This window comes from Cherax quadricarinatus, chromosome 13 (genome assembly GCF_038502225.1).
Source record: "Cherax quadricarinatus isolate ZL_2023a chromosome 13, ASM3850222v1, whole genome shotgun sequence".
Lineage (NCBI taxonomy): Eukaryota > Metazoa > Arthropoda > Malacostraca > Decapoda > Parastacidae > Cherax > Cherax quadricarinatus.
Window position 1 is genome coordinate 31,322,944 of NC_091304.1, and position 72,089 is coordinate 31,395,032.

At 42.9% G+C, this 72,089-nt stretch overlaps 1 long non-coding RNA gene across 1 annotated transcript; it reads right to left on the minus strand.

Annotated features, from left to right (window-relative positions):
* Window positions 1-19,514: 19,514 nt before the first annotated feature.
* On the minus strand, window positions 19,515-50,654 carry LOC128706657 (uncharacterized). Its single transcript, XR_008409889.2, has 2 exons — window positions 50,507-50,654; window positions 19,515-35,551 (listed from the first exon to the last, which is right to left on the minus strand). It is a non-coding gene; the product is annotated as an uncharacterized lncRNA (long non-coding RNA).
* Window positions 50,655-72,089: the final 21,435 nt, after the last annotated feature.

Consider the following 72,089-nt stretch of genomic DNA (forward strand, 5'->3'; position numbering starts at 1 on the left):
TGGGAATGAGAAACTGTTCCTTTTTAAGAAATGGGTTTGTTCTAAAGGAGTTAATAAAGACTATAACAAATTAGTAGATCTGATGGTTCATGAGGAATTGTACAATACAATCCCTGTTGACCTCAGAGAATATTTGGAGGACAAAAACCCAGATAATCTTTCAGAAGCACTGGATCTAGGTGACCGATTCTTGGCTCGCAGGGAATTGGTAAGTAAAAACAGTCATGCTCCTTCTGAAAATTTCCCCACTCGTCACATGAGGTCACAGACCCTGAGCTGCTTGGGGATTAGCGTGGACGGTTACAAAGCATGGCTTGCTTCTACAGTGTTTTAAAAGCTGAGGTTGGAGAGTTGAAGGAGGAGGTCTTGCTTCTCTAGGAGGAGATTAGGAGGCTGAAGGTCCACCTCAATGGGCCTGGGAGAGAGTGTGAGGTGGTTGGAGATGTGGGGAATGAGGCTTCTAGCAGTGAGGTGCAGTCTGTCTCTCACTGTGAGGAGGCTGTAGGTGGGGTGGTAGCAACGGCTACCAGCAGTGAGGTGCAGCCCAGCACCTGCTACAAGTGGCGAGTTGTTCACAGTAATGGGAGGCGCATCAGAGTAAGGAAAGTTAAGAGTGCAGATCTGAAGGTAGGAAATCGCTTCTCTGTTCTCCAGGATGAATGTACTTCAGTGGCCAGTGAAGGTAAGGGTACTACTGCCCCTGCTAATGAAGGTAAGCGCATTCTTGTGGTTGGTGACTCTCAGGTAAGATATGTTGATCGTGCTTTTTGTAATAGGAATAAGAAGATGAGAGATAGAGTGTGCTTCCCTGGAGCTGGTGTTGGGGACATTGTCAACAGACTGGATAATATCATGTCAGGTAATGGGAACAAGCCCATTATCTGTCTCAGTGCTGGTGGAAATGATATTGGGAAGGGTAGGAGAGAAGAGCTGCTAGATAAGTACAGGTCAGCTATAGATTTCATTAAGTCTAAGGGAGGGATCCCAATCATATGTAGCATCTTGCCTAGAAGGGGAGTAGGAAATGAATGGTTGTCTAGGGCAATTGGTGTAAATTGCTGGCTAGACAGATACTGCAAGGAACTTGCAATCCCATTCATTGACAACTGGAACAACTTTTATGGCAAACATGATATGTATGCAAGGGATGGGGTTCATCTCTCTGGGGCAGGGGTGGTAGCACTTGCAGACTCGATTGAGAAGGCCATTGGTGAAATGCCTATGATTTTAAACTGATGGAAGATAGAGGTATGGGTGTGTGTGGGAAACAAGCAGGTTGCAACACTAGGGTTGGAAACAGTAAATGTATAAAAGGCATTCAGCATGAAGTTATAAATAAAGACAATAGAACAGGTCAGCAAACAAAGGGGGACAGCAGAGGGCAGCAAGGGACTAGCTCCCTTAAGGTTTACTATACTAATAGCAGGAGTGTTAGAAATAAGATAGATGAGCTAAGATTAATTGCAAGTGCAGGAAACATAGATATTATTGCTATAACAGAGACCTGGCTCAATCTGAAAGATAGAGAGATGCCCTCTGAATGTCACATACAAGGCTATAAATTATTCCACACTGACAGGGTCAACAGGAAAGGTGGTGGAGTAGCGATGTATGTCAGAGACAATTTAAATTGTGTTAGACAAGATATTAAATTAGAAGCGTCAGCCACTGAATCTGTTTGGTTACAGCTTCTCGAGGGCCGAGAAAAACTAATTTTGGGTGTGATTTACAGGGCCCCAAATCTTGATAGGGAGTGCAGTAAACTTCTATGGGACGAAATTCGTAAGGCATCTACATACGAAAATGTTGTGCTAATGGGAGATTTCAACTATAGACAGATTGACTGGAGCAATTTGACAGGAAATTTAGAGTCGGGTGACTTTCTTGATACGATCCAGGATTGTTTTTTAAAACAGTTTGTGACAGAGCCAACTAGGGGAAATAACCTCCTTGACTTGGTTCTTGCCAGTAGGGAAACACTAATTAATAATCTTGAGGTTAATGATGAGCTTGGGGAGAGTGATCACAAATCACTCAGTTTTAACATATCATGGAATTCCCCTAATAATGGCAATCAAGTCTCCGTCCCTGACTTTCGCTTGGCTGATTTCATAGGACTGAAAAATTACTTAGGTGGGCTGAACTGGAATGACCTGACTAGGGGTCAGGTAGGTGGTGATGGTTGCCGATATGATGCTTTCCAGGGCATAGTTCTAGCTGCTCAGTCAAATTATGTTCCAAATAGGGAAATCAGATCAAACAAAAATGATCCTAAATGGATGAACAATAGATTAAAATATCTGATTGGTCAAAAGAGAGGCATATATAGGCAAATCAAAAGAGGAGAGGGGCAATTAAGAAATCGATATATTCAGTTAAAGAGAGAAATAAAAAAGGGAATTAGAAAAGCAAATAGAGATTATGAGGTTAAAGTTGCAAGAGAATCGAAGACTAACCCAAAAGGATTCTTTCAGGTATACAGAAGTAAGATCAGGGACAAGATAGGCCCACTCAAAAGTTCCTCGGGTCAGCTCACTGACAGTGATAAGGAAATGTGTAGAATTTTTAACACATACTTCCTCTCAGTTTTTACACAGGAGGATACCAGCGATATTCCAGTAATGATAAATTATGTAGAACAGGACGATAATAAACTGTGCACTATTAGGGTCACAAGTGACATGGTCCTTAGGCAAATAGATAAATTAAAACCTAACAAATCCCCAGGCCCTGATGAACTGTATGCAAGGGTTCTAAAGGAATGTAAAGAGGAGCTTAGCACACCTTTGGCTAATCTTTTCAACATATCACTACAAACTGGCATGGTGCCAGATAAGTGGAAAATGGCAAATGTGATACCTATTTTCAAAACAGGTGACAGGTCCTTAGCTTCGAACTATAGACCAATAAGCCTAACCTCCATAGTGGGAAAATTTATGGAATCAATAATTGCCGAGGCAGTTCGTAGCCACCTTGAAAAGCATAAATTAATCAACGAATCTCAGCATGGTTTTACAAAGGGGCGTTCCTGCCTTACGAATTTATTAACTTTTTTCACTAAGGTATTTGAGGAGGTAGATCATGGTAATGAATATGATATTGTGTATATGGACTTCAGTAAGGCTTTTGACAGGGTCCCACATCAGAGACTATTGAGGAAAATTAAAGCACATGGAATAGGAGGAGAAATTTTTTCCTGGATAGAGGCATGGTTGACAAATAGGCAGCAGAGAGTTTGCATAAATGGGGAGAAATCAGAGTGGGGAAGCGTCACGAGCGGTGTTCCACAGGGGTCAGTGTTGGGCCCCCTGCTGTTCACAATCTACATAAACGACATAGATGAGGGCATAAAGAGCGACATCGGCAAGTTTGCCGATGACACCAAAATAGGCCGTCGAATTCATTCTGACGAGGACATTCGAGCACTCCAGGAAGATTTGAATAGACTGATGCAGTGGTCGGAGAAGTGGCAGATGCAGTTTAATATAGACAAATGCAAAGTTCTAAATGTTGGACAGGACAATAACCATGCCACATATAAACTAAATAATGTAGATCTTAATATTACGGATTGCGAAAAAGATTTAGGAGTTCTGGTTAGCAGTAATCTGAAACCAAGACAACAGTGCATAAGTGTTCGCAATAAAGCTAATAGAATCCTTGGCTTCATATCAAGAAGCATAAATAATAGGAGTCCTCAGGTTGTTCTTCAACTCTATACATCCTTGGTTAGGCCTCATTTAGATTATGCTGCACAGTTTTGGTCACCGTATTACAGAATGGATATAAATTCTCTGGAAAATGTACAAAGGAGGATGACAAAGATGATCCCATGTATCAGAAACCTTCCCTATGAGGATAGACTAAGGGCCCTGAAACTGCACTCTCTAGAAAGACGTAGAATTAGGGGGGATATGATTGAGGTTTATAAGTGGAAGACAGGAATAAATAAAGGGGATGTAAATAGTGTGCTGAAAATATCTAGCCTAGACAGGACTCGCAGCAATGGTTTTAAGTTGGAAAAATTCAGATTCAGGAGGGATATAGGAAAGTACTGGTTTGGTAATAGAGTTGTGGATGAGTGGAACAAACTCCCAAGTACCGTTATAGAGGCCAGAACGTTGTGTAGCTTTAAAAATAGGTTGGATAAATACATGAGTAGATGTGGGTGGGTGTGAGTTGGACCTGATAGCTTGTGCTAACAGGTCGGTTGCCGTGTTCCTCCCTTAAGTCAATGTGACCTGACCTGACTAGGTTGGGTGCATTGGCTTAAGCCGGTAGGGACTTGGACCTGCCTCGCATGGGCCAGTAGGCCTTCTGCAGTGTTCCTTCGTTCCTATGTTCTTATGTTCTTAAACCTTATTCCAAGTCCTATGGTCATAAAGGTAAGTGGGACAAGAATTTTCAGGGACAAATGAAGGCTGAGGCACCCTCTAAAATAGAAAGAAAAGGTAAGTCAGCTGGAGCTCAAAGTTTACCTAGACAATCAGATAATTTTTCAGGTCCTCGAGTAAACAGTACCAGTCCTACACCAAATAGTAAAAATACCTTTAAGATTATTATTATTATTATAATAAAAAAAGAAGCGCTAAGCCACAAGGACTATACAGCGCTGCAGGGCAGGAAGGAAGCGAGGGCATCAGGTGGCAAAAGGGAGATGGATGAGTAATAGGTTACGGATAACAGCAGGGCAGTGGATGGTGAAAGGGTAAAGGGCAGCAAGAGACTGAACTATAAAGGACTGAGGGGAGTGCGAAAAGTATCATCAAAGTTTGTGGAGTAAATCAGTCGTTGTCAAGAAGTCAATGAGAGAGTCAGGATTAAAGGAGGGTCCATCAGCAAGAAGGGAAGGTAAAGAGAGAGTAGTAGAACGAAGACGACGTTGGAGGTAAATTCTGCGTGCTCGTTGATAGAGAGGGCAGTCTAACAGAATGTGGCTAATCGATACTGGAACTTGACACTGCTCACAGAGAGGAACAGGGTGCCTCTCCATGAGATACCCATGAGTAAGACGAGTGTGGCCAATGCGAAGGCGGGAGAGAGTGGTCTCCCAACCTCGGCACTGATGACAAGAAGACGGCCAGTAACCTATGCTCGGTTTAATAGAATGAAGTTTGTTACCGAGCAGAGTTGACCAACGTTGTTGCCAACGGGTGCGAAGGTGGGTAGCTATTGTAGCAAAATAGTCCAGAAATGGAACACCTTGATAGGAAATTGGTAGGTCATGTACTGCTGACCGCGCAGCAGTGTCTGCCTGTTCATTGCCCTGTACGTCGACATGACCAGGGACCCAACAAAAAACAATATCTATGTTTGGTAGAGATACGGCGTAGCCAAAGTTGGATACGGAGAACTAGGGGATGAGATGTATCAAATTTTTGTATAGCCTGTAGAGCACTAAGGGAGTCTGAGACTACTACAAATGATGACACAGGCATAGATGCGATACGAGTAAGTGCTGCAAGAATGGCATACAGTTCAGCAGTAAAAATGCTAGCTGAAGATAGTAAATGCCCCCGCACGACGCTGTCCGGAAACACTGCTGCGAATCCGACGCCGTCTGAAGACTTAGAGCCATCTGTGTACACAGCGGTGGCATGAGAATGGTAGTGGAAGTGATCAAGAAAAAGAGAGCGGGAAGCCACCGTAGGCAGTTGAGCTTTCGAGCAAGGGAGTGAGAAAGAACAGACCCGAACAGCTGGAACTTCCCAGGGGGGTAGGGAAAAGTGAGATGCTACATGAACATATAAAGGTGGTAACTGAAGGGAAGACAAGAGTGAATGTAGGCGAAGAGAAAAGGGACGGAGCAAACAGGGGCGGCGAACGAATAAAGAATGTCTACTAATATCGGTGACCATTCTATAAATGGAAGGATTGTGTTGATCGTGAGAGCGTACATAGTAGCGAAGGCAATGGGCATCACGGCGATCAGACAAGGATGGAACATTTGCTTCTGTATAGAGGCTCTCAACAGGGGAAGAGCGAAAAGCACCAAGGCACAAACGTAAGCCTTGGTGATGGATAGAGTTAAGGCTAGAGAGAGTAGCAGGAGAGGCTGCGGAATAAATCTGGTCACCATAATCGAGTTTCGATAAAACGAGGGCTGAATGTAGGCGAAGCAGAGTTCGACGATCAGCTCCCCAGGAAAGATGAGCAAGGGTTTTAAGAAGGTTTAGCCGGCTGTGACAAGTTGCCTTCAGAGAGGTAATGTGAGGTTTCCAGGATAACCGACGGTCAAAGAGAAGGCCTAGAAACCTGACTGTATCACGTTCGGGGATACGGGAGCCATAGAGATACAAAGGATGATCGGAGATAACAGAGCGTCTAGTGAAAGTAATTTGGTGAGTTTTGGTACTTGAAAATTTAAACCCATGTGTGGTGGCCCAAGTGGAAACACGGTCGACCGCATGCTGGAGAGAAACTGCAATAAGGTGACAGTCAGCGCCTGCACAAGCAATAGCGAAGTCATCAACATAGAGTGATGACCAAATATTGGGTGGAAGAACAGAGGCCAAATCATTTATAGCAAGGAGAAAAAGTGTTGTGCTTAGAACACATCCCTGAGGGACACCTTCAGCTTGGACGAAGTCCGGGGAAAGAACATTATTGACTCGAACACGGAAATGTCTGTCAGTTAAAAAGTTCTTAAGGAAGGATGGTAGATTGCCTCGGAGACCTAAGGAATGGGCCTGGGCCAAAATATTATACCTCCAAGTTGTGTCATATGCCTTCTCAAGGTCAAAAAATATGGCAATAACCGAGTGATTATTCGCAAAGGCATTACGAACATACGTATCCAAGCGTAGTAAGGGGTCTATGGTAGAACGACCCTTACGAAAGCCATATTGACTAGCGGAGAGACTGTTGTGAGTCTCTAAATACCACATTAAACGTCGATTTACGAGGCGTTCCATCACTTTGCAAACTGCACTAGTAAGAGCGATGGGGCGATAGTGGGAGGCATCATGTCCTGTAGTACCCGGTTTGCGGAAAGGGAGAACAATGGCAGATTTCCACAGCTGGGGAAGAACTCCTTGTGCCCAAATAAGATTGAAGAGGTGTAAGAGGACTACAAGGGCTGACCGATGTAAATGTTGTAACATACGAATATGAATGTCGTCAGGCCCAGCTGCCGATGATCGGCAAGCTGAGAGCGTTGCCTCCAGTTCTTGAAGTGTAAAAGGCACATTATACTGTTCTTCTCTGAGAGAAGAAAAGTCCAAGGGTACTAACTCTCTGGCAGACTTTGAGGAAAGAAACGAGGGGCATAGATGGAGCCCTCGGGAAATACGGACCAGATGTGTGCCAAGTTCAATGGCAACGTCGAGAGGGTTTGCTACATCAACACCAGTGACCCGTAGAACAGGAGCCGGGTCAGGAGAGTATTTACCACTCAATTTCCTCACTTTTTGCCAGACTGCACTCATAGAAGAAGCAGAGGTGATGGTGGAAACATAGTCTCGCCAACAAGTGCGTTTAGCTTCACGGATGACATGGCGAGCGATCGCACGCTTCTGCTTAAAATCAACAAGTCTCTCAGCGGTTCTATTGTACCGGTACCTGCCCCATGCAGCGCGTTTCAAACGTACTGCACGAGCACAAGCAGACCACCAAGGCACGCACTTCTGAGAATGCCTGCCTGAGGTTTGGGGTATAGAATGCGAAGCTGCGGTATAAACTGATGTCGAGAAGATGTGTAGGAGCTCATCAATGGAGGATGAAGAAGGAACCTCACTAAAAGCAGTGAGGTGTGAGTAAAGATCCCAATTTGCCCGATCAAATTGCCAGCGAGGGCTACGGAAAGGTGGTGAATAGGAAGGAGAAGTAAGAATGATCGGAATATGATCGCTGTCATGTAAGTCTGGTAAAACAGACCAGGTGAAGTCTAGTGCAGTGGAGGAAGAGCAGACTGATAGATCGATGCAAGAGAGAGTATGAGTACGAGGATCAAAATGGGTGGGAGTACCCGTATTTAAAACATGGAGGGGGTGAGAGGCGAGAAAAGCCTCCAACTGAATGCCACGTGAGTCACAATGAGACCCCCCCCCCAGAGGAAATGGTGGGCATTAAAATCACCAAGTAACAGAAGTGGTGGTGGTAAGGATGAAACAAGAAAGGCAAAGTCTGGGATAGAAAATGCTCGAGGAGAGAGATATAAAGAACATATTGTAAACCACTTATTCAAGTGGATACGGGCTGCAGTGTAATGCAGCGAGGTATGGACAAATAGTCGACAGTACGGAATATCATTGTGTAGAAGAAGGGCACTTTCATTAAAGGTCCCATCTGAGAAAGGATCCAAAGAATACAATAAATTATAGCCTGAGATAGGTTGGAAAACAGGCGAGTGTAATTTTGGTTCTTGTAAGCAAGCACCAACAGGGGAAAACCTGGAAAGCAACATCTGAAGCTCACCCCGATTACCCCTGAGGCCGCGGATATTCCACTGTAAATAGGCCATGATTGGCGATGAAGAAAATATCAGGAATCTGTAGGTAAAGGCACATACGGACTAGAGGGGTTAGAAAAGTCAACGTGTGGTGGCATTGGAAGATGTTCAAGTAGCGAAGGAACGGAACGTTGCGAAGAATGGGGTTGTGAAGATGGAGGAGAGGGAAGAGAAGGAACAGAAAGTGAATCAGTGTCCATTGAAGGTTTAGTCTCTGCAATATATTCTGAAATGGCTTCAAGTGTTTCAGAATTCAAAGATGTATGGGAGACCATATTGGAGATAGGAGGAGGAGGGTGAGTAAAGATTGGGACAGTAATGGACTGTACCAAAGTAGAGGGGGAGGGAAAAGTGTAAGGGACTGGAGATGAAGTGTGGGGGGGGACAGAAGAGGCAGAAACCTGGGAGGTGGCAGAAGAGGGAGAAACTTGGGAGGGGACGGGGGTGGAAGGCATAGTACGAGGAGGAGGGTGAATCTCCACACTTGTAATAGAGCCAGAGAGAGGGGAAGAACTAGGTACAGAGACTGGAAAGGTGAAGTGTGGAGGTGGAAGAAGGGATGGAAGGGGCAAAGATTTGAGCAATGTGGATTTTTTGGACTTCTGAGTAGAGGTGCGATTGGTATTAGGTGTCGTACGAGGTCTTGTCGATACTGGGGCTTGTGAGGAAGGATGCGAAGATGTGAGAACAGACTGAGTTGTAGTCGGGACGTCAGAGCCAAGGACAGCAAAAGGATTAGATGCCGTAGTGGCTATGGGAGGGGTAACAACAGAGGAGGCTGCAGAAGATGGGACCCCAGAAGTGGGGGGATGTTTGGAAACACGAGAATAAGAAACACGGGGTAGTCTCTCTTGGAGGCGGAGATGAGTAACTGCCATAGCATAAGGGAGACCTTCTGCTTCTTTGAGGCAACGGATTTCACGTTCATTTAAGTAGACCTGGCAACGGCGGGAGTACGAAGGGTGAGCTTCATTACAATTAAGGCAAGATGGAGGTTGACTGCAAGATGTATTAGAATGGTCGTCGGCACCACAGACTGGGCATTCGGCCATAGATCTGCAATATTTCGCTGGGTGACCAAAACGCCAGCAATTTCTACATTGTTGCGGTGTAGGTATCACCTTTCGAACTTGTAACTGATGTCCCGCGACATATACAGAGGACGGGAGTTCTCAGCTGTCAAAAGTTAAACGAGCCACATTGCAAGGGTAACGTCTCCGCCCCCGGGCAGGAAGGACGTAAGTGTCTACTTTGAGGATTGGGAGATCCTGGAGTTCCAGCTGTTCAAAAATGTCATTGCCACATGACTGGAAATTCTGTTGGACTATGGTATGGGGCAGAATGACAGTACCACTACAAGAATTGAGAGAAAGATGTTTTTCAATAGTGATAGTAGTATCGATATTCAAAAGGAGAGAAAGATCACGAGCTTGGGTAGCATTCTGGACAGTGACGATGCGTGTACTGCTCTTGAGAGCGTGAAATGAAATATCTCTGCCAACATGACGCAGGAGCGCTTTGCCAATACTATGGTCAGAAAGGTAGGCAGAAGAAGAAGTTGGTCTTAAAGAAAAGAATTTAGTCCATTGTGTGGTCCGAAACTGAGCGTGGAGAGGGAGTGCTTGACGTGTCGGTCTTTTCCGAGTAGAATGGGAAGGTAACGAAGGAGCATCATCAGGAGATTGACGTTGGCATTTAGGAGTAGGACCGGAGTTGGTCCGGCATGAAATGGGCGGGCGATTCGAAAATTGCCGTAACGTAGAGGGAGAAGCCGGAAGCATAGTCAAAGGAGAGCGGAGTTCAGACAAATCGAAGGAGTCAGCCGAAGCCCCGGTACCTGAAGCGGGTGAGGAAACAGCACCAGCAAGAGGTACAGGGGCATCAGGAGTGTCCGAAGAGTGGTCTAAACACAAGGCATGGTCAGAATGGGGTGTGGTATCAAGAAGGGGCCCGGGGGTAGTGGTTTCATGGACTAGGGCTGCCATGGTTAGGTTACTCCTTTGCTTTTTGTTTTTAAGAAAAAAGAAAGAAGAAAAGAAAATAAAAATAAAAAAAAGAATAAAAAAAGGGGGGAGCAGGGAGGAATAGTTCCCAGGAGGAATGAAAGGGCCGGAAATCTCCCTCCGCGCCCAAGAGGACCTCAACACCGCTAGTAGCGCAGATGCAGCATGGAACCCGTGCCATACCCTACCCTTCATGCCAGTAAACCAGCAATCCGGGATAGCAACCTCACATCTGCCGAGCTACCTCGGTGGACAAAAGAGAGGGCGGCCGGATATCCGCCTATCCGCCACAAAGCATACCTCCTTCGGCCACCACCCCCGGAATCCGAAAGGTGGCTTCCAGAGATACACCCATCGCCCAAAAGACACCCAAAGCTACTCCGGGATACCGGAGAGGGATCGGGACATCCCCGGGCAATCCAGATTCCACGGCAAACTACGCCACCGCCAAGAACCTCAACAGAATGGGTTGGACCCCGGTGTCCTTTCCCCTACCTAGGAACTAGCGCGCCTGTGGGAGAAATCCCGAAGGCCAAAAAGAGGAAGGGCAAAAGGGAGGGGTGAGGAGGAGGAGGAATGGAAAAAGGGGAGGATGGGATAGGGGAGGGGAGAATGGGGGGTAATTAGGTTCGCTCTGAGGAAGAAGACCGACAGGGCTAATTCCTCAGACCAAGAGCCTCTTCACCACGCCAAGGAGCCCCCCTTGAAGAGGAATACCTTTAAGAGCTATGCCTGTTACTACTGTAACAAAACTGGACACACACAAAAGTTTTGCTGGTCAAGGCAGCGAGATCAGGAAAGGGAGGAACCACCCCAGAGGACTCTAACTGCAGACACACATCCAGTTGCCTGTATTTGGTCTTCAAAGCAAGGTGAGGAGGTACCTTTGGGTCTAGACCCCAGGATGCAGGTATTTTCTAGTAAGTCCACAGTTGCTTTGCATAAGGATGTGGGTAGGGTTGAGAATATAGTGTCCTTGAGAGATGGATGTAGCACCTACTCCTTGCTACGTGCTGGAGTGTTGCCAATGTCTAAGGATACCTATACTGGAGTAGATGTATTATTGAAGGGTATTACGGGTTCAACCATAAGGACACCAGTACACAAATTATGGGTAGAATCTGCATACCAAGTTGGCTATCTCCCTGTAGGTATTTCAGATGAAATTCCCTTCGAAGGGGTCGACCTCTTATTAGGGAATAATGTTATGGGCCTGTTAGACAGTGAAGAACCACTAGTATGGGGGCAACCAGGCCCCAAAGTTTGGGAGAAGAAGGCTAGGGAGACCCTGCCAGACCTTTTTCCTGTTGGTGCCATCACACGAAGTATGTCTCGTGACCAGGATACCAAGGGTAATCCTTATATTTCTCATGAGGATGGTGAGGACTTAGGTTTGGAAACTCTATTTTCTGATGTTGAACTGCAGCCAACTAAAGAAAAGGATACCACAACCCGAGTTGAGTCTAATCGGTGCAGATTATTATTATTATAATCAAAAAGAAGCGCTAAGCCACAAGGGCTATACAGCGCTGCAGGGTAGGGAAGGAAGCAAGGGAATTGGATGGCAGGAGGGAGGGGGGATGATCAGCAGGTTACAGAAAACAGCGGGGCAGGGGATAGTACGGGGGTAGAGGGTAGCAAGAGATACAAGTAGAAAGGGCTGAAAGTATCAGAATTTGTGAAGTAAGTCAGTCGTTGTCAAAAAGTCAATAAGAGAGTCCGGATGAAAGGTGGGTCCATCAGCGAGAAGGGAAGGTAAAGAGAGAGCAGCGGGGCGAAGACGACGACAGAGGTAAATTCTGCGTGCTCGTTGATAAAGTGGGCAGTCCAACAGAATGTGGCTGACTGATAATGGAGCTTGGCAATTCTCACAGAGAGGAGCAAGACGCCTCTCCATGAGATATCCATGAGTAAGACGAGTATGGCCAATGCGAAGACGGGAGAGAGTAGTCTCCCAACCTCGACACTGGTGATAAGAAGACGGCCAGTAACCTATACTCGGTTTAATAGACTGAAGTTTGTTGCCGAGCATAGTAGACCAACGTTGTTGCCAACGGGTGTGAAGGTGGGAAGATATTACAGCAAAATAGTCCGTACATGGAATACCTCTGTAAGAAACTGGTAGGTCATGTACTGCTGACCGCGCAGCAGTGTCTGCCTGTTCATTGCCCTGTACGTCAACATGACCAGGGACCCAACAAAAAACAATATCTTTATGCTTAGTAAAGATGCGGCGTAGCCAAAGTTGGATACGGAGGACTAAGGGGTGAGGTGTATCAAATTTTTGTATAGCCTGTAAAGCACTAAGGGAGTCTGAGACAACCACAAATGATGACACAGGCATAGATGCAATACGGATAAGTGCTGTAAGGATGGCATATAATTCAGCAGTAAAAATACTAGCTGAAGATAGTAAATGCCCTTGTACGACGCTGTCCGGAAACACTGCTGCGAATCCTACGCCGTCAGAAGACTTAGAGCCATCTGTGTACACAGCAATGGCATGAGAATGAGAGTGAAAGTGGTCAAGAAAAAGAGAGCGGGAAGCGACCGTAGACAGTTGGGCTTTCGAGCAAGGGAGGGAGAAAGAACAGACTCGAACAGCTGGGACCTCCCAGGGGGGTAGGGAAAAGTGAGATGCTACATGTACATAGAAAGGTGGTAGTTGAAGAGAAGACAAGAGCGAATGAAGGCGAAGAGAGAAGGGACGGAGTAAGCAGGGGCGGCGAACAAATAAAGAATGTCTACTAATATCAGTGACCATTCTATAAATGGAAGGATTGCGGAGATCATGAGAGCGTACATAGTAGCGCAGGCAATGGGCATCACGGCGATCGGATAAGGATGGAACGTTCGCTTCTGCATAGAGGCTTTCGACAGGGGAAGAGCGAAAAGCACCAAGGCATAAACGTAATCCTTGGTGATGAATGGGGTTAAGGCTAGAGAGAGTAGCAGGAGATGCCGCTGAATAGATCTGGTCACCATAATCAAGTTTCGATAAAATAAGGGTGGAATGTAGGTGAAGGAGGGTTCGACGATCAGCTCCCCACGAAAGATGAGCAAGGGTTTTAAGAAGGTTCAGCCGGCTGTGACAAGTTGCCTTCAGAGAGGTAATGTGAGGTTTCCAGGATAACCTACGATCAAAGAGGAGGCCCAGAAACTTGACTGTATCACGTTCAGGGATACATGAGCCATAGAGGTACAAAGGATGATCAGAGATGACAGAGTGTCTAGTGAAAGTGATTTGGTGGGTTTTAGTGCTGGAAAATTTAAACCCATGTGTGGTGGCCCAATTGGAAACACGGTCGACTGCATGCTGGAGAGAAACTGTAAGGAGGTGACAGTCAGCGCCTGCACAGGCAATAGCAAAGTCATCAACATAGAGTGATGACCAAATATTTGATGGAAGACTAGAGGCCAAATCATTAATAGCAAGGAGAAAAAGTGTTGTGCTCAGAACACATCCCTGGGGGACACCTTCAGCTTGGACAAAGTCCGGGGAGAGCACATTATTAACCCGAACACGGAAATGCCTGTCAGTTAAAAAGTTCTTAAGGAAGGATGGTAGATTGCCTCGAAGGCCTAAGGAGTGGGCTTGGGCTAAAATATTATACCTCCAAGTTGTGTCATATGCCTTCTCAAGGTCAAAAAATATGGCAATAACTGAGTGGTTATTCGCAAAGGCATTACGAACATACGTATCCAAGCGCAGTAAGGGGTCTATGGTAGAACGTCCCTTACGAAAGCCATATTGACGAGTGGAGAGACTGTTGTGTGTCTCTAAATACCACACTAAACGTCTATTTACTAGACGTTCCATTACTTTGCAAACTGCACTGGTAAGAGCAATGGGACGATAGTGGGAGGTTTCATGTCCCGTAGTGCCTGGTTTGCGGAAAGGGAGAACAATGGCGGATTTCCACAGCTGTGGAAGAACTCCTTGTGACCAAATAAGATTGTAAAGGTGTAATAGGACTGCAAGGGCTGACTAATGTAAATGTTGTAGCATACGAATATGAATGTCGTCGGGCCCAGCTGCCGATGATCGACAAGCTGAGAGTGTTGCCTCCAGTTCTTGAAGTGTAAAAGGCACATTATACTGTTCTTCTCTGAGAGAAGAAAAGTCCAAGGGTGCTAACTCTCTGGCAGACTTTGAGGAAAGAAATGAGGGGCATAGATGGAGTCCCTGAGAAATACGGACCAGATGATTGCCAATTTCATTGGCAACATCTAGTGGGTTTGCTATATCAACACCGGCAACCCGCAGAACAGGAGCCGGGTCAGGAGAATATTTACCACTCAGTTTTCGTACTTTTTTCCAGACTGCACTCATAGAGGAAGCAGAGGTGATGGTGGAGACATAATCTCGCCAGCAAGTGCGTTTAGCGTCACGGATGACACGGCGAGCGATCGCACGCTTCTGTTTAAAATCAAGGAGTCGCTCTGTGGTTCTATTGTACCGGTACCTGCCCCATGCAGCGCGTTTCAAACGTACTGCACGAGCACAAGCAGGAGACCACCAAGGCACGCATTTCTGAGAATGCCTGCCCGAAGTTTGGGGTATAGAATGAGAAGCTGCGGTGAAAACGGAGGACGAGAAGAGGTGTAAAAGCTCATCGATGGAGGACGAAGAAGGAACCTCTTTAAAAACAGTCAGGTGTGAGTAAAGGTTCCAATTTGCCCGATTAAATTGCCAGCGTGGGGTGCGAAGAGGTGGCGAATATGAAGGGGAAGTAAGAATGATTGGGAAATGATCACTGTCATGTAAGTCCGGGAGAACAGACCAAGTAAAGTCTAATGCGGCGGAGGAAGAGCAAACTGAGAGATCGATGCAAGAGAGAGTATGAGTCCGAGGATCAAAATGGGTGTGAGTACCTGTATTTAAAACATGGAGGGGGTGGGTGGCAAGAAAAGCCTCTAACTGAATTCCACGGGAATCACAGTGAGACCCTCCCCAGAGGAAATGGTGGGCATTAAAATCACCAAGTAACAGAATCGGTGGCGGTAATGACGAAACAAGGAAGGCAAAATCCGGAATAGATAATGCCCGAGAAGGAGAGAGATATAAAGAACAGAGCGTATACCACCTATGTAAGTGGATACGGGCTGCTGTGTAATGCAGCGAAGTATGAACAAATAGCTGATGGTACGGAATATCAGTGCGGAGAAGAAGGGCACTTTCATTAAAGGTCCCATCAGGAAAAGGATCTGAAGAATACAATAAATTATAGCCTGAGATGTGAGAAATAACAGCAGAGTGTAATTTTGGTTCCTGTAAGCAAACACCAACAGGGGCAAACTGGGAGAGTAACATCTGAAGCTCACCCCGATTACCCCTGAGGCCGCGTATATTCCACTGTAAAAAGGCCATGATTGGCAATGATAAAGATACTTGAAATCCGCAGGTAAGGGTTCCTACGGACTAGAAGGGTTAGAAAAGTCCACATGCGGAGGCAGTGGAAAATGTTCAAGCAGCGAAGGAACGGTGCGCTGTGAAGAAAGGAGTTGCGCAGATGGAGCAGAGGAGAGAGGAAGAGCGGAAGGTGGATCAGTGTCCATTGATGGTTTGGTCTCTGCAATATATTCAGAGATTGCTTCAAGTGTTTCGGAATTCAGAGATGTCGTATGGGAGACAATATTGGGAATGGTAGGGGGAGGATGAGTAAAGATTGGAACTGTATTGGACTGTACCAAGGTAGGGGGGGGCGAAAGGGTGGAGGGAACTGGAGAAGCGTGGCAGGGGACAGAAGAGACAGGAACCTGGGAGGTGGCAGAAGAGGAAGAAACTTGGGAGGGAACAGGGGAGGAAGGTACATTACGAGGAGGAGGGTGAACCTCTGCACTTGTAACTGAGCCAGTGAGAGGGGAAGAACTAGGGACAGAGACAGGGAGGGTAAAATGAGGAGGTGGAAGATGGGTAGGAGGTGTTACCGGACCTTTTTTTGACTTTTGAGAAGTAGAGGGACGATTGGGAAGAGGTGTCGTACGAGGTCTCGTCGATACTGAGGCTTGTAAGAGAGAACTCGAAGAAGCGAGATTAGACTGAGGCGTTGAAGTAGGGACGTCTGAGCCGAGGACAGCAAAAGGATTAGATACAGGAGTGATTATGGGAGAGGTAACCACAGAGGTGGGTGTAGAAGATGGGATACCAGAAGTGGGGGGACGTTTTGAAACACGGGAATAAGAAACACGTGGGAGTCTCCCTTGGAGGCGGAGATGAGAAACTGCCATGGCATAAGGGAGACCTTCTGTCTCTTTGAGGTAACGGATTTCCCGCTCGTTTAAATAGACCTGACAACGGCGAGAGTACGAAGGGTGAGCCTCATGACAGTTAAGGCAAGAGGGAGATCGATTGCAAGACGTATTAGAATGGTCATCGGCACCACAGACTGGGCATTCGGCGATAGATCTGCAATATTTCGCTGGATGGCCAAATCGCCAGCAATTTCTACACTGTTGTGGTGTAGGGATCACCTTTCGAACTTGTAACCGATGTCCTGCTATATAAACGGAGGATGGGAGTTCTCGGCTGTCAAAAGTTAAACGAGCCACATTGCTAGGGTATCGTCTCCGCCCACGGGCAGGAAGAACGTAAGTGTCTACCTTGAGGATTGGGAGATCTTGGAGTTCCAGCTGTTCTAGAATGTCGGTGCCACATGTCTGGAAATTTTGTTGAACTATGGTATGGGGCAGAATAACGGTACCACTACAAGAATTGAGGGAATGATGTTTTTCAAGGGTGACAGGAACAGTATCTATATGGGTAAGACGAGAGAGCTCACGAGCCTGGGTAGCATTCTGTACGGTAATGATGCGCGTACCGCTCTTAAGAGCATGAAAAGAAATATCTTTACCAACATGGCGTAGGAGTGCCTTGCCAATACTATGGTCAGAAAGATAGGCAGTAGAGGAAGTTGGTCGTAAAGTGAAGAATTTAGTCCACTGTTCAGTCTGAAACTGAGCGTGGAAAGGTAGTGAAGGACGTGTCGATCGTTTCTGAGAAGAACGAGAAGGTGAAGGTGGAGAAGTATCATCAGCAGGTAATTGTCGTTGACGTTTAGGCGTGGGACCAGAGTTGGTCCGACGTGGAACGGGTCGGCGATTTGAAAATTGCCGCACCGTAGAGGGAGAGGCCGGAAGCATAGTCAGAGGAGAGCGAAGGTCTGATAAATCGAAGGAGTCAGTCGAGGCCTCAGTACCTGAAGCGGGTGAGGAAACAGCACCGGCAATAGGTACAGAGGCATGAGGAATGTCTGAAGAGTGGTCCAAAGACGAGGCGGGGTCAGAACGGGGTGCGGTATCAAGAAGGGGCCCGGGGGTACCAGGTTCATGGACTAGGGCTGCCATGGTTAGGTTACTTCCTTCTTTTTGTTTTTAAGAAAAAAAAAGAAAGAAGAAAAGAAAATAAAAATAAAAAAAAGAAAAAAAAGGGGGGACCGGGGAGGGATAGTTCCTAGGAGGGATGAAAGGGCCAGAAATCTCCCTCCGCGCCCAAGAGGACTCGACACCGCTAGTAGCGCAGATGCAGCATGGAACCCGTGCCATACCCTACCCTTCATGCCAGTAAACCAGCAATCTGGGATAGCAACCTCACATCTGCCGAGCTACCTCGGTGGACAAAAGAGAGGGCGGCCGGATATCCGCCACAAAGCATACCTCCTTCAGCCACCACCCCCGGAATCCGAAAGGTGGCTTCCAGAGCTACACCCGTCGCCCAAAAGACACCCAAAGCTACTCCGGGATACCGGAGAGGGATCGGGACATCCCTAGGCAATCCAGATTCCACGGCAAACTACGCCACCGCCAAGAAACCTCAACGGAATGGGATGGACCCCGGTGTCCTTTCTCCTAGGAACTAGCGCGCCTGTGGGAGAAATCCCAAAGGACAAAAAGAGGAAGGGCAAAAGGGAGGAGTGGGGAGGAGGAGGAGGAAAGGAAAAAGGGGAGGATGGGGAGGATGGGATAGGGGAGGGGAGATTGGGGGGTAATTAGGTTCGGTCTGAGGAAGAAGACCGATAGGTCTAATTCCTCAGACCAAGAGCCTCTTCACCACGCCAAGGAGCCCCCCTTGAAGAGGAATACCTTTAAGAGCTATGCCTGTTACTACTGTAACAAAACTGGACACACACAAAAGTTTTGCTGGTCAAGGCAGCGAGATCAGGAAAGGGAGGAACCACCCCAGAGGACTCTAACTGCAGACACACATCCAGTTGCCTGTATTTGGTCTTCAAAGCAAGGTGAGGAGGTACCTTTGGGTCTAGACCCCAGGATGCAGGTATTTTCTAGTAAGTCCACAGTTGCTTTGCATAAGGATGTGGGTAGGGTTGAGAATATAGTGTCCTTGAGAGATGGATGTAGCACCTACTCCTTGCTACGTGCTGGAGTGTTGCCAATGTCTAAGGATACCTATACTGGAGTAGATGTATTATTGAAGGGTATTACGGGTTCAACCATAAGGACACCAGTACACAAATTATGGGTAGAATCTGCATACCAAGTTGGCTATCTCCCTGTAGGTATTTCAGATGAAATTCCCTTCGAAGGGGTCGACCTCTTATTAGGGAATAATGTTATGGGCCTGTTAGACAGTGAAGAACCACTAGTATGGGGGCAACCAGGCCCCAAAGTTTGGGAGAAGAAGGCTAGGGAGACCCTGCCAGACCTTTTTCCTGTTGGTGCCATCACACGAAGTATGTCTCGTGACCAGGATACCAAGGGTAATCCTTATATTTCTCATGAGGATGGTGAGGACTTAGGTTTGGAAACTCTATTTTCTGATGTTGAACTGCAGCCAACTAAAGAAAAGGATACCACAACCCGAGTTGAGTCTAATCGGTGCAGAGATCAATGTAGTAGTGTGAGGGAGATTGGGCCTACTATGATGCAGTTAATTGCTGCACAGGGGTGTGATGACACACTTAAGTCGATCAGAGCCTCGGCTGTGACTGAGGAGGAATCCTTACGTTTAAATAAATGCTTCTATTTCAGGAAAGGTATACTCATGAAGAAGGTGCCTTCGTTTGCAGTACCAGTAGAAGGAGAGCTAAGTTTTTGTCACCAGGTCGTGGTGCCTGAGCCTTATAGAAACCATGTTCTTAGCTTAGTGCATGACACACCTCTAGGTGGACACCTAGGTATTGCTAAAACAGTATCCAGGGTTTCCAGGCACTTCTTCTGGCCTCGGCTGTGGGAGACGGTGGGAGATTATATAAAGACCTGTCATGCCTGCCAAATTATAGGGAAACCTAATCAAAGCATTAAACCTGTTCCCCTTCAGCCGATTTCAGCACCAGGTGAACCCTTCAGCAAGCTGGTAGTGGATGTCGTTGGCCCACTCCCAAGGACCAGAATGGGAGATAATTATTTACTAACAATAATTTGCTCCACTACCAGGTACCCAGAAGCAATCCCTCTACGCAAGATAACAGCTCGAGTGGTCTTAAGGGCTTTGATGAAGTTCTTTTCCCATGTTGGCTTTCCTCGGGAGGTACAAACAGATCAAGGGTCTAACTTTACCTCGAAATTATTTAGGAATGTGTTAAAGGGGTTAGATGTACAGCCCAAATTTTCAACTGCCTATCACCCTCAGTCTCAGGGAGTAATAGAGAGATTTCATCAAACTCTTAAGACAATGATGCGAGCTTATTGTATGAATAACACTAGTGATTGGGATGAGGGTATCCCTTTTCTCTTGTTTGCCGTGCGGGAAAGCACCCAAGAATCTCTCAGTTTCAGCCCTTTCGAGCTTGTCTATGGTCATCCAGTGAGGGGACCACTGACTATTCTCAAGGAGCATTGGCTAGGTGGTGAAAATGAGGCTTCCCCGCCGGAAGATGTTCTCTTTTTCAGGAAACGGTTGGACCAGGCAAGACAGATGGCAGCAGACAATCTCAAAGCTAGTCAGAGGGCCATGAAGCAGCGGTACGACCAAAGGGCAGCCCCTCGCTCCTTCAGTGTTGGAGAGGAAGTGTTAGCTTTGGAGCCGGTTCCAGGACATGCCTTGGCTGCACAATTTGATGGACCCTTTGTCATCACAGGCAGGTCTGGCCCCAATTATGTAATTAAGATGCCTGGCCATCGCAAATCAGAAAGGACTGTGCACATTAACAGGTTGAAAAAATACCATTCTAGGGCAGGAGTTGCCGCTATTCAAGTTGAGTGTGACGATACTGAAAAACTTCCTGTAACAACAGAAGTAAGGCTGTGCAATTCAGCCATCTTGCAAAATCCCTTGGCACACATGAAGGGACTCAGTGTACAGGGAGCCTGTGACTTGGTTCAGTTACTCCAAAAATTTCCAGATTTGTTTGGGGATGTACCCAAAGTAAGTAAATTGCCTCCCCATGATGTGGATGTCGGGGAAGCTGTTCCAATAAAGCAGGCTCCTTACCGCATGAACCCAACAAAACAACTTCACATGGAGGAAGAAGTGAAATTCCTCCTTCAAAACCAGTTTGTAGTGCCTAGCGAGAGTCAGTGGGCATCTCCATGCCTGATGGTTCCCAAACCTGATGGATCTATGCGTATGTGCACTGACTATCGCAGAGTAAATGAAGTAACGAAGGCTGACTGTTACCCTTTGCCACATATGGATGACGTGATTGATGCTGTGGGAGGGGCAAAGTTTGTGAGCAAACTGGACTTACTTAAAGGTTATTATCAGATACCCCTCACCCAGCGAGCCAAGGAAATTTCAGCCTTCGTCACTCCAGATGGGTTATTTCAATATGTTCTTCCTTTTGGGTTAAAAAATGCTCCTGCCACCTTCCAGCAACGTATACTGTCATAAGGGGGTTGGATGGTGTGCGGGCCTATCTAGATGATATTGTGGTATTCAGTAACCAGTGGGAAACTCACTTGGTTAGATTACAAAAGTTGTTTGAATGTCTATCCCAAGCCAAACTAACCATCAATTTGAGCAAAAGTGAGTTTGGCCAAGCCAGTGTACAATTCTTAGGATATGTAGTTGGTCAGGGAAAAGTTGCCCCAATTCATGCTAAGGTGGAGGCCATTATAAATTTTCCTAGACCACAGAATCGGAAGGCAGTGATGAGGTTCCTGGGCATGGTGGGTTATTACAGACGTTTCTGCCCTAACCTCTCCCAGGTAACGTCACCACTGACAACTTTGACCAGTCCCAAAGTTCAATTCAACTGGGACAGCAAGTGTGACAGGGCTTTTGAAAATGTGAAAATGTTATTAGGGAATGCTCCTATCTTGAAAAGTCCTGAGTTTGAATGCCCCTTCTCTCTACAAGTGGATGCTAGTGATGTAGGGGTAGGTGCAGTGTTGTTGCAGGGTGATGAGAGAGATAGCCTTCAGCCAGTTTGTTACCATTCAGCCAAATTAAAAAAGCATCAACGTGGTTATGCAACTGTAGAGAAAGAGGCTTTGGCTTTGGTGTTGGCTGTGCAGAAATTTGAAGTTTATATCAGTGCTTCCCCACATCCTGTAATAGTGTATAGTGACCATAACCCTCTGAGGTTTTTGCAAAGAATGAGAAACCACAATCAAAGACTCTTAAGATGGGCTTTGTTCCTACAGTCTTTTAATTTGAAAGTTAAATATATAAAAGGCTCAGAGAATGTGGTTGCTGATGCTCTCTAGATGTTTCATGTAGATGCATGGTGCGTACTTTGCACATAGTGTTTGTCATGTGCTGACCTTGTTGTTTTTGCAGTGGTGAACTCTCGGCGAGCCTGAGTACTCCCTACCAGCCATCTGACTGTGAAGGAGTCGAGTCGGTGCCAAAAGTGTGACGAGAGTCAGGGTGTACGTAAATGTGAGTTGAGGCAGTAGTTGACAACCTTCGGTAACATGAGACGTTCAGGAAGGTATGTGATGTTGTGTCTTGGTGTGCTCTATATACAAAACGGCCCGACGATTTGCCTTTGTGGTCCCTTGGACCCCTCCATGTTCTATGTCAGCCTCCTCTTCGTAAGTTTGGAGGATCTGTGTGGAGTGGGACCTCGGAAGATGGGCTTGAGTGCCTGACCATGTTAAGGATCGTGAGTGTTGACTGGAAGTCTCACTGTTTGGTTCGGCCACCAAGTGAGAGACACCTTGACATGTTTTGTGAAGTTTCCTGCCTGGTGTACACCTGACTGCTCTGGGTTTGGCTCTACTCTCGTCTCCTGATCAGGAAGATGCCACCCTGGAGTAACAGTTGCTTGCTGGATTACCGTAGCGGAGGCACAGGCCTGTTGGTGCGGGCTTTCACAGTGGGCATTGTGTGCAAATCTTGCATTGTAATGGGTATTGTTTTTTAAAAGCAACTAAAATTGTAAATAGTTACACACTTGAGTATATGGGTATGGTTAAAATGCTTTTCTAAAAAATTCTGCAATCTCTTGTAAATAACAGTAAAGTGAAGAGTAGTTATGGTGCTGGGAAAATGTAGCATTTCTAGTAGTCTTGTTTACCGCCTTCAGACTTAAGCAATATACTTTTTACTAGCCGTATCCTGAGGGACACGGCTTGCTTTTGTGAGACTTCGTCTGGAGGTGGGGGTGTTATGGGGCTATAGGACCCAACATGTATTTATAAGTAACAGTTACTCTGGAATACCTAATTATATTGAATTGATGGGGACTTTGCTCTAAATGTCAGGACTGATCAACCTTATGACTGAGAGGCAGCTGGGTCAAGCCTATTTTTCTCAATATAATAGGTTATACTATAGACACAAACACACAATTTAAATAAGTAGTTTATAAAGTTGTATTTCTTTTTGTAAAAGTAAAATTAAGAGGTGGTAGAATTGTGGTAACTGGAGAATTGTGCTTGGCAACAGTCTTTTGTTTTGGTGGGAGGAGCTTAGCCAGTCTCTCTCTCTCTCTCCCTCTCACTGACTCATTCTCTCTGTGGCTGACCTTCAACCTGGCAGGATCTCTGGGTCCTTCTTCTATCTTTTGGGGCATTATGTGTGCTCCAGGGGTGAGTTTTTATAATTTAAGTTGTGGCCACCATACCCAGGGTGACTAAAGTGTGTCAAAAACACTGGTTAGCCAGAGTTATGTCAAGAGAGAAGGACAAAAGTTAATAAGGTACACCATGTGGGAGAACAGCTATGGAGTGTGTAGATCTTTGTTTTGAAAATGTGAGGCTGTAATTGTATATTCTGTACATATCTATTGAGAATACAGTTATATTTTTATAGTAGTAGTTTACATAACCTGTGAAGAGGGCTGGTGAAAGGGTATCAGAGACACTCAGGATGATCAGCCATAATGTAAGTATTACCCCTAGACAGATAAGGCCATTAAGTAAAAAGCTACCCCCACACTAGAACATGTAGTGAGAACCTTACTATCCAAGAAATAAGGGAAACCAATGTAACACCCTCATTTAGCACGATTTGGGTATTGCATGATTGAAGAATTGCGGCACAATTTTATGTAACACGTTGTATAATTAATTTAACATGGCTCAGTTTGTGAGAAGGAAAAAAAATTGTCTTTTGCTCAAGCGGCTGCCGAACGAACAAATGAACAAGTTCCTGTAAGATCCCAATGGGATGAGCGGGAAAGACGGGACAGACGAAGAATAGCTCTGGAGAGGAGTGTTCTTAGTCGTAGAAATAGAGCCAGGGCTTAACCCAGCAGTTAATGCAATCGAGGGGCAGACTTGAAAACAGGAATAGCACGGACTGTTGCATCGAACCTGTGGTAGTTGAAGTCTTGAATCTTGAGTAGCTGGCAGCAGGCTAGGTCACATCAGAGGGTAGAACACATATGGGAGTTATAGGAGTAAATGAGGAGGCAGGTTAGCAATTGAGCCATTTTCTAACTGCAGCTGCCTTGTTGTGGAGCAGCCGGGGATCCCTCCTGTCATCCCCTACCACTCCTCGACACCACCCAACCATCCCAGCATTCGTAATTCATAAATGTAGAGTTCAGTCTTCCTTTGCTACAAGGCAGCTGTGTTTGTGAATTGTGTTACGATATTTTAATTACTATATCTTGTATCTGCGAAGCAATCATGACACCCAGTAGCCATACAAGTGTTGCTGAAAGTGGCAAGAAGAGGTATAAGCTCTTAAGTCTTAGAATTAACAAAGATATTGGACAAGAGATAACCTGTAGCCGTAATGAAGTGTTACTTTGTACACAGAAAAAGAGGTTAACATGAGTTTGTGTGACTGACTTACTGAGGGACTTAACTGACTGACTGAATGATTTGACTGACTTACTGAATGACTTGACTGACTGAAAGACTTGACTGACTTACTGAGTGACGTGACTGACTTACTGAGTGACTTGACTAATATTATTATTGTTAGTAATTTAGGGAATTGAAGCTCTATCGTTATAATAATGATAATGATAATAATAATAATAATAATAATAATAATATTATTATTATTATTATTATTATTATTATTATTAGTTTAGGGAACTGGACCACAGATCCAGGGAATTGGATCTATGCCCTAGTTACTTAAATTAATAATACTAATAGTAATAATTATTTTTATTATAATAACAAATGCCGCCAACTCAGTGGATTGTTTATCTTGCTGTGGGAGCAGTTCTTTCCTGCTTTGCTTACATTTTTGACAGTCATTTGGCCAAATTTCGTTTTTCTAGCCATGGGTCCTAAGAAAGTAAGTGTAAAGGACAATGTTGAGAAGAAAAAGAGAATGATTTCCATAGAATTAAAGCATGAAATCATAGATAAACAAGCGAGGTGTCCAGGTTTTGGGTTGAGGGGGAAGAGGCGGGGGGAGCTGGCTCGTAACTCAATTGTTGGCTCGAAACTCAGAGCAAAAAATCGACCCAGGGACGGCTCGTATCTCAAAAAAACCCATACATTAGGTCACTCGTAAGTCAAGGTTCCACTGTATCTCTCCTCCACTCAATAATATTCGAAATGAGGCAGCACAAGCAATTTGAAAAGTGTTACACATACATTATTTACTTTATTTTGAAAGTTCCCATTATCCTCCCCATCATCCTCCAGGGCTGTCATGACCTTCATCTCATTGTGTTCTTCGAAGGAAAGGTCAGCTGACGTAATTATTACCAGGCCTTTCATGTGTTCTTTTCTATCTATTTGACGATCCTCTTGTGTTTTGAGTTTTGTATACAACGTCCCTTTTGATCTCTTCATTCTCCCCATACCTAAGCAGCTGGAACTTGTCACCATTGAATGTCATGTTTGTCTTTACTGTGCACTGGAAAACACTGCTTGTATCTTCCTACAATTTTTCAATATCTTCTACTGAAGTGACTTTCATGCTTATTTTAGTGTCATCTGCAAATGGTGATACAAAACTGACATTGTTTATCTATGTCTGCTATGACACAGCAGAAAAGACCTACAATACACAACACAAATGCTGTACATTTCCTCACTGTTGTGGTTGATTATTACGTGGATCAACAGATGTGTAATGTCAGGAACAGTTGGAATGTCTCCCTCTCTTTTTCACTTTCATTATCTAACTCACTTTAACTCTTCCTGTATCAAATGTAACACAATACTTTCTATATTTGATCATATCCTCACTGTTATGACGAAGATTAAATTGTACTGATATACTGTATGGAGTGTGAAGTTAGTTGCAAGGATAACAGTGTTAGTGAGCGTATAGTGGGAGGGTGTTGGGAATGAGTGGAGCTACGTACTATCACTGCACTTCACTCACTGACAGTTCAGCACAAATCAGCACCACAGGTAACTATTAATAATGTAATTATTAAATCCGTAGTTCCTAGTTCATTGCTAGCAAACACGTGAGAGTTGTCCATAAACATATATAAAGAAGATACAGAAAATATAAAGGTATGTGGAAAAAACTAACTGATAAAATATTTTAAATTCATCCACAATAAATATGCAAATACAGTGGAACCCTGGATTTCATCTTTAATCCATTCCAGAAGGTCGGTCTAAATCCAAAACTGACGAAAACTGAAGCAATATTTCCCATAAGCAACAATGTAAATACAATTAATCCATTCCAGACATCCAAAAATATTAACAAAAAGTACATTTTTTAAAGAATAACTATACTTTTACATACAGAAAACAATGAGAAAGAAATGTAAATGGCTAATGAAATGGATAAATGAACTTTTAATATCACACTTACCTTAACTGAAGACTCTTATTGGGGTATGGACGGCGAGGAGGGCAGAGGGAGGCAGAGCAAAGGTTATTGTTTGGAAGGGGAATCCCCCTCCATAAGGGCTTCACGTATCAAAGCCTTTTACTGGCACTTGATCCCTGTTGCACTAAAAATTCTGCCCAGAGAGCACTGTTTCTGGCATCTCTAAGATTTGCCTAAAATGGGACAAGGTACTGTCAATGAACATGTTGCAGATACGGCTCATATCTGGTCAGGGTAATATTTTTCCACAGAAGTTTGCACCACATTCTACTTTGCACAAATGTCCTTGGTCACTGAAGAAGGCACCTTTGCCCCTCTCTCTTTCTCCTTCTCTGAAGCAATTTCATTAGCTGTGGTCTGTTGCTGTTCCAGATGAAGGTCTTGCAGCTCTTCAGTGGTGAGCTCTTCCCTGTGGTCCTCCGCCAACTCTTCCACATCCTGGCAACTCACATTCAACCCCATGGATTTCCCCACAGACACTATAGATTCCACAACAGGCATAGGGTTGACAGGGTCAGCCTCAAACCCTTCAAAATCTTTGTTTACCTGGAGTTTACCTGGAGAGAGTTCCGGGGGTCAACGCCCCCGCGGCCCGGTCTGTGACCAGGCCTCCTGGTGGATCAGAGCCTGATCAACCAGGCTGTTGCTGCTGGCTGCACACAAACCAACGTACGAGCCACAGCCCGGCTGGTCAGGAACCGACTTTAGGTGCTTGTCCAGTGCCAGCTTGAAGACTGCCAGGGGTCTGTTGGTAATACCCCTTATGTATGCTGGGAGGCAGTTGAACAGTCTCGGGCCCCTGACACTTATTGTATGGTCTCTTAACGTGCTAGTGACACCCCTGCTTTTCATTGGGGGGATGGTGCATCGTCTGCCAAGTCTTTTGCTTTCGTAGTGAGTGATTTTCGTGTGCAAGTTCGGTACTAGTCCCTCTAGGATTTTCCAGGTGTATATAATCATGTATCTCTCCCGCCTGCATTCCAGGGAATACAGGTTTAGGAACCTCAAGCGCTCCCAGTAATTGAGGTGTTTTATCTCCGTTATGCGTGCCGTGAAGGTTCTCTGTACATTTTCTAGGTCGGCAATTTCACCTGCTTTGAAAGGTTCTGTTAGTGTGCAGCAATATTCCAGCCTAGATAGAACAAGTGACCTGAAGAGTGTCATCATGGGCTTGGCCTCCCTAGTTTTGAAGGTTCTCATTATCCATCCTGTCATTTTTCTAGCAGATGCGATTGATACAATGTTATGGTCCTTGAAGGTGAGATCCTACGACATGATCACTCCCAGGTCTTTGACATTGGTGTTTCGCTCTATTTTGTGGCCAGAATTTGTTTTGTACTCTGATGAAGATTTAATTTCCTCATGTTTACCATAACTGAGTAATTGAAATTTCTCATCGTTGAACTTCATATTGTTTTCTGCAGCCCACTGAAAGATTTGGTTGATGTCCGCCTGGAGCCTTGCAGTGTCTGCAATGGAAGACACTGTCATGCAGATTCGGGTGTCATCTGCAAAGGAAGACACGGTGCTGTGGCTGACATCCTTGTCTATGTCAGATATGAGGATGAGGAACAAGATGGGAGCAAGTACTGCGCCTTGTGGAACAGAGCTTTTCACCGTAGCTGCCTCGGACTTTACTCTGTTGACGACTACTCTCTGTGTTCTGTTAGTGAGGAAATTATAGATCCATCGACCGACTTTTCCTGTTATTCCTTTAGTACGCATTTTGTGCGCTATTACGCCATGGTCACACTTGTCGAAGGCTTTTGCAAAGTCTGTATATATTACATCTGCATTCTTTTTGTCTTCTAGTGCATTTAGGACCTTGTCGTAGTGATCCAATAGTTGAGACAGACAGGAGCGACCTGTTCTAAACCCATGTTGCCCTGGGTTGTGTAACTGATGGGTTTCTAGATGGGTGGTGATCTTGCTTCTTAGGACCCTTTCAAAGATTTTTATGATATGGGATGTTAGTGCTATTGGTCTGTAGTTCTTTGCTGTTGCTTTACTGTCCCCTTTGTGGAGTGGGGCTATGTCTGTTGTTTTTAGTAACTGTGGGACGACCCCCATGTTAAGCAGTTCTGTGCAAACGAGTGATTCTGCAATGTACAGGCCAACCCCCCCCCCCTTTTACCTGTTCACTCTGTTACATCTGTATAGGTTGTAACCTGGGATCCATATTTCGTTGTCCAAGTGATCCTTTATGTGGGTCTCAGTGAAAGCCGCGAACATTGCCTTTGCCTCTGCAAGCAGTCCACGGACACATTCTGGCCACAATTTTCTCCAAGCAGAATTCCAAGTCCTGGAAGTCACTCCCTGCCAAGCCTTACCTATAAGGCTTATGCAATGGAAGATATTGAAGTGATTCCTCCAGAACTCTCTTAGGGTCAATTCAGTGTCTGGTCACTTCAAAGCACCTTTGAAACATTGCTTTCGTGTAGAGGTTTTGAAGTTAGAAATGACCTGCTGGTCCATGGGCTGGATGAGAGGAGTGGTGTTAGGAGGCAAGAACTTCAATGTTATAAAACAACTTGCCTTCCAAGTCTGGAGGATGAGCAGGAGCATTGTCCAGTACCAGGAGGCACTTAAATGGCAATTTATTTTCCCAGAAGGCATTTTTTCACACTCGGGCCAAACACTTCATGGACCCAGTCAATGAAAATTTGCCTCGTGACCCATGCCTCATTATTAGCTTTCCTCATCACACAATTTTACTCTTGATGACAGCATTTTTCTTGAACACTCAGGGATTTTCAGAGTGATACACCGGTTTCACTATGAAATCCCCACTAGCATTACCACAGAACAAAAGAGTTAGCCTATCCTTCATAGGCTTGTGTCCTAGCAGTGCCTTTTCCTCCTGTGTGATGTAGGTTCTCTTTGGCACTTTCTTCCAAAAGAGGCCTGTTTCGTCACAAATGAAGACTAGTTGGGGGACGAATCCTTCAGCCTCTACGTAATCTTTGAATTCATCAATGAATTCTTCAGCAGCACATTTGTCTGAAATTGCAGCCTCACCATGCCTTCAACACTGTGTATGCCACTAACCTTCTTAAGTCTGTCAAACCAACCTCTGCTGGCCTTAGATTCACTAACAGCAGCACTCGTTCCAGGTATTTTCTTTACGAGATCCACATGCAACTGCCTTGCCTTTTCGTAAATGATCGACTCTGCAACACTATCTCCCACTGTTTTTCTTTGATCCACACCAACAACAACGTCTCCACATCTAAGATTCTTTGTTATCTGTATTTCCTTAGCATATTTACCCCTTTTGCAACATCAGCTTCCTTGATTTCTACTTTCTTTGCCAGGATGGAACTGATTGTTGATCTGGACTTGCCAAATATCTTCACAAGCTCTGCCGCATGTATGCAACTGTCGTATTTTTCTACAATCTTGAATTCTATCATGTTTCTCACCTTCTTTACCTAAGGGCTGGCACTAGGAACTTTCTTTGGGCCCATGGTGGCTTATTTCACAGTTGGACTCAATAAACAAGCACAAAAAACAATGGATTATTTGACGAGTTTGGTATGGTATGTAAAAGAAGGACGTTAAAAGTGAATATAGGAAAGAGTAAGGTGATGAGGATAACAAAAAAAATTAGGTAACGGAAGTTTGGATATCAGATTGGAGGGAGAGACTTTGGAGGAGGAGAATGTGTTCAGATATATCGGAGTGGACATGTCAGCAGATGGGTCTATGAAGAACGAGGTGAACCGTAGAATTGACGTGGGGAAGGTGACTGGTGCACTGAGGAATCTGTGGAGACGAAGAACTTTATCCAGGAAAGCAAAGAGGAGAATGTATGAGAGCATAGTTACACCAAGTCTCTTGTATGGGTGTGAGGCATGGGTTGTGAATGTTGCAACAAGGAGAATGCTGGAGGCTGTAGAGATATCATGTCTGAGGGCAATGTGTGGTGTGAATATAATGCAGAGAATCCGAAGTTTGGAGATTAGGAGGAGGTGTGGGATTACCAAAACTATTATCCAGAGGGTTGAGGAGGGGTTATTGAGATGGTTTGGACATGTAGAGAGGATGGAACAAAACAAAATGACTCCTAGAGTATACAAATCTGTAGTGGAGAGAAAGCAGGGTAGGGGTCTGCTTAGGAAAGGTTGGAGGGAAGGGGTAAAGGTGGTTTTCTGTGCGAGGGGCTTGGACTTCCAGCAAGCGTACGTGAGCATGTTAGACAGGAGCAAATGGAGACAAATGGCTTTTAGGACTTGATGTACTGTTGGAGTGTGAGCAAGGTAACATTTATGAAGGGATTCAGGGAAATCAGCAGGCCGACTTGAGTCCTGGAGATGGGAAGTACAGTGTCTGCACTCTGAAGGAGGGGTGTTAATGTTGCACTTTTATAACCATAGTGTGGGCATGCCTCTGGTAAGACAGTGATGGAGTGATTGATGAGGAATGTTTATTTTTTCGGGCCACCCTGCCTTGGTGGGAAATGGCTGATGTGTTAATAAAATAAAAAATATTATGATATGTTTCAGATGAATGCCCACTCAACTAGTGACAGAGCCAGACTGAGACACATACGCATGAGTGGCAGCATCCCGGGTGGGCGAACGCATCTGATACGGACAATTTCTGGGACGAGGTACAAAATCCGGAGCAAAATTTCGCAGAAAAAAGTGACTGAAATCCGAATCATACAAAATCCAGTGAGGACGAAATCCAGGGTTCCATTATACTGACTTTGTGGATCCTGACCAATCTCTACTAAACAAATTCAAGCTCTCTATACATGCATATAATCAATGTGCATACAGTATGAAAGCATTTGTTAGAAAATTAATCCAGAGAAAATTATTTGTAATTCACCCATAAAAAATTGGCTAATGTAGTAGTCCTGCTGTTGGAAGTGTAAGAAATTAATTAGTTCAAAAGTGCCAACATCGTAAATACAAAATATTATAAATTAGAAAAACACAAGTTCGAGCTCTACTGTAGTGAACTTGCAAGTGCAAGACTGACAACATTAGTAGACTAAATAATTAAATATTAATCTACAAATGAGTGAGGAAAGAAGATTGTTCTAAGACATTCAAGTGAGCATGTTTACTAAGAGAGAGAGAGAGAGGTTCATCACGAACAGTTTGGATATTCTTGGGTAGGAGTGCTAACAGGAATAATATGCAGCTCCATAAAGCTGATTGTTAAAAGTGGCATAAGGATGAGCCACTGATAGGAATGCTGAGCCAACTCAATAATCATTAAATATGTCAGTAGGACTACAAGACTGAAGCGTAAAAATCCCTGGAAACTTTATCCCATGGTATTCTGACCATCTGGATGGTATTTCCAGAATTAACTAAGAAAGACTTATGAAACCTAGCTGTTTAGATTGCAAAAACTGAGCTAATACCCTTCAGGTAAAAATGGTCTAGGGTAAACAAGAATGAAAGCATGGAGTTGTATACATTCAGTTAGAACTACAAACAACCTTTAATAGTACTGCAATAAAACAGCCCACCAACTGCCACCCGAGGCACCAAAGGGCAACCCAACGTCCCAAAGATTATTCATTTTCCTTCAGATGGAGTGAAAGCCACCACAGTACTACCATCAGAAGGAACACAAGAAGAGAGCTGACACTGAATCTATTTCTGTTAAACTGATTTTATTATAATAAAACCAGTGTAACAGAAATGGTTGTATTTTTAAAATAGAAATATTTTAAAAATACAACCATTTCCATTTTGCAAAGAACAGTTTTTTTAACTAAAGAGGAACTATTCCTACTACCTATATTAGAACTGAGAGAGAGGGATTGAGGAATGCGGGATAATAAGATGTGATCTGAAAATGGGAAGGATACCTTCAAATTATCAGGTTAAGAACTCATTCTACAGTAATAATGGTATACAGTACTGAAAAGTTAATAAGACACTTATTTATCGTATCTTTATTGCCACAAATCTTCACCTGTGCAGAAGGCAGTAGCAGGTGAGTCTATCAGCTACATGAGAATCATTAAGGCTGTATTTATCACTGTTCACCATCAAGCATCAATTCTTTAATCTCTAAAATAGAGATTAAAATAAACTGTGTATAAATGAAAGCAAAAATAACACTGGAGACAGAATAAGTGAGAGGTAATTATGAGGTGATCTGAAACTTACCATCCTGTATCGAGCAGAGACTGACCACCCTGTATCAAGCAGAGACTGACCACCCTGTATCAAGTAGAAACTGACTACCCTGTATCAAGCAGAGACTGACTACCCTGTATCAAGCAGAGACTGACCACCCTGTATCAAGCAGAGACTGACTACCCTGTATCAAGCAGAGACTGACCACCCTGTATCAAGCAGAGACTGATCATCCTGTATCAAGCAGACTGACCACCCTGTATCAAGCAGAGACTGACTACCCTATATCAAGGCTGAGGAGCTGCTCCCCTCATAATTGCTTCTACACTTCCTCTACTGTCTCAAGTGTTACATTCATTTGTATTTGACTTAAGAAATCTGCTGCACAAGCAAAATGTCTGGACAATAAAGATACCTAAGTGTTGCACATGTGTCTTATTCATCAACTCATTACCTGATATCAAGGCACATCCAGTGAAGGGAATAAAATGGTTTCTCTCAAATATGGGGCCCTAATGTGTCTTACTAAACAAGACTTCCATGAAAAGTTCTTTTCATATTCCAAACAATGATATGGGTTCTCATTTGTATAACCCTTTGTCATACTAAATGAGAAAGAATACTGTGAAAGTGTTCTCAGACACTCGGTACATTGATATTGTTTCTCTTTTGTATGGCCCCTCATATGTATGTATTTCTAATTTAGACTTTTATTGATAGATCTTTAAACACTCTGAACACTAATATTTCTCTCCTGTATGACTCTTCATGTGTGATACTAAAGTAGATCGTCGTGAAAACCTCTTCAAACACATGGAGCACTGGAATGGTTTTTCTCCTGTATGGCCCTTCATGTGCGATACAAGATATGATCGTCGTGCAAACTTCCTTAAACACCTAGAACATTGATATGGTTTCTCTCCTGTATGGATTTTCATGTGCGATACTAGATATGATCGGCGTGAAAACGTCTTTAAACATCTAGAACACTGATGTGGTTTCTCTCCTGTATGGACCTTCATGTGTGATACTAATGTAAACCGTCGTGAAAAGTTCTTTAGACACTCAGAACATTTATATGGTTTTTCTCCTGTATGAACTTTCATATGACTTGTTAAAAAACAGCTTTTAGAAAAGCTCTTCGGACATTCCATACACTGATATGGTTTCTCTCCAGTATGAATCCTAAGGTGTACTACCAAATCATATCGTTTTGAAAACCTTTTCAAACACTCAGCACACTGATATGGTTTCTCTCCTGTATGGACCCTCATGTGTATTACTAAATAATAGTTTCTTGAAAAGCTTTTAGGACACTCAGAACACTGATATGGTTTCTCCTGTCTGTGGCTCCTCATATGTATACGTAACTGACTACTTACTTTAAAGTCCTTTAAACACTCAGGACATTTATATGGTTTCTCTCCTGTATGGCCCCTCATGTGTACCACTAAATCAGATTGTGATGAAAATTTCTTAAGGCAGACAGAGCATTGAAATGGTTTCTCTCCTGTATGACCCCTCATATGTATTACTAATTGAGATTTTGTTATAAAAGACTTTACACACACAGAACACTGATATGGTTTTTCTCCTGTATGGCAAATCATGTGTCTTTCTAAATGAAATTTTTTTGTAAAACTTTTTGGGCACCCAGTACAATGATATGGTTTCTCTCCTGTGTGGACATACATGTGCGTTATTAACTGACATCGTTGTGCAAAGTTCTTAGGACACTCAGAACACTGAAATGGTTTCTCTCCAGTATGGATCCTTATGTGTTTTACTAAATTACATTGTTTTGAAAAATTCTTCAAACACTCAGAACACTGATATAGTTTGTCTCCAGTATGCTTTCCCATACTGTCTGCTAGACGAATTGTTTGTAAATTCATTGGACACTGTACAAAAATGACTTCTTTTTAAATATGATATATCTAGTATTACAAAATTAGCTTGTTTAAGAGATATAGTTAAAAATATATAAATATTTTGTAAAAGGAATTTTAAATATAAACAAATATATCTAAGTTTAATTTAATTTGGTCAAAGCAGACAGCATCAGACAAAGTTTGTGGATTTGCATCACAGGGGGTCAAATTGTATGGCCAAGTAATTTTACATCCACAGGTAGTGCTCATTCAGTAGTAAATAGGTACCACAAAGATGAATTGTTCCAAGATTCTTAAAAGAGCTTGAAAAATAAATAACAAACTTTTGCAAGAACATATATGTTAATGGAGCTTAATAAACATGGAACATCAGTAAGGTTTCTCTCCTAAATGAACAATTGTTAATTGGGTATTAGTACAAAGTCAATCAGACACTTAAAATCTATATGGTTCCTATAATGAATGAAGTCTTATACTGTATTTCTAGTGAGCTACACTAATGAATGATGACTTGATTATTTATCTGATGTGACTTCCATAAAATACACTCTGCCATATTTCCTTGAAAAAATTAGAAAAGAATTCAGCAAAGCATTTTATTTCTGCTATTCCAAATATACATGAAGAATTCATGAGAAATAGAAGTCTTCTCTAATATGATATACAGGTTCTTCAAGGTAAAATTACTGAAATGAGTTAAGACAGAATAATGATATGCTTAATTTGTGTGGCAATTCTGTTTTGTTTATTTTTAATACAGTTTAGTGATTATGCACCTTTTTATATGCAAAAGGTGAACTTCAATGTTCATGTAACATGTGCACTACCTCTTAGGGAAAGAGGAACTTCAATGTTTCTTTTATTTCACGGTGCAGTCTGAGTTTATAGCATAAAGGGGCGACACAGTGTATCTGCAGCATTTACATCACCCAAGATTATGCAGAATATGCACACTGCAAGTGTGCCTTCTGCAGTTCACTGATGAGCTGTAAAAGGAAAAAAAATTATCAGGATTCTAATTCAAATTAGACATCCTATAGCTTAAGCTAAACTTTTGCTGCAAAGTAATCAAAATTACAATGCTCTCTAATAACATTTACAATGTACATTATACATAACCTACAGAGTTACACACTATTGTATTTCCCTATGGCTTATTTATCTATCAATATTCATCTAATATGACATAATAAACAATACAAATAACACAGAAACCTGATATATACTCTAGAATGAATAAAATATGTCATTAAGTATGTGAATATGTAGTGGTGCTGATGGCAGATGAGAGTTTGTTTGGAGACAGGACAAAATACTCCTTCAGTATTTTGTTATTATCAACTGTCCAGGTAGACAGTAAATGTACGCATGAGGGAATGCATATAAATGGCCTCGAGGGAGACAGGAGCTGTAGTGGGGAAACAAGTGTAGTCAAGGACAAGATAAAACTAATATTACAAACTAGTAATACCACAGGAGATAGCAAACAAGGGAACTCCACTAGTAATAGTGAGGATATATTACCAAAAACAACTGGTGAGAGCTCCATTGTTAGTACTAGTGAGGATAGGAATGAGACAGGAAAGCATGCACCAACAGGGAATACAGTCACAAAAACCCAAGGCAAATGGAAACCAAGCCTGTGCACATATTATGCATTTGGTATCTGCAGGCATGGAAAATCTAGAAAAACAGATGGGACGTGCAACTTTGACCACTCTAGAAAATGTCATGCCCATATGAAAACAGGAAAATGCAAACTCCCTTCCTGTAAGCTTTTTCACCCTGAAATGTGTCCCTCTTCAGTACAGGAAAGACAGTGCTATAACTTAAATTGCCAGGCACACCATCTAAAGGGGACAAAAAGATACAAAACAGCCAGACCATGGGAAAACCTGGGTAGCCACAGCCATTCAAGAGGGAGAGGGAATTTAGTGCCAGGAAGAAAAAAAAATGGTGCAAAATGGCAGAAATCGTACACCAAATCCAGTCATTTCTGGAGTGGAACCACAGTCGATGGCCTCCACTCCAAACCAACAGATACAGATATCAGTGCTGGAAAAAAAGTCCCCCCCCCCCAGTACCACCAGTCCAATGACATTCTTCTTTGCAAATATACAGAGTCTAAAGCCAGCAACGAACAACAAAATACCTTTCATCCGTGGACTGCTTGCAGAGGCAAATGCAATGTTTGCAGCTTTCACGAAGACCCACATAAAGGATCACTTGGACAACAAAATATGGATCCCAGGTTACAACCTATACAGATGCGACAGAGTGAACAGGCAAAAGGGGGGGAAGGGGTTGGCCTGTATATCGCAGAATCATTTATTTGCACAGAACTGCTAAATGCCTCAAATGATGTAGTGGTAGTTTTAGCAGTAAAGATCGAGAACCAAAACCTAGTCATTGTGGTAGTCTACAAGCCTCCGCATGCAACATCCCAACAATTCCAGGAACAGCTGTTGAATATTGACCACTGTCTGGAAAATCTTGCAGCCCCCAACATCTAGCTCCTGGGGGATTTCAACTTGAGGCACCTAAAATGGAGGAATATAGATAATAATGTTGTTGCAGTGATAACACCAGGAAGCAGCTCAGAAGAGAACTCGCACACACACGAGCTTTTAATATTCTACTGTACAACTATGAAATAATTACTTTCCTGCTGTATAACTATGATATACTATTTCTTAGCATTAAGTAGAATGTAAGCCAATAATGTTAAGTTGGCCTATAATGCCAAGGCATAATAGAGGCTCTCTTTGCATTGCATCCCACTATTGTATATACACAATCTCAATGTACTGTTTGCAAAGACATTAAATAAATAAATAAATAACCTTCCACCACTGGTGCTGCGCCGGCTCGTTCATGTTCACCTGTACCAGGACGAAAGAGGAAACTCTTTGCTCGTGTACGAGACTCAGATGTGAGCAGTGAAAGTGATAGTGATAGTGATTTCAAAGCTATTGAAAGCAGTTCTAATTGTGACAGTGAGGGTGAATATTCCCCAGTGAAGTGGCAGTATATACGACGTCGCTTGTGGTCTGGTAGTGTGCCATATGCTGTTCCAAGGGAAAGGAGTAAATCTCAGAGCACATCCCGTGGCCCTACACCACGACCTGATAGTGAAGATGACAATATTGTTAAGCCGGGTATGAATGATGTGAGTGAGGCAGCAGGTAGTGGTGGTGATAGTAATGGTGGCACGAGTCATGTGGCACCAGCAGCGGGCCACGCTACTACCGACGCTGCTGACTCTGCACAACTACAACCAGCCTCACCCAACCCCACACTCCCACAACAACCACAACCACAACCTGCACAACCACGTTTCAATATCCAGAACTCACCAGCTGACCACATCTGGGATTGGCAGCAAGGTGACGAGTTTGTTCCCAGTCCCCATGACTTTGATGAAACACAAAGTGGAATACGGCCATCATGTACACTTGGGAACAATGCCACTGAACTGGAATGTTTTCAGTTGTTCTTCAATGAACCATTGATGGACATTATTTTCAGGGAAAGCAATACACACTTTGAGTACACCATGGCAAACACAATTCTTTCACCAAGATCACACCTACACCAGTGGAAGGACACAACTGTGGCAGAGATGTATCTGTTCTTTACCACAATAATGTTTATGCCGCATGTGTATAAGCACACCGTCAACACATACTGGTCGACAGACCGCCTGATTTCAACCCCAGCTTTCAGTGACATTATACCAGTGAATAGATTTGTGTTACTGTTACGTATGCTACACTTTTCAGACAAAACAAGGCCTGACAGAAGTGACAGGTTATATAAGATCAGAAATGTGTTTATGTACCTGAAACAAAAGTGCTGTATGTATTTTTATCCCTTCAGGAAGCTTGTTATTGATGAGTCTTTGATTTTGTTCAAAGGAAGACTCTCATTCAAGCAGTATATACCAAGCAAGAGGAAACGCTTTGGTATAAAGTTATTTGTTCTGTGTGATTGCAAAACTGGTCAGGTTTTCGATATAATTGTGTACACTGGCAGTAAAACATTGCAAGATACCAGGAAGTTACTGGGTATCTCTGGTGATGGGGTTAGAACAATGATAGAACCATATCTTGGTAAGGGGCATATTTTATACACTGACAACTGGTACACAAGCCCTTTACTCAGCGATTTCTTGCTAGTGAACATGACAGATGTGTGTGGCACAGTGTGTGGAAATCGTAAGCATATGCCTAGGTTCGACGCTGGCAGTCATAGAGGTGAGGTGCAGGTGTTTGCTGCCAATGACATCATGGCATTTCGGTGGCATGACAAACGTGATGTCACACTGTTGACATCAGTTCACCGACACGAAATGGTAGACAGTGGCAAGCAGAATAGAGAGATCAATGAACCCATTGTAAAACCTGCAGCTGTGATGGATTACAACCTCAATATGCACTTAGTGGACAAATGTGACATGAAGACTGGGTTTGCTGACTGTGTTCACAAGAGTTATAAGTGGTACATAAAACTCTTTTTCCATCTTCTTGACACTTCCATGCTGAATGCTTATAATATGTATAAGTTGAAGACCAACAACAAACCCAAATACAGTGAATTTTGTTTGTTAGTCATCAGACAAATAATATTCAAGTACCAAGGAACAACACTTGCAATAGACCAGCGCCCACGAAATTATCAACACACGTCTTCTCGTCTGAGGCCTGGTGATCACTACCCTATACCACTACCTGCTACTGCTCTCAAGAAAAATGCTCTGAAGGGGTGTTTTGTTTGTGGATATACCGCAAAACGCCCACAAAAACACAGACACTCGTTTCATGTGTGTGGAGAGTAAAACACCATTGTGCTTATACTCATGTTTCAAAGAATTCCACAAGCTGCAGCAGTTCTAGGAAAGTGTCCAGTGATTGTACATATGTATATATATTATAAAACAATCGTAATAAACAATTTTTTATATTGTTTGTTTGTGTAAACAAGTTTTATGAACATTATGATGATACTAGTGTTTTTGTTATAATTGTGCTACATTCAACGAGTGTATATATGAACATTGCACCATACTTTGGTCTCACAGGCCATAAAAGTTTTGTAAAAAAAAATAAACTAGTGAAACAAACAAGAAACCGTCGAATAAGAGTAAACCAAAGTTTACCGGGTGAGCAGCACTCGCCGCTGTTGCCATACGCCGATCATTTTCTGCAAACTTCATGCCTCTATATCTCGGTAAGTAATGGGATTTTTTTTTTTTTTTGACTAAAACAAATCAGAAAATTAATCTTAACATTTTCATAAGAAAAAATAGAATTTTTTTTTTAATATTTTGCGACACCAGGAGACACTTCAGGATTGGGCCTTTTGACAGTCAAAGGGTTAAATCATCAATTTTGTCATGCTCCCCGAAGTCTTTGTGAGAGGGAATAATTTGAGTATATGCTACCTTCAACTCTCAGGTAATATAAAGCAAGTAATAAGGAAAGAATCAGTTATAATTGTCTGTAGTTATAGTTTCCACAAGCTTGAGAGCAATATATCAAACTGTTCATTTTACAAATTAAAAGCCCAGTTATTAATTCTAATACACCACTGTATTATAGCATGTTCAGGCTGGTTTATAATGACAGCACTTCTCACCATCCCACTGTCAGAGTTAAGGGAGCCATCAGTGTAGTCTCTGAAATATTATTTTCAGTTTGCAGGCCATACAGTGGAACCTCGATTTACGAGTGTCCTATCATACGAGTTTCTCATGATATGAGCCATTGTTCAGTTGATTTTTTGCCGAGTTATAAGCCAACATCTGAGTTATGAGCGAGCTTCCCCTGCTTCCCCCTCAACCCACAATCCACACACCTCGCTTCTTTATCTATGATTTCAGGCTTTAATTCCATGCTTTAACTCTCAGCACAGTCCTTTGCACTTACTTTCTTATGACATGGTTAGAAAAAAGAAATTTGGCAAAATAACTGTACAAAATGCAAGCAAAACATAAGAGAAATGCTTCCACAGCTAGATAAACAGTGCAATGAATTGGCGGCATTCTGAAGCTCCTCATTATTATTTATTTTTTTTTTTATTAACACACTGGCCGGTTCCCACCAAGGCCCGAAAAAGAAAAACTTTCACCATCATTCACTCCATCACTGTCTTGCCAGAAGGGTGCTTTACACTACAGTTTTTAAACTGCAACATTAACACCCCTCCTTCAGAGTGCAGGCACTGTACTTCCCATCTCCAGGACTCAAGTCCCGCCTGCCGGTTTCCCTGAACCCCTTCATAAATGTTACTTTGCTCACACTCCAACAGCACGTCAAGTATTAAAAACCATTTGTCTCCATTCACTTCTATCAAACACACTCACGCATGCCTGCTGGAAGTCCAAGCCCCTCGCACACAAAACCTCCTTTACACCCTCCCTCCAACCTTTCCTAGGCCGACCCCTACCCCGCCTTCCTTCCACTACAGATTGATACACTCTTGAAGTCATTCTGTTTCAATCCATTCTCTCTACATGTCCAAACAACCTCAACAACCCTTCCTCAGCCATCTGGACAACAGTTTTGGTAATCCCGCACCTCCTCCTAACTTCCAAACTATGAATTCTCTGCATTATATTCACACCACACATTGCCCTCAGACATGATATCTCCACTGCCTCCAGCCTTCTCCTTGCTGCAACATTCATCACCCATGCTTCACACCCATATAAGAGCGTTGGTAAAACTATACTCTCATACACTCCCCTCTTTGCCTCCAAGGACAAAGTTCTTTGTCTCCACAGACTCCTAAGTGCACCGCTTACCCTTTTCCCCTCATCAATTCTATGATTCACCTCATCTTTCATAGACCCATCCGCTGACACGTCCACTCCCAAATATCTGAATACATTCACCTCCTCCATACTCTCTCCCTCCAATCTGATATCCAATCTTTCATCACCTAATCTTTTTGTTATCCTCATAACCTTACTCTTTCCTGTATTCACTTTTAATTTTCTTCGTTTGCATACCCTACCAAATTCATCCACCAACCTCTGCAACTTCTCTTCAGAATCTCCCTAGAGCACAGTGTCATCAGCAAAGAGCAACTGTGACAACTCCACGCCTCTTGCCAAGATTCTCGCATTTACTTCTCTTACAACCCCATCTATAAATATATTAAACAACCATGGTGACATCACACATCCTTGTCTAAGGCCTACTTTTACTGGGAAATAATCTCCCTCTTTCCTACATACTCTAACTTGAGCCTCACTATCCTCATAAAAACTCTTCACTGCTTTCAGTAACCTACCTCCTACACCATACACCTGCAACATCTGCCACATTGCCCCCCTATCCACCCTGTCATACGCCTTTTCAAAATCCATAAATGCCACAAAAACCTCTTTACCCTTATCTAAATACTGTACAATTACATATTTCACTGTAAACACCTGGTCCACACACCCCCTTCCTTTCCTAAAGCCTCCTTGTTCATCTGCTATCCTATTCTCTGTCTTACTCTTAATTCTTTCAATAATAACTCTACCATACACTTTACCAGGTATACTCAACAGACTTATCCCCCTATAATTTTTGCACTCTCTTTTGTCCCCTTTGCCTTTATACAAAGGAACTATGCATGCTCTCTGCCAATCCCTAGGTACCTTACCCTCTTCCATACATTTATTAAATAATTGCACCAACCACTCCAAAACTATATCCCCACCTGCTTTTAACATTTCTATCTTTATCCCATCAATCCTGGCTGCTTTACCCACTTTCATTTTACCTACTGCCTCACGAACTTCCCCCACACTCACAACTGGCTCTTCCTCACTCCTACAAGATGTTGTTCCTCCTTGCCCTATACATGAAATCACAGCTTCCCTATCTTCATCAACATTTAACAATTCCTCAAAATATTCCTTCCATCTTCCCAATACCTCTAACTCTCCATTTAATAACTCTCCTCTCCTATTTTTAACTGGCAAATCCATTTGTTCTCTAGGCTTCCTTAACTTGTTAATCTCACTCCAAAACTTTTTCTTATTTTCAACAAAATTTGTTGATAACATCTCACCCACTCTCTCATTTGCTCTCTTTTTACATTGCTTCACCACTCTCTTAACCTCTCTCTTTTTCTCCATATACTCTTCCCTCCTTGCATCACTTCTACTTTGTAAAAACTTCTCATATGCTAACTTTTTCTCCCTTACTGCTCTCTTTACAACATCATTCCACCAATCGCTCCTCTTCCCTCCCGCACCCACTTTCCTGTAACCACAAACTTCTGCTGAACACTCTAACACTACATTTTTAAACCTACCCCATACCTCTTTGACCCCATTGCCTATGCTCGTATTAGCCCATCTATCCTCCAATAGCTGTTTATATCTTACCCTAACTGCCTCCTCTTTTAGTTTATAAACCTTCACCTCTCTCTTCCCTGATGCTTCTATTCTCCTTGTATCCCATCTACCTTTTACTCTCAGTGTAGCTACAACTAAAAAGTGATCTGATATATCTGTGGCCCCTCTATAAACATGTACATCCTGAAGTCTACTCAACAGTCTTTTATCTACCAATACATAATCCAACAAACTACTGTCATTTCGCCCCACATCATATCTTGTATACTTATTTATCCTCTTTTTCTTAAAATATGTATTACCTATAACTAAACCCCTTTCTATACGAAGTTCAATCAAAGGGCTCCCATTATCATTTACACCTGACACCCCAAACTTACCTACCACACCCTCTCTAAAAGTTTCTCCTACTTTAGCATTCAGGTCCCCTACCACAATTACTCTCTCACTTGGTTCAAAGGTTCCTATACATTCACTTAACATCTCCCAAAATCTCTCTCTCTCTCCTCTACATTCCTCTCTTCTCCAGGTGCATACACACTTATTATGACCCACTTTTCACATCCAACCTTTACTTTAATCCACATAATCCTTGAATTTACGCATTCATATTCTCTTTTCTCCTTCCATAACTGATCCTTCAACATTACTGCTACCCCTTCCTTGGCTCTAATTCTCTCAGATACTCCAGATTTAATCCCATTTATTTCCCCCCACCGAAACTCCCCTACTCCCTTCAGCTTAGTTTCACTTAGGGCCAGGACATCCAACTTCTTTTCATTCATAGCATCAGCAATCATCTGTTTCTTGTCATCCACACTACATCCACGCACATTCAAGCATCCCAGTTTTATAAAGTTTTTCTTCTTCTCTTTTTTAGTAAATGTCTACAGGAGAAGGGGTTACTAGCCCATTGCTCCCGGCATTTTAGTCGCCTCATTATTATTATTATTATTATTAATTTAGGAAATGAAGCTCGCTCATTATTATTACAGCCTCTCCTCACTTAAGGATGTACAGTACTCGTTTACCGACGACTCGGACTTACAATGGACTCTTTGACCAGAATTCATACCTAAATAATGTATGTTAGAGCTGATTTCCTTTATTCTGTTTATTACAATATACAGTACACTACTGTATAAACATTTAAAAATGCTACAAATGGTGCAAAGGTGACATTAAAACAATATTAAAGATGGTTGACACAAACCTACTACCATTACAGTATGCTCTTCACTTATCAATGAATTCGTTTACGAACGAGGTCTTAGGAACGGAACTCTGTCGTTAAGCGAGGAGAGGCAGTATATTATTATTATTATTATTATTATTATTATTATTATTATATTACAGTGGACCCTTGGGTAATGATGACATCAGCTAGCGATAAAATCGGCTAACGATGCATTTTAGTGTAAAAATATTTGCTTGGCCAATGATGAAAAACCCAGTTAAGGACAATCGTCCCGAACGCGTCCACCTGTCAGTCCGGCCTGAGCACACCTCAGCTACCCTACCTTCAGCTAGTGTGCCATTGTTTACAAGCCACTGCTGATGGTTCCACACATACACTCAATATATTTTGTATTATTCCATTTTTTAGTGCTTGAAACTGCTAAATAAGCCACCATGGGCCCCAAGAAAGCTTCTAGTGCCAACCCTTTGGTAAAAAAGAGCGAGGTGTACAATCGAAATGAAGAGAGATAATCGCAAAGTATGAAAGTGGAGAGCATGGTTCCGAGCTGGCCCAGTTGTATAACAAACCCCAATCAACCATTGCTACTATCTTGGCCAACAGAAAGGCATGATAATCAAGGAAGCTGTTGTTGCAAAAGGTGCAAGTATACTTACAAAACAGAGATCGCAAATACTCGAAGATGTGGAGAGACTGCTATTGGTGTGGATCAGTGACAAACAATTATCAGGAGATAGTGTTTCACAGTCAACCATATGTGAAAAGGCAAGGCAGTTGCATAACGATTTAATTAAAAAAATGCCTGGAACTAGTGGTGATGTTAGTGAATTTAAGGCCAGCAAAGGTTGGTTTGAGAGTTTTAAGAATCATAGTGGCATATACAGTGTGATAAGGCATGGTGAGGCTGCCAGTTGTGACCAAAAAGTGGCTGAAAAATATGTGCAGGAATTCAAGGAGTACATAGACACTGAAAAATTAAAACCCCAACAAGTGTTTAATCGTGACGAAACAGGCTTGTCTTGGAAGAAAATGCCAAACGGGACCTACATAATCTACCAAATTCATCCACCAACCTCTGCAACTTCTCTTCAGAATCTCCCAAAAGCACCTTGTCATCAGCAAAGAGCAACTGTGACAACTCCCACTTTGTGTTTGATTCTTTATCTTTTAACTCCACACCTCTTGCCAGGACCCTAGCATTCACTTCTCTTACAACTCCATCTATAAATATATTGAACAACCATGGTGACATCACACATCCTTGTCTAAGGCCTACTTTTACTGGGAAATAATCTCCCTCTCTCCTACATACTCTAACCTGAGCCTCACTATCCTCATAAAAAACTCTTCACTGCTTTCAGTAACCTACCTCCTATACCATACACCTGCAACATCTGCCACATTGCCACCCTATCCACCCTGTCATATGCCTTTTCTAAATCCATAAATGCCACAAAAACCTCTTTACCCTTATCTAAATACTGTTCACCTATATGTTTCACTGTAAACACTTGGTCTACACACCCCCTACGTTTCCTAAAGCCTCCTTGTTCATCTGCTATCCTACTCTCTGTCTTACTCTCAATTCTTTCAATAATAACTATCATACACTTTACCAGGTATACTCAAAAGACTTATTCCCCTATAATTTTTGCACTCTCTTATCCCCTTTGCTTTTATACAAAGGAACTATGCATGCTCTCTGCCAATCCCTAGGTACCTTACCCTCTTCCATACATTTATTAAATAATAACACCAACCACTCCAAAACTATATCCCCTCCTGTTTTTAACATTTCTATCTTTATCCCACCAGTCCCAGCTGCCTTACCCCCTTTCATTATACCCACTGCCTCATGAACTTTCCCCACACTCACAACTGGCTCTTCCTCACTCCTACAAGATGTTATTCCTCCTTTCCCTCTACACGAAATCACAGCTTCCCTATCTTCATCAACATTTAACAATTCCTCAAAATATTCCCTCCATCTTCCCGATACCTCTAACTCTTCATTTAATAACTCTCCTCTCCTATTTTTAACTGTCAAATCCATTTGTTCTCTAGGCTTCCTCAACTTATTAATCTCACTCCAAAACCTTTTCTTATTTTCAACAAAATTTGTTGATAACATCTCACCCACTCTCTCATTTGCTCTCTTTTTACATTACTTCACCACTCTCTTAACCTCTCTCTTTCTCTCCATATACTCTTCCCTCCTTGTATCACTTCTACTTTGTAAAAACCTCTCGTATGCTAACTTTTTCTCCCTTACTACTCTCTTTACATCATCATTCCACCAATCGCTTTTGTTCCCTCCTGCACCCACTTTCCTGTAACCACAAACTTCTGCTGAACACTAACACTACATTCTTAAACCTACCCCATACATCTTTGACCCCATTGCCTACACTCTTACTAGCCCATCTAACCTCCAATAGTTGTTTATATCTTACCCTAACTGCCTCCTCTTTTAGTTTATACACCTTCACCTCTCTTTCTTACCTGTTGCTTCTATTTTCCTTGTATCTCATCTACCCATATTTTATGTTTTTATACAATATTTCTTATTTATAAATACACTCTTTCAGTGTTTTCCTTACAAAACTAGTAATCTAGTGCAGCTAGCCTCACAAACTCCATTTTCTTTATAAAAAGACCTTTGATGGGGAAGCATGGTCAGAGCGGGAGCGGGAATGGCCACCAACACTCATCACATTATGATATATTTTATTCATTCTAGAGTATATATTATGTTTCTATGTTATTTATATTGTTTATTATGTTGTATTAGATGAATTGTGATATACAAATAAGCCAAAGAGTTGATATTAGTATCATATTGAAGTACAGTGGTACCTTGGCTTACGTGTTTAATTCATTCTGTGACCGAGCTTGTAACTGAATTTGCTCATATATTAAATCAATTTTCCTCATTGAAATTTATTTATTTATTTATTTATTATTATTTGGGCATGATACGTAGTTGTACAAAAGAAATACAGCGGTTAAGTGTACATACCAAAAGCCCCTTGTATGCAGAGCATTATGGGCAGGCTTAAAATTAACTTAAGATTAACTAAGCAATGATATATTCAGAGGTAAAAATTACAGTAAACAAATTACAACATGAAGTACAAATAAGTATTTCAAATAAGAATTTGTAGCACAATTTATATTATAATCGGGTCAAATCGAGCAAAATCAATGATTTGTAATGCAGAAACAGGTCATATGGCCATTTGATGAGTTACTGTGCATTCAAGAGAATGGAGTATTCTATTAGGTAATGTAATTACAAAAAAACATAGTTTGGTAGGGTCACAGGCTATACATTTATGAGATACAGTTAATCAGTATTTATTTAGTTGTGGGTGAGTAAGTGGTTTTTAAGAGTCTTGAATTGATAAACAGACATGATTGTCTGCCTGTGTTTCTGTCTTTCTGTCTCTCTACTTGTCTCTCTGTCTCTGAGAGAGAGCTGCTCATGAACCAACGGGTATTACACGCGATGCAGAGTCGGTCACATCTTTTTAGATTTTGCCACCGAAGTGGCTAGTTTATTGTGCACCCCATATCCATCCTGTGGATGGTAGTGCAAGAGCATATGGATACACAAAAGGCCTAGGAACTAGGCCCCAAAGGGTTAACAGGAATACATATGGATTTATATCTACATATCTGTAGTTCACTTATCTGTTACAAGCAAATTTAGGAAATTTGCTTAGTATATCTGGTATCTTATTTTCATTAATAAGATATCTTGAAATGCCACATAGGTTATTATACTGTCTGTCTCTGTATTCCTCAATAAGTGGACAATTAAGCACATAGTGTTCAAGAGAGTGACCATATACCTGGTCACATAATTTACATTTAGTTTGATCATCATCTGTGTGTCTCCCAAACTGCCAGAAGTACTTGTAACCAAGCCTAAGCCTGGCCACTACAACATCAGTCAGTCTGTTCACATTGCACGTTGCTCCATAAACATACTTATCTACGTTCATGTTATCACAGTGGGTTATAGATCTACTCAGGCTTCTAACTGCATTCCTATAACAATCATTTTCATTATTTACTTCTCTCCTAATATTATTCCTAATGCTAGACACAGTTATGCCAAAGTTATATTCTACATTCTCCTTCTGGGTACTCTTCTTGGCTAACATATCAACTTTATCATGAAGGATTTAATCCAATGTGTGATGGGATCCATAGCAATTGTACATTAATTCCTTTGTCCCTAATTTTTGAGTATCTATACCTGGCATCTCCAATGAGCATGTTGTTGGAGTCATTATATGAATCAAGAGCCTTCAATGATGACAGAATCAGTAATGATGATAGAGTCAAGCTCAGTGTCATAGGTTAGCTTTAGCGCCATTAGGATTGCAAACAATTCAGTTTGCAGTGTAGACGCCCAGTTATTAATTCTTATGCCTAACTCAACAAATTTATTATTGTTTTTAACAAGGGAGGTGGCAACAAAAGCAGATGCAGCCCTGCCAGAAGACTCCTGTTTAGATCCATCAGTGTATATAACTTGTGATAACTTATTACTACCAGCTAGGTGAGAAATTTCTTCTTGAGCAGTTGCTCTAACAAGAGATTTAAGGAAGGGATTACTAGCAATGAGCTTCTTGGGAGGGACTTGCAGGTATGTGATATTAAATGAACATATCTTCCACGGAGGGGTGAAATGCTCTTGTTGCCTACAGTGATACAGTTCATGCAGGTTATAAAACTTGATGTAATTGCACGTTTTCACAATCCATTTAGATCTGTGTGTATTTACCTCTAGACACTTGGTAAGATTCATTGTGACAGTGTCTGGTTCGTTTCTCAGCATTCTAATACCGAGTACAGTGTTAATCTCAATAATCCTATCACTGATACTAGAAATACCAAGCTCCTTCCTCATGTTAAGAACTTTTGTAGATCTGGGACAGCCAAGAATAATCCTGAGAGCTTCGATTCCTAAACAAGTGAAAATGAATATTACTTGCCAATCATGCTTATTATGTCTTATATCTACAAGCATAGTACTGGTTAGCACTTTGTCTGGATTTTTTGGGTTATCCTAGGTAATTTACACTGTGTAGTATAACTGTATCTATGCATACCTGTGAGACAGAGACAGAGGTAGACAGAGACAGAGGTAGACAGAGATAGACACACAGACAGATAGAGATAGAGACAGAGAGATAGATACAGACAGACAAACAGAAGGAGATGGTGACAGCCAAAGCCAGCCGGCCTGCCAAACATGTATTACACATGTTCCAGAAATGCTTCTCTTTACTTAGGGTATACGTTATAGAACATTCTTGCAGGATGACACTACCAGCGATATCAAAATTGAAAGGATGTTACATATTGGTTATTATCGAGGTTTTTGATATTTCCTCTCTCCTGTGAGTAGCGGCATTTCTGAAGCTCGCTCATAACTCGGATTTTGACTCGCAACTCAAAGCAAAAAATCGACTGAGCGACGGCTCATAACTCGGAAAACTCGTAAATTGGGGCACTTGTAAGTCAAGATACCACTGTATTTTGTCCTGCAGGAACTTCTCTGGAACGGATTAACGGTATTTCAGTTAATTTAAATGAGGAAAACTTATTTGATGTACGAGAAAATTGAGTTACATGCAAGGTCACGGAACGGATTAAACTCTTAAGTCAAGGTTCCACTATACTATATGTATTTCTGAGTAATGAGTTTAGAAATTTGTTGAAGGTGAGGATTGTGCATTAGTTTCTTGGGAGGTTAAGTGGTCATAGGTTGGAAGAGACATAGGTTGTAAACTGCCACAGTGGTGAGAAATGCTGTTGTTTCCTAGAATGATGTAATTCATGTAGTTTAAATGTTTTTTATATGTGGCTGTTATTTGCAATGTCACCAGAGGGTTGAAACTGCTGCATACCTTGAAAATACCTAGAGAGTATTTTCCAGGTATATTGCTGCATACCTGTAGTATACCTGGAGAATATTCTCCAGGTTAGCTACAGCTTCAACCCTCTAGTGACAGCATCCTTCTCACACAATGAGAGACCTGAGTTCGCTCCCCAGCACTGGTGAAACACTGGCCATGTTGCCTTACACCTGCTGCCCCTGTTCACCTAGAAGTATGCAGGTACCTGGGTGTTAGTCGACTGTTGTGGGTCGCATCCTGGAGAAGATTAAAGGACCTCACAGGAAATAAGCTCAACAGTCCAGATGACGCCCGGGCTTCACTGGGTTATCCTGGGTGGCTAACCTTCCATCTTAAAAATTGACAAAATTTTATCCAGGTGATCAGAGCTCCTGAGAAACTCTTGCTATCCATCTTTCCGCCGCCTTCATCAAATTCTCACAATTTATTTTAAAATCTCTGCATTTTTGCTTACCTCACATGTAACTCTTACAGTGTTAGTTGCTCCTGAGCTATGTAAATTGAAGATAATTTCCAAAAATATGGAGTAATCAACTTTCTTTCTTCGTCTTGTTGTTGAGTTATTAAGGGCCAGTGACAGCTTACGCAGTATCAAGCTCAGCTTCCCGAGTAGTTAGTTCAAATGAGTAAGTTTATTCAGGTATACACAAATAGTTACATAGAATTATCATACATAGCAGCATATGTGTAGAGAACCTAGGATAATCCAAAAAAGTCCAGGGACTGGGTCCCCAAAGTTTTGATAGCTGAAATAGGTACAAATGCAATGAACTCACAAGTTACAAAGGTAATGAATCCTGTAAGGGTTACAATGTGGGGTTTACAGGATTTGGATATTGTGTGGTTTACGTGTTATAAAATACTAATTACAGATAAGATTTCGTTCGGATTTTTAACCCCGGAGGGTTAGCCACCCAGGATAACCCAAGAAAGTCAGTGCGTCATCGAGGACTGTCTAACTTATTTCCATTGGGGTCCTCAATCTTGTCCCCCAGGATGCGACCCACACCAGTCGACTAACACCCAGGTACCTATTTTCTGCTAGGTGAACAGGACAATCGTGTAAGGAAACGTGTCGAAATGTTTCCACCCACCGGGAATCGAACCCGGGCCCTCCGTGTGTGAAGCGGGAGCTTTAGCCACCAGGCCACTAGGACACCTAGCATGACTAGGCATTTCGGGCAGACTTAGATTAATTCTTAACATTAAATCCTTACAGATTATGGTATTATGCATTCCATACCCATCCTGTGGGCGGTAGTCAAAAGATTACAGAGGTACATAATGGGTCCAGGGACTGGGTCCCCAAAGTTTTGATAGCTGAAATAGGTACAAATGCAATGAACTCACAAGTTACAAAGGTAATGAATCCTGTAAGTAAATTTACTTAGGTTTATACATGGCTACAGTCATGAACAAATTATATTTTATTTATTTATTTATTTATTTATTTTGTCTTTGCAAACAGTACATTGAGATTTTGTATTTACAATGGTGGGTTGCAATGCATTGAGAGCCTCTATTATGCCTAGGCATTATGGACCAACTTAATATTATTGGCATACAGTCTACTTTATACTAAGGAGTATATCATAGTTGTACAGTAGGATAGTAATTATTTCATAGTTATACAGTAGAATATTAATTATAAATGAATCAAAATTTGTATAATACAAAGACATTTATATTCGAAAATGCTTTTTTTGAAAACAATGATTCAATTATATTCCTGTCAACAATGGATAAAAGGTTCAATGTGATTGTTTCAGTTATGATGTGGGAGTACATAGGTGAGTAAGTGTGTACTGAGTATTTAGCGTTTAGTCAAGGGTGATTAAGTGGCTTTTGAGAAGAGTCTTAAATTGATTTTCAGACTGGGTTACTTTAATATCTTCTGGTAATAAATTCCATATTTTGGGGCCCTTTATGTGCATAGAGTTTTTACAGTGTGATATGGACACGAGGTATATCAAAAAGAGATCTGTGTCTTGTGTTGTGGTCATTTGTCCTGTTTAGGTTGGTGAGGAGAAGTTTGAGTGGGGGTTTTATATTTGCGTGTATTGTTCTGTGTATGTAGTAGGCACATGAATAAGTATGGATGTTCTTAATGGTGAGCAGATTCAGACTTCTGAAAATTGGTGGAGTATGCTGGCGGGAGTGGGAATTCGTTATCATTCTTACTGCTGCCTTTGCTGGGTTATTAGGGGTTTTAGGTGATTGGATGTTGTTGATCCCCATGCACAAATTCCATATGTATGATAAGGGTATATGAGTGAATGGTACAGTGCCAGGAGAGCTGATTGTGGAAAGTAGTACCTTATCTTTGAGAGTATGCCTACAGTTTTGGAGATTTTCTTGGTGATTTGTTGAATGTGTGTCAAGGTGGAGACCTAGGAATTTTCCCTCTGTGAGTCTTGTGACTGATGATCCATTTAGCATTATGTTAATTGGATCATTTGTAGCTTTGTTTCCAAATTGAATGAAATAGGTTTTATCAGTGTTCAGGATAAGTTTGTTAGTCATCATCCAGGCAGATATTTTCTGTGATTCAGCATTGACTGTGTTTGATAGTATGACTGTGTTTGGGTGGGAAAAGACATATGTAGTGTCATCTACAAATAATATGGGTTTGAGTAGCTGTGATGCATTCGGTAGATCATTGATGTAGATGAGAAAGAGGAGTGGTCCAAGGACGCTTCCTTGTGGGACTCCCACTGTGATTGGTTGGGTGGAAGAGCTTGCATCATTTGCATACACATATTGAGTTCTGTTACTAAGGTATGACTTTAGGTAGTTGAGGGAGTGGCCTCTGACACCATAGTGCATTAATTTGGAGTACAGCAGTTCATGGTCGACTGTAGTTAGTTAGTTTAATATCTTTATTATGCACCCCATACCCATCCTGTGGGCGGTAGTCAAAAGATTACAAAGGTACATAATGGTCGACTGTATCGAAAGCTTTACGTAAATCAATGAAAATGCCCAGCGGGACTTCTTTCTTTTCGAGTGCGGTATATATTAGTTCTATCATGTGTATGATAGCATCATTTGTGCTTTTATTATTCCTGAATCCAAACTGACAAGGGTTTAATATGTTGTGTGAAACGAGGTAGGAATAGATCCGTCTATGAATTAATTTTTCAAAGATTTTAGAGAGCAGTGGTAAGTTAGAGATTGGTCTATAGTTATTCAAGTCAGCTTGGTCACCTCCTTTATGGATCGGAATGACCCTCGCAATTTTGATGATTGTTGGGAAGGTAGATGATTCAGTGGATTTGTTAAAGAGTGTTGCAATAACTGATGACAGTACTTGAGAAGCTTTTTCGTACATAAAAGCAGGTAAGTTGGCTATATCTCCTGCCTTGTTTTTAAGGGTGTTTATGATGAGCGTAACTTCAATGGGGTTGGTTGGAGCTAGAAATAGCGTATTTGGGTAGGTACCTATGAGGTAGTCTGATGGACGGGTGTTTGTGCTTGGTATTTTGTTTGCTAGATTTTTTTTCCTATGGTGGAGAAGAAAACGTTAAGTCTGTTTGCTGTTTCGGTTGGAGTGAGTTTACCTGGAGTTTACCTGGAGAGAGTTTCGGGGGTCAACGCCCCCGCGGCCCGGTCTGTGACCAGGCCTCCTGGTGGATCAGAGCCTGATCAACCAGGCTGTTGCTGCTGGCTGCACTCAAACCAACGTACGAGCCACAGCCCGGCTGATCAGGAACTGTCTTTAGGTGCTTGTCCAGTGCCAGCTTGAAGACTGCCAGGGGTCTGTTGGTAATCCCCCTTATGTGTGCTGGGAGGCAGTTGAACAGTCTCGGGCCCCTGACACTTATTGTATGGTCTCTTAACGTGCTAGTGACACCCCTGCTTTTCATTGGGGGGATGGTGCATCGTCTGCCAAGTCTTTTGCTTTCGTAGTGAGTGATTTTCGTGTGCAAGTTCGGTACTAGTCCCTCTAGGATTTTCCAGGTGTATATAATCATGTATCTCTCCCTCCTGCGTTCCAGGGAATACAGGTTTAGGAACCTCAAGTGCTCCCAGTAATTGAGGTGTTTTATCTCCGTTATGCGCGCCGTGAAAGTTCTCTGTACATTTTCTAGGTCGGCAATTTCACTTGCCTTGAAAGGTGCTGTTAGTGTGCAGCAATATTCCAGCCTAGATAGAACAAGTGACCTGAAGAGTGTCATCATGGGCTTGGCCTCCCTAGTTTTGAAGGTTCTCATGATCCATCCTGTCATTTTTCTAGCAGATGCGATTGATACAATGTTATGGTCCTTGAAGGTGAGATCCTCCGACATGATCACTCCCAGGTCTTTGACGTTGGTGTTTCGCTCTATTTTGTGGCCAGAATTTGTTTTGTACTCTGATGAAGATTTAATTTCCTCATGTTTACCATATCTGAGTAATTGAAATTTCCCATCGTTGAACTTCATATTGTTTTCTGCAGCCCACTGAAAGATTTGGTTGATGTCCGCCTGAAGCCTTGCAGTGTCTGCAATGGAAGACACTGTCATGCAGATTCGGGTGTCATCTGCAAAGGAAGACACGGTGCTGTGGCTGACATCCTTGTCTATGTCGGATATGAGGATGAGGAACAAGATGGGAGCTAGTACTGTGCCTTGTGGAACAGAGCTTTTCACCGTAGCTGCCTCGGACTTTACTCTGTTGACGACTACTCTCTGTGTTCTCTTAGTGAGGAAATTATAGATCCATCGACCGACTTTTCCTGTTATTCCTTTAGCACGCATTTTGTGCGCTATTACGCCATGGTCACACTTGTCGAAGGCTTTTGCAAAGTCTGTATATATTACATCTGCATTCTTTTTGTCTTCTAGTGCATTTAGGACCTTGTCGTAGTGATCCAATAGTTGAGACAGACAGGAGCGACCTGTTCTAAACCCATGTTGCCCTGGGTTGTGTAACTGATGGGTTTCTAGATGGGTGGTGATCTTGCTTCTTAGGACCCTTTCAAAGATTTTTATGATATGGGATGTTAGTGCTATTGGTCTGTAGTTCTTTGCTGTTGCTTTACTGCCCCCTTTGTGGAGTGGGGCTATGTCTGTTGTTTTTAGTAACTGTGGGACGACCCCCGTGTCCATGCTCCCTCTCCATAGGATGGAAAAGGCTCGTGATAGGGGCTTCTTGCAGTTCTTGATGAACACAGAGTTCCATGAGTCTGGCCCTGGGGCAGAGTGCATGGGCATGTCATTTATCGCCTGTTCGAAGTCATTTGGCGTCAGGATAACATCGGATAGGCTTGTGTTAATCAAATTTTGTGGCTCTCTCATAAATTCATTTTGATCTTCGACTCTCAGTCTGGTTAGCGGCTTGAGTAGGGGTTCATCTGATTTTGTTAGTTTGATTGCTTTGTTTTTGGATAACTTTTTAGTTCCAAGAATTTCAGATAGAGTTTTCCAGTTTTTTTCATATCACCTCTGATGTTATGTAATCTATTTTCATAATACAATTTTTTTGCCCTTCTTTTCAGGCTGGTAAGTGCTGACGAGTAACTTTTCGACTGTTCTCTAGCTATTTGACCCATTCTATACTGTTTTTCATATTTGTGCTTTGTGTTAATGGATTTGAGGATGCTTGGTGTTAGCCAGGGATTATTCAATCTCTTTGCTGTGATCTGTTTAGTTTTTCTGGGGCAATGTCTGTTATAGAGGCACTGGGCTTTTTTTAGAAAATTATTTATACATTCATTCATATCTGTATATGTTTCGAGCTCATTTTGCCAATCGATGTTATTCATAGCTGCTATAAAGTTGTTAACTGCTGTCTCGTTATGTAGTCTGAAGGTTACTTTAGTAATGTCTTGCTGCAGTTTGCCCAGTTACTCATTGTGTTTGTGAATTCGGTTACTTGTGGGTCCTGGTCGTGTAGTATGTTTATGTTGAAATCTCCTGTTAGTAGTAGGTCTTTATTCATGTGTGCATCAGTAATCATGTTTCCTAGTTTTTCACTAAGGAGATAAATGTTTGACTGTGGTACTCTGTAGATGTTTATAACTGAGAGGTTTTTGCAGGTCTTTTGATTTAAATTTGGCTATGATTTATTCTGATATATTAGAGTAATGAGCAATTCACACGTCCACACCCGACCACAACTGTAATGAGCTATTGGTGCAAATATTAATTGTTGGGTCTCACACACACACACACACACACACACACACACAAATAGGTGAGTACACACACACACGAGTATACATACACACACGAGTACTAGCACTCACTCATATATGAGTACACAAATATACATGCAAACACACACACAAGCACACACACACACACACACACACAGAGAGGAGCCGAGTCTCTACCCCTGCAACGACATTTAGGTGAGTACACAGGGAACATCAAGAGGGAATATACCAACAAGTGTTGGATGACATACGAACAACCGAGGAGGAGGTGCAGAAGCTGCTAAGTGACCTTGATACCTCAAAGGCGATGGGACCAGACATCTCCCTATGGGCCCTTAGAGAAGGAGCAGAGATGCTGTGTGTGCCCCTAACCACAATCTTCAACACATCCCTTGAAACTGGGCAACTACCTGAGATATGGAAGACAGCAAATGTAGTCCCTATATTTAGGAAAGGAGACAGAAACGAGGCACTAAACTACAGACCTGTGTCTCTGACATGTATAGTATGCAAAGTCATGGAGAAGATTATCAGGAGGAGAGTGGTGGAACACCTGGAATGGAACAAGATTATAAATGAAAACCAGCATGGATTCATGGAAGGCAAATCCTGTGTCACAAACCTTCTGGAGTTTTATGACAAGGTAACAGAAGTAAGACACGAGAGAGAGGGGTGGGTTGATTACATTTTCTTGGACTGCAGGAAGGTCTTTGACACAGTTCCCCACAAGAGATTAGTTCAGAAGCTGGAGGATCGGGCGCATATAACAGGGAGGGCACTGCAATGGATCAGGGAATACCTGACAGGGAGGCAACAACGAGTCATGGTACGTGAAGAGGTATCACAGTGGGCGCCTATGACGAGCGAGGTCCCACAGGGGTCAGTTCTAGGACCAGTACTATTTTTGATATATGCAAACGACATGATGCGAGGAATAGACTCTGAAGTGTCCCTATTTGCAGATGATGTGAAGTTAATGAGGAGAATTAAATCAGAAGAGGACCAGGCAGGACTTCAAAGAGACCTGGACAGGCTGGACACATGGTCCAGCAACTGGCTTCTTGAATTTAACCCTGCCGAGTGCAAAGTCATGAAGATCGGAGATGGGCAAAGAAGACCGCAGACAGAGTATAGACTTAGATTTTTAGATTTTGCCACCGAAGTGGCTAGTTTATTGTGCACCCCATATCCATCCTGTGGACGGTAGCGCGAGAGCATATGGATACACAAAAGGCCTAGGAACTAGGCCCCAAAGGGTTAACAGGAATACATATGGATTTATATCTACATATCTATAGTTCACTTATCTGTTACAAGCAAATTTAGGAAATTTGCTTAGTATATCTGGTATCTTATTTTCATTAATAAGATATCTTGACATGTCACATAGGTTATTATACTGTCTGTCTCTGTATTCCTCAATAAGTGGACAATTAAGCACATAGTGTTCAAGAGAGTGACCATATGCCTGATCACATAATTTACATTTAGTTTGATCATCTATGTGTCTCCCAAACTGCCAGAAGTACTTGTAACCAAGCCTAAGCCTGGCCACTACAACATCAGTCAGTCTGTTCACATTGCAAGTTGCTCCATAAACATACTTATCTACGTTCATGTTATCATAGTGGGTTATAGATCTACTCAGGCTTCTAACTGCATTCCTATAACAATCATTTTCATTATTTACTTCTCTCCTAATATTATTCCTAATGCTAGACACAGTTATACCAAAGTTATATTCTACATTCTCCTTCTCGATACTCTTCTTGGCTAACATATCCACTTTATCATGAAGGAGTAATCCAATGTGTGATGGGATCCATAGCAATTGTACATTAATTCCTTTGTCCCTAATTTTTGAGTATCTATACCTGGCTTCCCCAATGAGCATGTTGTTGGAGTCATTATATGAGTCAAGAGCCTTCAATGATGACATAGAATCAGTAATGATGATAGAGTCAAGCTCAGTGTCATAGGTTAGCTTTAGCGCCATTAGGATTGCAAACAATTCATTTTGCAGTGTAGACGCCCAGTTGTTAATTCTTATGCCTAACTCAACAAATTTATTATCGTTCTTAACTAGGGAGGTGGCAACAAGAGCAGATGCAGCCCTGCCAGAAGACTCCTGTTTAGATCCATCAGTGTATATAACTTGTGATAACTTGTTACTACCAGCTAGGTGAGAAATTTCTTCTTGAGCAGTTGCTCTAACAAGAGATTTAAGGAAGGGATTACTAGCAATGAGCTTCTTGGGAGGGACTTGTAGGTATGTGATATTAAATGAACACATCTTCCATGGAGGGGTGAAATGCTCTTGTTGCCTACAGTGATACAGTTCATGCAGGTTATAAAACTTAATGCAATTGCACGTTTTCACAATCCATTTAGATCTGTGTGTATTTACCTCTAGACACTTGGTAAGATTCACTGTGACAGTGTCTGGTTCGTTTCTCAACATTCTAATACCGAGTACAGTGTTAATTTCAACAATCCTATCACTGATACTAGAAATACCAAGCTCCTTCCTCATGTTAAGAACTTTTGTAGATCTGGGACAGCCAAGAATAATCCTGAGAGCTTCATTTTGCATTAACTCCAAGGGTCGGAGAGAACTTTCTCTAGCTAATATCAACATGGGAGCAGCATAATCAATTAAGGACCTAACATAGGCTATGTACATCATTCTCACGATTCTCACATTTGCACCATAGTTGGGATTGTAGCCAGCAACAGCTTTGAGAGCATTTAGCCTAGCTTTACATTTCTTGTTTAGTTGTGGTATAGTGGATTTGTTAAAGGGTACATCTACACCAAGATATCTGTAAGTTTTAACGTAGCTAATGATTTCACCCTGCAAATAGATGGGTGGGGGATGTCGTTTGCTTGTTAATATCTTAGTTTTAGAGGAAGATATTATGAGGCCTAGTCGATTACAAATTGCTTGAACTTCATTAAGAATGGTATTCATCTTCTTATGCCCTGTTGTATGGATCATGATATCATCAGCATAGCTTATAGCTATATGTTTAGGTGAGGCAGGTAGAGCATTTAGGAGAGCATTAATCAGAATATTAAATAGCATGGGACTAAGAACTCCTCCCTGCGGTGTACCTAAAGACATTTCTTTAGAATCACTTCTGAAGCCTTGGTAAAGGACAGAGGATACTCTATTTGACAGGTATCCTATTATCCAGCAGAGTAAGCTACCACCAATATTCATTTTGGCTAGTTCATGTAGTATAACGGTTCTGTTCGCAATATCAAATGCAGATTTTAGATCAAGAAAAGTGGTAAAACTAGTAGAGGTGTGTGCAGTGAGAAAGGTGGAAATACAGTTCTGCACACTTTTACCTTTCATGAACCCATAGAGGTAGGGGGAAAGTTGGTGTCTGATTCTGTAGTACAGTCTGTTAAGCATCATTCTTTCAAAAGTTTTACAAAGACGACTAGTTAAGGAGATCGGCCTAAATGTATCAGGCTGTTGGGGCTTAGGGATAGGCACAATGAGACTATTGGTCCAGGAAGTAGGAAGAACGCCCTCAATGTAACTGAGATTATACAGTGCCAACAAAGGGTTATCAGGCACGTGCCTTAGAGTTCTGAGAATATCATAGGTTATACCATCCTCTCCAGGAGCAGTTGATCGACCTTTGGTTAATGCATTATCTAATTCATACTCAGTGAAGAGGCAATCACTCTCATCAATATTTTGGCTCATAAAATTAATCAGTTTCAACATTTCTTCAGAAGTACTCTCTAAATTTTTTCTAATATGAGATGGAAGGCTTTCATGCCTGGATGTTTTGGACCAGTCATTTATGAGGTCCTTTGCTTTTTCAAGAGGAAAGGGATGAGCAACATTGCCAGTCTTTTTCCTGGTTATTTTATTTATACCTTTCCAAGCCAAACTCAAAGGGGTGGACCTATTTAATCCACTAACAAACTGTTCCCATTCCTGTTGCCTAAGTTCTTCCTTTCTATTCCTTGCATTTGTTAGTGCAGCTTGGAACGTTCTGAGCAGGTCTGGGGTTCTACATTCACGGTATGCTTTACCAATCCTCCTAGCTGCATGTGTTAGATTGCGCAGCTGTGGATCATTATAGCATTTACATTGGTTTTTATTGTTATTTATAGTGGAGGGTTTTTGTTTCCTATTCCTGCCCACTTGATCTGTGAGAACACTCTCAATAGTGGTAATTAAATCATCATTAAATTTTTGTGTGCCAATGGGCTCGTAATTCTTATACCATTGATCCAAATGGTTAATAAAGTTGTCTCTATGTTCTGGTTTGAGAATAAGTTTCCTCCTTCTGTATTTAGCTCCTTGATTGCTGGAGATGTGATCAAGATTGACAGTTGTTAGTCTTGGGAAGTGATCAGAAAGAAGATCATCAACTATGACAGAGTCATGCATCGTATATGATGTATTAAATCCAAGACACAGATCTAGTATGCCACCATATATGTGAGTAGGCTCAGTAGTGCCCACAATTCGAACATTATCATGCTCATTTAGCAATCTCACTAGTTTAGTTCCATTGGTGTTTGTTATAGACCCACCAATATTCTTATGTCTGGCATTAAAATCTCCAAGAATGATGGTAGGTTCACTATTGATGCGATCTGGTAAAGCATCAGGTCGAAGCTGGTTCGCTGGGGCATAGAGATTAAAAATGTTTATGGAAAAATCGCTTGCATGTACTTTGACACCATGATACTGCATGTTAACTCGACTCTGCAAGGAAAGGAGTGAATGTGGCAAGCTCTTTCTGACATACATCACACAACAGTTGGTTGACCTTAGGTTATAAGCTGCATATCCAGGCAAGTTTGGTGGAGGTGCTCCATCTTTCAATCTACATTCCTGCAAACAGATGACATCAATATTCTTGGTTGCACTAATATGATGTAAGTCAGGCAACCGCTTCCTGATGGAAGCAATGTTCCATGAAAAGATTTGTAATGTATTCATTGTAGTGAGTTATTACAATCTCTTGCTCATAAGATGGTAAAACTATTATGCTTTGGCTACAGTGTGCAGATACTTAAGAGCAAATAGCATAGACTAGGTGGCCAAGGACTGCAAACCTTGCTCAAGGAGAAAGATCTTGGGGTGACCATAATACCGAGCATGTCTCCGGAGGCACACATCAACCAGATAACTGCTGCAGCATACGGGCGCCTGGCAAACCTGAGAATAGCGTTCTGATACCTTAGTAAGGAATTGTTCAAGACACTGTACACTGTGTACATCAGGCTCATACTGGAGTATGCCGCTCCAGTTGGAACCCACACCTGGGCAAACGCATCAAAAAATTAGAGAAAGTACAAAGGTTTGCAACAAGGCTAGTTCTGGAGCTCATGGGTATGTCCAACGAAGAAAGGTTGAGGGAAATCAGACTGATGACATTAGAGGACAGGCAGGTCAGGGGAGACGTGATAACGACATACAAAATACTGCATGGAATAGATAAGGTAGACAGAGACAGGTTGTTCCAGAGAGGGGACACAGAAACAAGGGGCCACAATTGGAAGCTGAAGACTCAGACGAGTTGTAGGGATGTTAGGAAGTATTTCTTCAGTCACTGAGTCGTCAGGAAGTGGAATAGCCTAACAAGTGATGTAGTGGAGGCAGGAACCATACATAGCTTTAAGACGAGGTATGACAAAGCTCTGGAAGCAGAGAGAGGACCTAGTAGCAATCAGTGAAGAGGTGGGGCCAGGAGCTGTGTCTCAACCCCTGCAACCATAATTAGGCGAGTACACACACACACACAGCTTGGAAGGAGGATGGAGGAGAGGATAGCTGCAGAGAGCAGAAATTGGGAGCAACATGCCATAGTAGCAGAAGCCAAGATACAGTGCTTAGAAGACAAAAACCTGAAACAGTCTAAAGAAAAAATAACAGTCCAGACATAACATCAGGAACTTCTACGTTAGACACAGACAAGGGAACTGGAGGGAGCAAAGAAGCTATACACTATGCAAAGGCCCTGTCAGGCCCACGAAGGGTCAAGGCAAAGACAAGGAGCACACTAGGAACAAATGAGAGGTTTGAAGACTTTGAAGGAGCTAGGATATATGCAGGAACTCTATCAGACTCCTGCAGGATCCAGGAACAGATGAGCAGGAAAGACAGACCAATAAGTATTGGGGCCTCAGCTAGGGAAGGGATTGAAGGAACACTCCAAGTTAAGGAACTAAAACACCTCAGAGGATGCAATGAGACAGACAGTGGAAGGAAGAAAGGGAAAGAGAAATTTTTGTCTATGGGCTCCAGGAAGCCGAAGGGAAAACCTATGATGAAAGAAAACAGGAGATAAAAGCATTTGAAGGTATCATGAAGGCAATAGGCGAGGGTGACATGACCCAGGTGATAAATTTTTGGAGAATTGGCTGGTTTGCAAGAAGAAAATGACCCCTCAAAGTAATTTTCAAGACAGAATCAACTCAAACCATGATCCTGCAGGAGAAAGCATAGTTGAGAGACAAACTGGAGTTCCAGAGTGTGTACCTCAATCGAGACAGAATGCAAGAGGAAAGGATGATACTGAAAGAGTGCAAAAACGAAAGGAGGAATGGGAGGAAATGACAAAGAAAAGCAGAATAAACCAGACACAGAAGGAAGGGCAAACTCACCCCCCAGAAACACCTGCAGAAGGACTCCAACCACGACAACCCCAAGGCAACTGAACAATCTAAACCAACAATCCCATACCTCTCCCTCTGCCCCCACCCCCATACCACAAACCCCACCCCTACAGCAACCCCCTATGGGAACTCTGTCCCAACCCCCACCAAAACCCCCCATAGGCCCCAGCCAGGGCTCCCACTCTCCCAACCCCAGTATTCTCCCAGGACCACAGCTTCAGAACAGAAGTTGAAGGTTTGGTACACAAATGTGGATGGAATAATGAACAAATATGGCGAGTGGCATGAAAGAATCAATGAGAAGTTCCCAGACATCATAGCAGTCACAGAAACGAAACTCACTGAGACAATAACAGATGCAATCTTCCCACCAGAATATTAGATCATGAAGAAAGATAGAAGGAGCAGAGAGAAAGGAGGGGTTGCACTGCTCGTAAAAAAACGATGAAAATTTGAGGAAATGGGAGACATGGACGAGACTGGAGAAAGAGAATACATAGTAGGTACACATCAGTCTGGGGAGCACAAGGTGGTCATTGCAGTGATGCATAATCTACTGCAGAACTGCAGAAAGCCAAGAGAGGAATATGAAGAGAGCAACAGAGCGATGGTGGATACACTCGCTGAGGTGGTAAGAAGAGCTCACTCGAGCAGTGCAAAGTTACTGGTTATGGGCGATTTCAACCACAGGGAAACCTGGAGGCACATGGGGGTCCCAAAACATGGAGAGCCAAGATGATGGATGTGGTACTGGAAAACCTTATGCTCCAACATGTTAAGGACACTACCAGAGAAAGAGGGGAGGATGAACCAGCAAGACTGGACCTTTTGTTCACCCTGAGCAGCTCAGCCATTGAGGACATCACATATGACAGGCCCCTAGGAGCTAGTGACCACGTAGTTCTGTGCTATGAATACATAGAAGAGTTACAAGTGGAGAGGGTAACAGGAGTTGAATGGGAAAAGCCAGACTATAAAAGGGGGGACTATATAGGTTTGAGGAATTTCCTGCAGGAGGTTCAGTGGGACAGAGAACTGGTAGGAAAGTCGGTAAATGAATTGATGGAATATGTAACAACAAAATGCAAGGGGGCAGAGAAAAGGTTTGCTCCCAAGGGCAACAGAAATAATGGGAAGACCAGAACAAGCCCCTGGTTTACCCGACGGTGTAAGGAGGCTAAAACTAAGTGCACTAGAGAATGGAAAAAGTACAGAAGGCAAAGAACACAGGAAAATAAGGAGGTTAGTCAAAGAGCCAGGAACGAGTATGCACAGGTAAGGAGGGAGGCCCAGCGACAGTATGAAAATAACATAGCATTGAAAGTCAAGTCTGACCCGAAACTGCTGTATAGCCACATCACGAGGAAGACAACAGTCAAACACCAGGTGATCAGGCCGAGGAAAGAAGGGGAACTCACAAGAAATGATCACGAGGTATGTGAGGAGCTCAACATGAGATTTAGGGAAGTATTTACAGTAGAGACAGGAAGAGCTCTGGGAAGATAGCACAGAGGGGAACACCAACAAAGAATATACTATTAAGTGTTGGATGGTATACAAACAATGGAGGAGGAGGTGCAGAAGCTACTAAGTGGCCTTGATACCTCAAAGACGATGAGTCCAGACAACATCTCCCCATGAGTCCTTAGAGAAGAAGCAGAGAAGCGATGCATGCCACTAACCACAATCTTCAATACATCCCTTGAAACTGGGCAACTACCTGAAGTATGGAAGAAAACAAATGTAGTCCCCACTTTTAAGAAAGGACACAGAAACGAGGCACTAAGCTACAGACCAGTGTCTCTGACGTGTATAGTACGCAAAGTAGGGAGAAGATTGTCAGGAGGAGAGTAGTGGAGTACCTGGAACGGAACAAGATTATAAACGACAACCAGCATGGATTCATGGCAGGAAAATCTGTGTCACAAACTTTCTAGAGTTCTATGACAAGGTAACAGAAGTAAGACACGAGAGAGAGGGGTGAGATGACTGCATTTTCCTGGACTGCAGGAAGGCCTTCGACACAGTTCCTCTCACCCTAATCTTGCCACCCTCAACACCATTGTTAATGAGGAGCTGATCAAAATATCGACTTGGATGACAGCCAATAAACTTACGCTTAACGTTGACAGAACCTACTACATTATGTTTGGTAGCAGAGCAGGAGATGCGGAAATTAACATTAAGATCGACAACACACTAATTGCCAGGCATAATGAGGGCAAATTCCTAGGCCTATACCTCGACAACAACCTGAACTTCAGCACCCATATCCAACACATAACCAAAAAAGTATCCAAAACGGTTGGGATCCTCTCCAAGATACGATACTACGTGCCGCAAACTGCCCTTCTCACACTATACCATTCACTTATATATCCATACCTCACCTATGCTATCTGTGCTTGGGGTTCAACTGCAGCAACACACCTAAAGCCAATAATAACCCAACAAAAAGCCGCAGTAAGAATAATCACTAAATCCCATCCCTGGCAACACACCCCCCCACTCTTCATAGATCTAAACTTACTCCCTGTTCAGAACATCCACACTTACTACTGTGCAATCTACATCTACAGGACCTTAAATTCCAATATTAACCTTGACCTAAAACGCTTTCTTGATAGTTGTGACAGAACCCACAGGCACAACACCAGACACAAACATCTCTATGACATTCCCCGTGTCCGACTAAATCTTTACAAAAATTCAATGTATGTCAAAGGCCCTAAAATCTGGAACACCCTACCTGAAAATTCTAAAACTGCAGACACATTCACCTTCAAAACTACCATCAGAAAACATCTTATCTCCCTGATACACCCTGTCAACTAATAATACGAATACCACCTGGTGGTTCACACTTACACTCACTCACCCATTTGACCATAAACAGAAATATCGATCTCAATCTCAAAATAATGAATCTTAACTAGTCATAAGTTGGCCTGTGATACTCCAACACTGAAACTATGTATAGTGCCAAAACAAAAGCATTCACATTGCTAAACTCACAACTAGTATTTAGTCACTTAGCCATAATACCAACTTACCTCATAATTTTGTAATATTTTAAACTTAAGATTTAATATAAGACTGCCCGAAATGCCTAGCCATGCTAGGTGTTCTAGTGGTACACTCTGTAATTATTATTTTAATACATGTGAACCACACAGTAACCCAATTCTGTAAACTCACCATTGTAATCCTTATAGAGAATAAACTTTGAATTGAATTGAATTGAATTGAATAGAGGTTGTTGGTTAGTTGTCGGTTTTCAAAACCATTCATCACATCTTTCAGACACTGCAACATCATGGGATCTTGGTACAAAGACTTCAACGCTTGTCCAACCTTTGGACGACGACCTATTTACACTAGTTGTCAGGTCTCACTGTGATCCCACCTCCTCCTGCTTCGACTCACCTAACTGCAGTATATAAGCCACCTCTCTGGCCCTATGCTGTACTTCTTACAAGAGTGATGGACTGAACACATCGATTCCAGGCTGAGGGACTGATCACCTCAAACTCCTCCTCTCCCTACCTATTTCTACTTTGTATTGGACTGATGAAGCCACTGTGTGGCGAAACGTTTCCTCAATAAAGATTCCCATGTGTTGCATAAGTGTCTCAATTCTTCAACTTGTCGGTTTTCAAAACCATTCATCACATCTGTCAGACACTGTAACATCATGGGATCTTGGTACAAAGACTAGTTAATGTTTATTATGCACCCCATACCCATCCTGTGGGCAGTAGTCAAAAGATTACAGAGGTACATAATGGGTCCAGTGACTGGACCCCAAAGTTATGATAGCTGAACTAGTTACAAAGGTAATTGTAGACAGCCTGTACTGTCTGCACAGACAGCCCATGCTGTCTGCCAGCTTAGTTCATATTTCGCGCCACTCAAGTGCTGCCACCTATAGGCCTTGCCACTTCAGTATGCCCAGACTTGCCTCGCTCTCACTCACACAGCGGCCTGGCTTCAACACACAAGTACTCTCATCTCTCTCTCGCGGGCATGGCCCTGCCCGGGCCATGGGCACAAACACACAAGCCTGTGTAACCCACCACTACTTAACAATAAACTAAGAAGCCTCCGAAGAAGTATATCATTCATACCCGCCCGCTACCAGCTACCAAATAACCCCCATTATATTGGTGGCACCAAACAAGTCCTTTATATTGGTACCAGCGGTGGTCGCAGCGTTGTGTTTACCCTGGAGAGAGGAAGGAGAGGTATGAAGTCACCTTCACTTCATCACCCTACATAAGAAGCATCCGTCTCTCAACGAGTTATCCTGATGTCGTGTCTGCACGTTTGAGCATCCAGACACAGGTACAAGCAGGATCCAGCCGAAATTTGCCGAATTTCTTCGAGAATTGTGAGTGGCGTCCCAGCGTCTCACGCTACAGTGTCCCACGCTGTTTCTCAAGTCACGTGTTCAGCGTCACTTGTATGTTGCTGTTGTTGTTCAGCTCAGCACAGCTGTTTCAGCAAGCCAGAGGTGAGTCTTGTGGTGATTTCTGCGTCCAGTGTGAGCTTCTCCACGTGTTTGTGGGTGGGGGAGGAGAGGAGAGGAGAGGAAGTGGCTGTTCCTCACCTTGCCCATGCTCGCCCTCCTCACGCTCACCCGTCTACCATACACCACTCACCACTGCCCACTCCCTCTGCTGTGTTTTCTGCTGTTTTTCGTGTGAATTCATTGCCAGTGCTGTGTATCCGGGTGCCCGAGGCCACTCGAAGCTACGTGGATTACGACGTCACGTGGGTGTGGGCGATCATGTAGAGCTACAAAGCCACGTGAGTTACCAGATGTCCCAGGCCTCATGCTGTGGTCTGCTGCCCGCATCACATCGACGCCACCCACGATGCTGCCCGACTTCATGACGTCACGATGTCTGCCTGACGTCACCTCGAGATGTCTGCTGACGTCACCTCACGATGTCTGCTGACGTCACCTCTCGATGTCTGCCTGACGTCACCTCACGTTGTCTGCTGACGTCACAGTGCTGCTGACGTCACCTTGCGACATCACGCCTGACATCACATGATGTCACATCGAGTGTTCTAGTAATTATTTCAGTATTGTCGAGAAGATTGAGAGAAAATATATGTCGTGTGTTAATTAATTCCTCTCAGTCAGTGTTCTCACATTTTAGTATGTCTTAGTCAGTTTTATGCGCAGAAAAGCATCATTTGCTAGTTAAGCCATGTTGTACCGTATGTACAGCGGTGTGTTTTTAAAGTTCCGTGTGTCCAGTGAGGTCTGTGGTCAGACCCTTGAGTTGTACCACTAAGTCACCCGTGACCAGTGTGTTTGACAGCTGATTTCTCAGCCCTGAGCGTATGAGCCCCCTTGTACAGAAAGCTTTTATGCTCGTCGCTCGTGATGTTCTGCAGAATCGTACCTGCTACGATTCCCATCGAGATTTGTTTCACTTCACCTCCAGACCTTCAGAGTGCAGTTATATGTAGAGAAACAAGTCTGGGGACGCTTAGGCTAACCTCTGCTATAACTCCAACTGTCGAGAGATGATACTCGTCAAGCCGCAGCCAGCCCTGTCGGCAGGCGCTGTGTCAGCCTCGTGTCACAAGCTTCAGTGAGCAGCCTGCACAAAGATGATGTCACTTTGACTGCTAGCTCTCTCACTGCAGTCTGGTGTATGATGTTACGACTCCCAGATGTTTCGCCCAGTCGTCTCTGCCACGACTCGCTCCACAACTCGCTCCACGATCGCCGGCAGTGACAGCCCAGCGACAGTACCAGTCGAGAAGTGTCCTCCTGAGTCGCTTGTCAGAAGTCCTGCCCAGTGGCCGAGTTTTGTCGACGCCTCACTCGAGGGCACCAGCATGTCGTGCCCCAGGTTGAGTGAAAACCTGCAGCGACTCCTACGATGTCTGCTTCACCGTTCCAGAGGAGACCGTACCCTGTTACGTCACAGCTCAGCCGCAGCGATGTCTCCCGTGTTGCAGTATCTGTCCAGACGCAGGAAGGCGTGCAGTGATACTCATCGACGCTCACTGCCTTTGACCACGATGTTTAGCACACCCCACATGTTTTTTTCTTCCCTCCCTGAAGGAAGTTTTTTTTCCATGTCCATATGTATATATATGTTTTTATTTTGTGTTCTGTGCCCTGTTCCTACGAGAGAGAGACCGAGTTTCTTTTACTACCAGTATTGTCGCGTCGGGACGACGCGCGGTAGGTGGCCGAGCGTATGTAGACAGCCTGTACTGTCTGCACAGACAGCCCATGCTGTCTGCCAGCTTAGTTCATATTTCGCGCCACTCAAGTGCTGCCACCTATAGGCCTTGCCACTTCAGTATGCCCAGACTTGCCTCGCTCTCACTCACACAGCGGCCTGGCTTCAACACACAAGTACTCTCATCTCTCTCTCGCGGGCATGGCCCTGCCCGGGCCATGGGCACAAACACACAAGCCTGTGTAACCCACCACTACTTAACAATAAACTAAGAAGCCTCCGAAGAAGTATATCATTCATACCCGCCCGCTACCAGCTACCAAATAACCCCCATTATATTGGTGGCACCAAACAAGTCCTTTATATAATGAACTCCAGGTAGATCTGGTCACAATCATGGCAAGTTACAAAGGTAATGAATCAGCCTCACTCTTATACATGGTTACAATCATGAACAAATTACAAAGTAGTGAGCCACTGACACGTCCACACCTGGTCACAATTGTAATGAGTTATAAATACAAATATTAAGTGGATCATACACCCACACGAGCGCGCGCACACGCACACACACACACGCACACGCACACACACACACACACACACACACACACACACACAAGAGGGCGCACGCACAGACACATGCACACGAGCGTACACACATACGCATACACACAAGCACGCACGCACACACACAGATGACGTGAAGTTGATGAGAAGAATTCACTCGATCGAAGACCAGGCAGAACTACAAAGGGATCTGGACAGGCTGCAGACCTGGTCCAGCAATTGGCTCCTGGAGTTCAATCCCACCAAGTGCAAAGTCATGAAGATTGGGGAAGGGCAAAGAAGACCGCAGACGGAGTACAGTCTAGGGGGCCAGAGACTACAAACCTCACTCAAGGAAAAAGATCTTGGGGTGAGTATAACACCAAGCACATCTCCTGAAGCGCACATCAACCAAATAACTGCTGCAGCATATGGGCGCCTAGCAAACCTCAGAACAGCATTCCGACATCTTAATAAGGAATCATTCAGGACCCTGTACACCGTGTACGTTAGGCCCATATTGGAGTATGCGGCACCATTTTGGAATTCACACCTAGCCTGCTAGTGTACTCGCATATAATCTAGTGATACCAGTGAATAGCAGAATACAGTGTTGTAGTAGCAACTAACCAGTATTATAATGGTACTTAGTGGAGTGGAGTGACTTTCATTAGTTTCTTTTTCTTGAAATACGAGACGTTACTGTGAATTTCATATAACCTGTAGTTACCAGCGGTCGCAATATACACAACGAGAAGCAATTATTACTACAGAAAAAGCGTCCTTCCTCCAAAATTTGCACCAGTCAACTATAGTGATAATATAGCATTTATTGTGGTGGAGACGGAAAAAACAAAAAATAGAAAAGCCAGATACAGCGACTGATAAACAAAGAGGTCGACTGTACGTCATTGTAGGAGCTGCCAGATATCACCGGCTCTTCAACACGCAAGTTATACTTTTGTATCAGTCAAATCACATATTACTCGGGTAGATAATTTCCAGTAGATCCTTCATGTGTTAGCTCAAATCACCGACCAGTATGTTTTAAATAAGTGACCCACTGATCAGAGCAGATCGACTGGTCCGAACCCTTGACTGGTCCGAACCCTTGACTGGTCCGAACCCGGGACTGGTTTCAAACAGTTTCGTTGGACAATAAAGCAGACTGTAAACGGATGGGTTTGTAGGCGCCCTTATAAACACAAACATTAAAAATCAGGAACGTGACGGTAAGCTGTCCAATATACAAAAAGAGTTAGAAACAGAAATACAAATAGCTAGAGCTTCATTTAAGGTTATTAATATAATATTCAAGAGGTTGCTAGTAGAATTGCAGTAAATCAACCATTCAAATCATTATGAAGCTGTGTGTAGTCTGTGGTCAGTCAAACAAACGGGCTTCCACATGGATAAATTGTCATTTTTGTGGAAATTGGTGTCACGCTCCTTGTGCAGATATCCCAGAACTAGCTACAAGCAGTATTAAAACAGAGAAGTGTTTTTGGGTATGCCCAAATGAGGAAAATCTGTGGACTAAAATCACAAGGGTATTAAAAGAGGATAACATCAAAGCTGCTTTCATAGAAAACCTGGAAGCTTTCTACATCAGATGGGAACATAAAAAGTCTGGGCTGAATGGTACTGCCCTTGATACTGGCCATGTAGTCACAAACTGTAAGGCTGGAGGTGATGTCCTGGTAGTCAGTAAATGTGGGGCTGATAGTGCTGTCCTGGGAGACAGTAATGGTGAAGCTGGAGGTGCTGTCCTGGGAGACAGAAATGGTGAAGCTGGAGATACTGTCCTGGGAGACAGTAATGGTGAAGCTGGAGATTTTGTCCAGGTAGTCGGGAATTATACGCAGGAAGGAATACATATAAATGACCTCACAGAGGACAGGAGCCATAGTAGGGAAACAAGTGTAGTCAAAGATAAGATAAAACCAATATTGCAAACTAGAAATACCGCAGGAAATAGCAAACAAGAGGACTCCAATAGCAATAGTGAGGATAAATTACCAAAAACAACTGGTGGGAGCTCCATTGTTGGTGCTAGGGAGGATAGGAATAAGACAGGGAAACATGCACCAACAGGGAATACAGTCACAGAAACCCAAGGCAAACGGAAACCAAGCGTATCTGCTGGCATGGGAAATCTGGAAAAACAGATGGGACATGCAACTATGACCACCCTAGAAAATGTCATGCCCATATGACAACAGGAAAATGCAAACTCCCTTCCTGTAAGCTTTTTCACCCTGAAATGTGTACCACTTCAGTACAGGAAAGACTGTGCTATAACTTAAATTGCCAGGCATACCATCTAAAGGGGACAAAAAGATACAAAACATCCAGGCCATGGGAAAACCTGGGTAGCCACAGCCACTCAAGAGGGAGAGGTTTTTTAGTGCCAGGAAGGAAAAAAAACTGGCAGGAAATGGCAGAAATCGTACACCAAATCCAGTCATTCCTGGAGTGGAACC